At 34.2% G+C, this 72,089-nt stretch overlaps 1 protein-coding gene and 1 non-coding gene across 2 annotated transcripts; one reads left to right on the forward strand and one right to left on the reverse strand.

Moving 5' to 3' along the window:
• Nucleotides 1-22,851: 22,851 nt before the first annotated feature.
• LOC128220686 (G-protein coupled receptor 54-like) lies at nt 22,852-51,966 on the forward strand. Its single transcript, XM_052929177.1, has 7 exons — nt 22,852-23,547; nt 47,121-47,234; nt 47,968-48,091; nt 48,973-49,214; nt 49,773-49,914; nt 50,131-50,259; nt 50,733-51,966. The coding sequence occupies exons 1-7, from the start codon at nt 23,159-23,161 to the stop codon at nt 50,955-50,957; spliced, it is 1,365 nt and encodes a 454-aa protein (XP_052785137.1). The 5' UTR covers nt 22,852-23,158; the 3' UTR covers nt 50,958-51,966.
• Nucleotides 51,967-60,309: 8,343 nt separating this feature from the next.
• On the reverse strand, nt 60,310-60,381 carry Trnak-uuu (transfer RNA lysine (anticodon UUU)). The gene has a single exon. It is a non-coding gene; the product is annotated as a tRNA-Lys (tRNA).
• Nucleotides 60,382-72,089: the final 11,708 nt, after the last annotated feature.

Genomic DNA, 72,089 nt, shown 5'->3' on the forward strand with positions numbered 1-72,089 from the left:
ACAAGCAGGACTTTATGGTCGTATACTTTCTTGGTTTTCCAATTACTTAGGAAATAGGTCTCAGCGCGTTGTTATTCCAGGAGCTACTTCCTCATTATCTGAGATTAAAGCTGGAGTCCCACAGGGATCAATTCTAGGTCTTCTTTTGTTCCTCGTATACATCAATGATATTGTTAAGGAGGTTGATTCAAATATAAACCTTTTTGCGGATGATACGAGTCTCTTTGTTATTGTCGACTCCCCTCAGTCTACAGCCTTAAAACTACAGAATGATATTAACAAAATATCTCTCTGGGCCGACAAATGCCTCGTTAAGTTCAATCCATCAAAATCAGAATCAATGGTCATATCTCGTTAAAGAAATAAACCCATTCACCCACCAGTGAATATGTTCGACACAGCTATTCCTTCTGTTGAATCTCACAAACACCTTGGCATTTTTCTCTCTGATGATTGCTATATGGGATAATTGTACACAATACGAAAAAGACGAACTGGATAAAATACAAAACGAATGTGCACGTATAGTTACTGGTTGTACTAGACTTGTTTCTCTGCATTTACTACAAATTGAATCTGGTTGGGAAACTTTAAGTACTAGACGCGAGAAACACAAACTTCTTCTCTTCTTTAAAATGAAAAATGGTTTTACGCCAGATTACTTGTCGGTTTTGGTTCCCCAGATAGTAGGACAAGCTTCATCAAGAACACTTAGAAATTCATCCAATATATCTAGTTTTCGAGCCCGCACATCTTTGTTTATGAATTCATTTCTTCCTTCTAAAATATCTGCATGAAATTCTCTTCCAGTTGATGCAAAGGCTATAAACAATATCGTTGGTTTTAAATCATACCTCTATTCTGAAAAGCCCAAAACACTTAGAATATTTTATTACGGGAAACGCCGGCTTCAGGTCCTGCACACTCGCTTACGCAACGATTGTAGTTCCCTGGATCACCATCTCTATGTTAAAAATATTGTTCCCTCACCATTTTGCATGTGTTGAAGACAGGAGACTACATACCACTATCTCTTTATTTGTCCTCTCTTTACTGAACAAAGGCAAAATATGTTTAATACTGTTCAATCTTTAACTGAAGTTACCCTCCGTTGCTTACTATATGGTGATGACTCACTGACTGAAGAGCAAAATAATACTCTGTTTGATGCAGTTCATCGTTTTATTTATTTGTCAAAAAGATTTTAAAAACATTGATCGACTCAAACCACCAACTCTCACACATCTTTTACTTTGCCTCTCCTTCTTTTCTTCTTCGTTCTTTCTCATACTATAATTTTTTCTACCTCAATACAGTTGATTAATTTAGAATAAAGTTGGATTTTTTTCTACAATAAATGTTTTTGCATTTAACGTCTATCATTCAATTGCCTAAATTTTAAACATTATTTAATATGAGCTTGTATATTAATATGATTATAACTTCATAACTAGTATCCGCCTCAAATGCTAATTGTAATTTATCATTACAGGGAAAAGGAACTCTATTAGTTTATTTCTACCGTTCCAATCCTGAAATTTGATTATGTATTTGTATTGAAATGTTGATAAATTTTGCTCAATAAAATATGTTTAAACCAAAGGCAATTATGTTTCAAGTCTAAGTATAGAAAATGGGTTATTTTTCCAACTCGAAACCTAAAGATAACAACTGTGCCAGATGTGGCAATATGTCTATAATAAATATTTCACCCATCCAACTTGCTACATTGTGGTTTAGATGTTAACAAGACAGTTTCAATTCTCGGTGCCACACCTGCTGCGATCGTTGGTGACAATGGTGAAATCGACATTGTTGAAATAAATGTCATATGTAGTCGACGCATGTTAAAAAATTGCAGATTTTGACTTAACCAATTATCATTTAAAGAAACACGCTTGTACTTTTCCAAGATTGATGAACAACTGATGGTGATGGATGCACTATCTGAATTCACAATTAAGTACACACCTGTTTCAAGAAGTAAGCCAGACATTTAATTTATATCTAAAATGTTTAACAGACTAGCAGAAATCTATGTTAACCATTCTGTTATTCACTTAAATTCTCAAAATAAAAACCCTTTTAAGTTCAAAATTCATCTTAAGGTACCAACATGAGTTTTAAATCTGTGTGGAAACTCCAAATTCTTCTCCGCCTTCCTTTCAGTTAATATTCTGACTGACATTCAGTACAAAATGTGTCATTTTAAATTTAATAATGCCTGTGCAGTGGATTTTAAAGATTGCATATACGTATAACACTTCTGTATTCTTATAATTATAAGAGATGGTAAAAAGATACCTTTAATCAGTTTTATTGATAGAACTATCAAGTAATCCAGAAATGCTTCTATATATAAAAGGAATTTGATCAATCGGAATGAGTTTGTTATTATAGAATAACAAAACATTACCTGGTTGATTTTTTTTTGTCGAAAGATTAAGACTCTTAGGCTGAACACTAAAGATAATTGGTCACTTTACCAACAACCCCCGAGCAGATCCATGTGGGATCCATAAGTCCAAAAAGGAGTACGTGGACAAATTATTTCACGACTTTTTATATGGCAAATTCTTAGAAGAATCCTGGCCAGCAGAAATTACTGTGAAAGATCCCTAAAAGATCCATATTTAAATATTGTCAGTGTCAATGATGTTGAGCATGACCGGCTTCTTCTGTTACTGTCAGATGTTTATTTTCTAAGGAAATCACACAATATTGCGTAACATAAAACCTTAATGGACATGGCCATGTCTGTGTTAGTGATGTATGTAACATGACGCTGAAAATTGAAATGTGAATTGCTTTGTTTTATAATTTGTACGTATATCATCTTCATTTCACACTGACTGCGATAAGATGTACAAATTTGAGTTGGCACTTTGTTTTGACAATAATGAGGTTGATCCCTCAAACCTGTTAAATGCTAATAGAACACCGCTTTTCACTGACCGTTTCATGGAGGCCAGACAAATATTTCTTAGATAAAGGTATTGATTTTTTCATACCGCATTCTGTGTTTGTCGACGGAAATGCCATGTGTCTCTTGTTATGAGTATGCTAGTCCATATCGGTTATGCCTCGAACCATTATCATGGTTAAATATTCAGCGATATAATCTTTTGTATGGAAGATAAAACATTGTTTATTAAAAACGATTGTAAATGAAGTTTTAAGGTAAATTAACATGTGCTTAGCCACTCTCGAGTGTTGTTGTGTGTTGTGGGGGAAACCGGAAATTCGAGAAAAACCGACTGTAACAGTTCAGGCTTGGTCGCAATAAACAACACTTACATGAGCCCAGGCTCGGAATCTTGCCAGGGTCATCTTGTTGAGACGCAATATCTAGTGTTCAATTTAATGCACTATCCGGGCAAAGTACCATTGCATTGATAGTCGCATTCTGGCAAGTCTCCCTCTGATAATTGAACTCTTCTTTCTATATGCGATTTAATTTATAGGTAACTCAAAATACTCTCTTGTTTTACGACAGCGTTTGCTATTCATGTGGGATTAATTCGCTAGCGCTTTACAGAAGATGACTCCATTTTTCCTCAGGGATTTTATTCTTGTACGATAAATAAATGCGATTTTCGGAAGTATTTTATTCCTGGTTCAATTTCGCGGTATTTTCATTTTACGAAGCAATCTAATATATCTACACAATTATGTAAGCTCACAAACTTGTTGCACTAGACAGGCTATTTACATAAGAAAGTTTTTTGAGATAATTCGGGAGTAATTGTCACTTTCCGTGTCTGTGATAAATCTCATGTATTACATATGTGCTTTTAGATCAAAGCATCATTTATCTGAAGGTCAAGAAATAAAGCAAGTTTAGTTATCAATGTAGTTGGATTTACCTTTTATATCAGATATTATATTGTAAATACCATGAATACTTTATACTAGTTAATAGCATTTATTCAATTACTCGAAAACACTCTAGTTACAAGTCAAAATCTACGTTTAATATGCGATCCAAAAAGCCCTCAGTTTAAAACGAAAATATTATTGACTGCCAAAACAGGGTTTCTGTATCAGGTTAACTAAACATTTGATAACGGCTAAATTTCGGGTTCTGTTCGTATATGTCATCAGCAAAGGATGTAACTATATCTTGAACACTAAAACACAATTAGATTTGCCATTTAGCAGTGTGAACAGGTGCATTATTTTCAATTTACGGTTCACTACAATGTACGCGATAACCACTTTTAAAAACTAATGGAATTATGCATTTAGTTGTAGTTAAGGCATTCCAATAGTGCAAGAAACAACAAAGATAAGGTGACTATCGCTTACTGTTTATCACGCAAACAATATGACAATACTATTTTGGCATAAAGATGAATTACAAGGTATATTTGAACATAATGTTATCTTTTAAAATTTCAAACAGACATAATTTGGTAATTAACCAATCATTATTAATAAATGCATTACTTATTAATGCGGTCTATCCTCTATCAATACAATTGACAATTTTATGTCAATGTAGACAAAAACTCGATAAATATATATACGACTATAACATAAGTGGGCAATATTAAAAAAGTGATCATTGTTCTGAGAAGATCAAAGGCTGCAAACAAGTAATGACAATTTCTCGATTAAATTATTATACACTTTTTATTAGCATCCCACTTCCATAGATTGGTTGTCGTAGTCAAATAAATAAAAAAAAAATATCGAAATGATTAAACTTTTGGTTGGTCAAGATAAATGGTCAATTATTTTTAGATAATTTGATTGCCAATTGTATACATTGATGATGGGCTGCTAAAACATAAAAAACACGGTTTTGCACTGTGTTGTTTGTGGAGTTTTGTGATGTTGTTTCGTGTTTCTTGTTTGTGATTTTTGTGTTTGTGTTCTATGTCTTTGGCGTTTACCCTGTGCCATTAAACGAGGGTTTATGTTTAAAATTTTTGCTACTGAGCTTGTTTCTGTAGCTTTTCATATAAATATTGTATTTGTATTTATGTGTGGGCTTTTGACAATCGTGGATTTTTAAAATTTTGATGCACAAGACACAACTTACCTTTCATTCGTTATTTCAGGAATTCAGTTTATGTACAAGGATATCAGTATCCGCTAGCTTTTAAAAATGTTGATTTGATGTACTAAGAAGTGATTTCATCTTTAAAACGGGAAATGTCTGGCGGCGTTTCTCTTTTGGCGGTTTTGGCCGCCAGATAAGTCATCAACATTTACCTTGTTTATACAAATGATGTATATTATTGTAACGGCATTAAATAAATGCCCATATACAAACTTATCCTGGTCGTTTGTTGATTACTTACTAGCTGGGGATATGAGAGTCATAGCCAAGCCTGGTATAATACATAAATAACATTTATGGTACATAAAAGTATTAATGTAGCTTGCTAGGCCATTTCATTATTGGTTTGGCAATTTTACCGTTTCGTGGTACCGACAATCGTTTTTGTGCGTCGAGGTCTCACTGCCAGACTTCGCCTGGCTTGATGGATACCACGTAACGTTAACGAACCAATAAAATCTCTATCGCCATTATCCTTTGTCTTCAGCGAACAAGCTTTGCGTGAAACGCTAAAAAATCAATAACCACCTCCTCCACATCCTCCTCCACACCAACTATACAATATATTGTGTCTAGTCAAACTTGTATCATTATTTAAACTTTTGTATCAACCATTTGATCTCTGTATATTTTGTTTACATTTAACAAGAATTGTGTTAAAAGCCACTTTTGTATATTAAGGGTGTTATTTCAAATGTTTGTATGTTTGTATTCATGAATGTGTAATTACTGCCAATTTTGCAGATTTCTATACTATTTTTATATTAGTGGCGGTTTTGGCCGCCAGATAAGTCATCAACATTTACCTTGTTTATACAAATGATGTATATTATTGTTACGGCATTACATAAATGCCCATAAACATACTTATCCTGGTCGTTTGTTGATTACTTACTAGCTGGGGATATGAGAGTCATAGCCAAGCCTGGTATAATACATAAATGACATGTATGTAGAATATAATGTTGCAAAAGAGGCACACATTATGTTTTTCATGATGAAAGAAGGAACTCTGCAAAACGGAATAAGTGTAATCAAGTAAAAAGATATGTCAGAATTGGAATTTTAATGTTCTACACCATTTATATTTTTACAATTTTGTAAACTTGAAAAACAATTTTAAGTATGATAAAGGTTTTCATGTGATTTTTCTCAGGATATCAAATGGTGATTAGGACGGTCTCTTAAAGTGAATTTGTTGATTGTTGCATTGCAGGTAATGGAAAAACATGGTAAAAATTTAGTTGATTTTATGTTTTGTTAGTGTACTATAGTTCAGATAAAACGTTATGTAGGTACTACTCAGTATCAAGTGTTTCAGGTTGAGTAAGCATATCATTAAATGATTTGTCACTTAAAGTTATGTTGCCAAATTCACGTCCAAAGGCCAGACCGGACAATTTCTTAAGCAATGTCTACATTTTCTGTCTTTTACTTTCACATACTTTCACTTATTTGTTTCTGTTTTTTATTTGCCCATCCAATATAATTTTCAAAAACATAAACTCATTAAACATATTTGACTATGCGAAAAATAATGGTCATGAGCGTGACTAAGTTATGAATAGATGTGTATCGTTTCCGGAAGAAAACGTGTGCATAACTTGCCATATTCCACTAGCTAGTTATAGCTAGTTATTGCAAATTCGTTGTATTTCAGAAATGAATTAGTATGCTCGCGTTTCAAAAAAAAATAATTAAATACTGTAAAGAAAATTTTCTTTAATACGTATTGCACAGGTTTAACATATGCTTATTTAAGTTATAACAATTGAAAATTATTTTGATAAATAAGTTTATAAATAATTTAGAAGCATAGCGCACACTCAAAGGTATACAAATTAAGAAAAAATAACAATGTTCAAATATAAAACATGCATAATGTAACCTAGATGATACTTAGAAAATAAACAGAAAGCTTTACACTTTAACAATGCCACGTTTCTGTGTGGCCTTCAAGCTGCTTTTGAATATGTTGTGGTTGATACCGACGAAAGGGTTATTTGGTGAAAATGATTCGAATATTGATTTTTAAAAAAATAACGGAAGCGGTATAGAGTGAGAGCAATGGTAGTGCACAGTTAGGGTTAATGAAGTGAATCGAGGCGTAAGAAGTGCTAGTATGTTACATCAGAAAGTCAGTTCGTTTTTAATTGCACACGTTCCAAGTATGTAATTTGCAGAATGTAGGTCTCGACAAGTTTAAACTAACATAGAGGAGTTGCAGAGACACAGGCCTGCCGGAATGTTACTTGTCCGTGATAAGGTAAGAACTGGCTGAAGTGTTATACTACTGGCCTTTTCCCTGTAGTTTGCAATGCATTATCGCATTGCTGCAATGAATGTGCAACATTGCATAGTTGACCACTCGACTTCCGATCTCCGTAGTAGTAAAATGTTGAACAGTGTTATTATTTTTATCTAGATTGTGTTTGACACAATCGGTACCTCGTGTAAGAGAATATTCAGGGAATCATAAGAAGAAGGTTCAATTTATAGATTTGTAAATGACTCAAACATTATTGCTTCACAATCTATTCTTAAGATTGTACAACTTTGTTCAGGTTATCTTCGATCAAGAACATCTTTGAAATGCCGTGTAATAATTAAGCATTGCCAGGTCCCTTGCTTGATGTTCTTGATATCTATTGTTATAAACAGGAACTTGAAAGTGTGACTCGATGTTACCGCTTTGATAATTATTTATTTTATTAAAAAGGATGTACTGGATTGCTGCTTTCTAGAGAACGGAAGCGCCTCTGTTTTCGCAGGTTAAAATAAAACAAGCCATATTTTTATGAGATGTAAATTGTTACTGTGCCAACATTCTAATGACCTGATGCATACATGAGATCATGGTGGATTATGTATAAAACAGCATAATCAGCAAAGAGACGAACTTGTGGCCGTATGACGATTAATGTCAATTGTATAGAAAAAAAAACCGAATAATTGACCGACAGTTTGGAACACAGGAAGGTACTGAAACAGTGTCAGAATGTATATGCTCGATAGAACAACACTGTTCCAAGGAAATAATCAGTTAGCCATTCAAGTAGTGCTTCTAAAATAGCACATTATCGAAGCCTGAAGAGAACAACTTCGTGCCAAACACGACTGTAGGCTTTAGAAATGTGGCAGAAAACGGCATAAAAGTAGTTGCCTTTGTCACGGTCGAGACAGCACGAGTGATAAAGTTACACTTAAGGCAGGAAAAAGAGTTTGGAATGAGGCCAGACTGAAAAGAGGGCAGGAAACAGGCTTTTTAAAGTAAAACATACTGAATCCGCTTTCCGCATTGTTGACAGTATACACGGGTGCTTCAGTTGGAATGCATTATTTCAATATTGAGGTTTGTTAGCGAAATATCTGTTTTGGACCATATTTGTCAAGGACGGCATCCAATAATTAGCGTACGTATAATGGAATTGCGTTGTTATTTATCCGCGTGTTATCATTTGTATGGTTAAGCTCCGTCTACTCGAAACCAATCCGATATTGAAGTTAATGTACGAGGCGAAAGCAATAAAACTATATGCCAATATGGTTCAATGTATATGTTGATAGATTTGGTTAGCATTATCATCTTACATCTTGTTGGATGGCTTTAATCAATCGGTAAGGCAGTCGACACAAAGCCAATTTGTCAAAGACATGTAAACACAAATAATCATGGTAAGTGCTAATAAACGTTTTTTGGCGCAAGCAATTCAACTATGGGAGATGCATCATTTATATCTGGACATGCCGATTAATTTTGATAGAAGTACGGCATTGGGAATTGATTAACCCTATTCAAAAGCTCACTGTTTGACCGAAGACTTGAGATTAAACTTAATTATCATCTGACTTTTGAAGAGCAAAAGATGTGTGTTGGTTAACATTCACTTAAATAAATGTTGGGCCAATTGTTAGGTTGAATACTCATAAACTAGTTAGTTTAAACCCCAAGTGAACTCCTATTATCTTGACTGTTACGAGGCGGTTCCCTCAATGTTGGGGCAAGTGTGAGGTTGTGTTCTCATAAACTAGTTTAAACCCCAGTGGACTCCTATTATCTTGACTGTTACGAGGCGGTTCCCCCAATGTTGGGGCAAGTGTGAGGTTAAGTTCTCATAAACTAGTTTAAACCCCAGTGAACTCCTATTATCTTGACTGTTACGAGGCAGTTCCCCCAATGTTGGGGCAAGAGTGAGGTTGAGTTCTCATAAACTAGTTTAAACCCCAAGTGAACTCCTATTATCTTGACTGTTACGAGGCGGTTCCCTCAATGTTGGGGCAAGTGTGAGGTTGAGTTCTCATAAACTAGTTTAAACCCCAGTGAACTCCTATTATCTTGACTGTTACGAGGCGGTTCCCTCAATGTTGGGGCAAGTGTGAGGTTGAGTTCTCATAAACTAGTTTAAACCCCAAGTGAACTCCTATTATCTTGACTGTTACGAGGCAGTTCCCCCAATGTTGGGGCAAGAGTGAGGTTGAGTTCTCATAAACTAGTTTAAACCCCAGTGAACTCCTATTATCTTGACTGTTACGAGGCGGTTCCCCCAATGTTGGGGCAAGTGTGAGGTTAAGTTCTCATAAACTAGTTTAAGCCCCAGTGAACTCCTATTATCTTGACTGTTACGAGGCAGTTCCCCCAATGTTGGGGCAAGAGTGAGGTTGAGTTCTCATAAACTAGTTTAAACCCCAAGTGAACTCCTATCATCTTGACTGTTACGAGGCGGTTCCCTCAATGTTGGGGCAAGTGTGAGGTTGAGTTCTCATAAACTAGTTTAAACCCTAGTGAACCCCTATTATCTTAATTGTTACGAGGCGGTTCCCTCAATGTTGGGGCAAGTGTGACGTTGAGTTCTCATAAACTAGTTTAAACCCCAAGTGAACTCCTATTATCTTGATTGTTACGAGGCGGTTCCTTCAATGTTGGGGCAAGAGTGAGGTTGAGTTCTCATAAACTAGTTTAAACCCCAGTGAACTCCTATTATCTTGACTGTTATGAGGCGGTTCCCTCAATGTTGGGGCAAGTGTGAGGTTGAGTTCTCATAAACTAGTTTAAACCCTAGTGAACCCCTATTATCTTGACTGTTACGTGGAGTTCCCTCAATGTTGGGGCAAGTGTGAGGTTGAGTTCTCATAAACTAGTTTAAACCCCAATGAACTCCTATTATCTTGACTGTGACGAGGCGGTTCCCCAAATGTTGGGGCAAGTGTGAGGTTGAGTTCTCATAAACTAGCTTACCCCCAAGTTAGCTCCTACTAGCTTGATTGTTATGAAGCGGCTCCCTAAATGTTGGGCCAAGTGTGACTTTGAGAACTCATAAACTAGCTACAACCACAGTGAACTCCTTTAAACTTGACTGTTATGAGGCGATTCCCGCAATGTTGGGGCAAGTGAGAAGTTGATTACTAATGAACTAGTTTTATCCCCAAGTAAACACCTTTTTGCTCATCATTCCAATGCTGTCACCCTAATTTTGGGCCAAGTGAGAGGTTGATTACTCATGAACTAGTTTTATCCCCAAGTAAACACCTTTTTGCTCATCATTCCAATGCTGTCACCCCAATTTTGGGCCAAGTGAGAGGTTGATTACGCATAAACTAGCTTAAACCCCTAAATGAACACCTGTTTTTCTGACCATTCCCTTTTTTGTTCAAATCAAATTGTGATGAGGTACCGCTCTTAATTCAATTTGAATAACATTTTGGAGAATTAAGTCTCTCTTTTTTTAAATGATTGCATCATTTCGTTGTTAAGATTGACGTGTATTCTTAGAGTCTATTCTATTCAGTGATGTTATCAGAATGTACATGTAAGTTTTAAATTGATATAGTGTAATGTGAAGTAACAGAATATTCGGCATGCATGACTATTAACATATCGCCAAGCATTTGTTGAAGACTCGGCAAATACTAAATACCAAAATCAGAGCATGTCCATGATTTAAATTTCCTTTTAAATTAATATTTGCCTTTTCGAATATGAATATGATATAAATATGTACATTGGTAGAAACGTATGCCACGAGTACGTACCCACGGTTACAAGCAAAGCGGCAACATAAGAGGCATTGTTCATTACATGTATTTAATTTTTCTCGACATAGTTTCATTAAAAGACAAAAGTTCAACGAACGACTCTTAACTCATTGTACACACGTTAATGTTTCATTTCTAACTTACTCGTCGTATAAGCCTGAAAATGGAATCAGTATTTTCAAAAGAAATGGTTATCTGCGGACAAAATTATATTTCTATAGTTCAGTCAACAACAAACGACCAGTTTTGTTTTATTTTATGTATGGAAGGGGGCACGAACTCACTAAAATGCTCTTTGAATCTTTTCAAATAGTTGTCAGAATAATTACGCTTTTGTATATATATAATATATCTCATTGTCTGATGTTTTAAGAAGTTCCATACATGGTAAAAATAACAGTGCATGTAATGAGGCTTGTTTGATCCCCAACATATCGCATTAGGCTTAGTTCATATGTTTATAGCATTCGATGCTGCCCTTTTATTCAAATCCGTTGAATATGTTGATGAATTAACAGTGGGTTTATGTTAAAATATTTTGCTACTGAGCTTGTTTCTGGAGCTTTTCGCATAAATATTGGTAAAAGCTTATTTCAGTTTATGACGCGTTAAGCTAAATACAAACACTTCGGCTTGAAGTAGTGTCTATACATTAAATCATCAAAATAAAAGAAAAAAGAACTCTAATAAAAGGAAAACTTTGATAAGACAATTCTACTGACGGCATTAACAGTTTTAGCACGTCGTGTCTAGTTTGGTGCAATGAAAAGACATGAGCTTCATATTGAAGAGTTGCAGTTTCCAACGAAACACCCAGATCATTTAAATAAAATAATTAAACGATGGTGATTCACGTTCATGATATTTTAATTATAAAAGGTGATAGTTATTGTGCAAATAATGAATAATGAATGATGTCTCATTCACATATACCACATAGTATCGTTTCTTGTTATGACTTACTACTACTTACGGAAATTGTATTAAGAATTTGGAAAATGCTATTTAGTCTCACACAAAAATGAGTGTACTTGTAATGTAAATTGAATTGTGGAAAGCCATTTTAAAAAATCTGAATTAGTACATTTTTATATTTCTTTGAATTATTTTATCGTAGCTTTAAAAGGCTAACACTGTTGCTCCGGCTTGAATCCTTCGTTTATAGGTGATGTTTATATCTGTTCAATGAGTACTTTTAAATAATTTGTCTGTTTATTTGATTTTATTTGCTTCAATCGTCATTGAAAAGTCGATGAGTGCTCTGATGACCCTTATAATTTTAATGTTGTAATTATTGACAAATGATGGGACAAATGTGATGTTATAGCCATGCAAACAAGTTGAAGGCCCAAAATGAAATCCTGGGTGCTTTGATTGACAGCTCCTAGGCGGTACTCAAAGACTTGTCAGGCTGCTTGCATCTTGTCACTTAGTTTGCAATATGTTTCCCGTTCTTCGTTTCATTACACTCCGATTATTTTGAATAATTTGTCGATTAATGCTTGGACAAGTGTATGGTAATGGCCATATGAGCTAGTTTAAGCCCAAGTAAACTCGGTTGTTGCATTGGCCATTCCATGGCGGTTAGCCAATCACTTATCGGTAAAGCTATTTTGATGAGTCATTGTGGAGAATGTGTGCGGTGATTTTTGTATATTTGGTGTATTTATGTTTGCGTAAAATATTGAAAATCTGGAGCTCAATTTTAAAGATAAACCCCCTTATATTGACAAACATACACGAACATTGCTAAATGTCAGCGGATTTTCATTTCACCCGGTCATCAATATTAAGATATTACGTAAAAAAAATATGGAAAAGAACTAATTTTCACCTAAATATCACTGCTGACAAAGATACTTTAAAAGCTCCCAGCCCAAATTTGCCAATGAATCATTAGCCAAGAATAATGCTCATAAGCCAGCACAAGGTACCCCTATCGGTAAGAACAACTAAATATGGGAATTATTCCTTCTGCATAAGGGTCAGTCAGATATGGAACATCAACCTAGGGGAAAGAAGGTGCTCCGAAGGAACACCAATTTGAATAACAAAAAGACAGCTTAAACAAAACTATATCATTAAACGAAGAGGAAACTATTGAGACGAATAAAATGTCAAGGTGTGAGGCAGTCAACGAAAAAAATAAATGCGCTGGAACAATACACTCGAATAAACAACACCCGTGTGTACGGTCTACATAATTCGGACAAGCACGAAACTCCATCAAACGCATTCTTAAACGAAATACAGAACTAGCATATTGACATAAATGAAACAGCTATGGACAGCGGGCATCGCCTTGGGAAATATCAAATTAACAAATTCTGACCTATTATCATCAAGCTTCTTGTTTTGAGATTAACCAAAGATAGTGTGATGCGACCGAAAAAAAATGGACAAAGGAAAATCTTTTTCACTGATGGCCTCACTCGCATTAGCCAGCATTGTTTTTTTATATCGATATGACTTGAAATGAAAGACAAAGTTAAGTCAGTCTGGACCAGGAATAGCCGCATATTATTATGATGCCACGACGATTATATTACCTACGTTGAAATTGAAGCGATGAACACTCGTTAGAACTACCTTAGCCTCAGCAAAAACTACCATACTAACTTTTCTGGGGCAGTATAGCTGTAATGATGACAGCCTTATACACATACGGATCATTAGACCGGTAATATCATATTTCTACTTATTACTTAATGATAAGCCTATGGTGGTAAAGCGATCATTATCAAGTTTAAATATGTTGTATTTTATATTATTTAGGCCTAAAATATGTCATTTGACAAAATTATACACCAATTATGCATATATAGTTATATCTTTATCTAAATTATCACAATCGTTGCTCGATTTTCTACTCTATATATGCAAAGTCTTTTTTACATATTCCCTTGTTTTGTTGTTTAGTTTATATAAGGTGTATAGCATGTTTTAAACCATTCGTTGTTATATCTTAAAAGATAACACACCGTATAAAGCATATTGTGACAATGAAACAATTTTTGATAAAAAAGCTTGTTTCATCTTTTGAAGCTCAATTTTACCAGTGTTTATAACATGTTATTTAGGTATTCAATTTAATATCTCAATAGAAAAAATGTTTGTTACTTTTTTCTGTCTATCCTATAACTAAATTGCCTATGTTGTTCAGCACGCTTTTAAGCTTAAAGTGTATATGCACTTATTTGTTACCAAAACAAGGGTTGTTTTTTTTTCATTGAAAAAAGTGTTAAAAAGCATTTGTTCCTCTTTTGACATTAAATATAACATATGTTGTATGGTATGCTAATAAGACATATTCGTCATATCTAAATATTTACACCTCATCTTCCATTTCGGCAATGGCGGTTATCATCCGATGAACGCAACATATTCGGATGTGTTCGGATCGCAATTCATCGCATAACAATAAACATAGAAACTGTTCATCTTGTTATTGTTTGTATTGTCTCAGCAAGTCCCGTAAATATAAATCAACATTTTAAAAAGTGTTAATTTATTAAATGTTTAATGTATTGTTGCCATACGTGATTCAGTTTTACCTTTAAAAGTGATTTCAAGTGGTTGAACTTTTTTCGCGTAATTGTGAACTTATTTTATAAAATGTTTCAGGTTACAGTCGGGTCGTTCCATTTACAAAATGTGTAAGAATGGATTACTGAAAGGTTTTTTAAATGAAATGAATTATTGTTTTAACAATTCTTGAATGAAATATTGAGCTATTGGTGTAAATTTAAGTTATGAATTGCGGGTTTGATGTCATTATCGGGGATATGAACGCAATTGGGCTGGTCAAAGTACAAATGACACCACGCGTTCTTTGAACAGCCCAATTGCGTTCATACCCCGATAATGACATCAATCCCGCAATGAATTCCTCAAATAGGTTATACAGAAAAAAATACACATATATTATTATCCGTATCCAATTCAAACATGTCGAGTTATTCGTTTCTACTTTTTAGTTATCAATGCGACAACCTTATTACAAGTGTTGTTGTTTTATTTTGAAGCTGACGATTACCTTGTGATAATTTGTATCACATATTTTAGATTATTTGTTATGGTAAATAGAAGCCTGAATAATATTTACCATGAAAAAGGGTAAAATCCACACAAACATAATGCACTTATACCTAATGCGGCCTTAATTGCAACGTCTTGATTTTCATTTCGTTTTTATTTTCGGACAACATCAAGTCTAGAGTAGCTGGATTGTTTAAATCGATTTTTTTTTCAATGGTAAATAAAACTTGTTAAACAAGTTGATTATGTTTTCTTAATATGCTTTTAAATATTCAACATCTACTTAGGGAACAGAAGGTCAATGTTGAACAATCAAATTGTTAAACCTTTTAATCGCAAATGTTATGCATGCGTATTTTTTTGTATTTTTTTTTTTCATTTCTAAAATAATCTGCATAATACTAGCCATTCAACTATTTCACTTAGATAATGAAACAAAACACATAAATTGACCACGAACAATAGCATATATAGTATATGGACAATATATCTACATTTGTAGGCAATTTCATGAACATGAAGAAAATTTTTGCCTGAAATATGTATATAAGATCATGATACAAATCTTTGAACAATATTTTTATAGCCTTTGAAATAATATGCAATGATGTTTTATGATCGCTCTATACAAATGCGGAAATGCCGTTTTGACAATTATATGTAGTTTAATATATAATATAATGAATTAAGCATCTTTGGCATTTTTTTATAGATGAACCCGTATTAATATATTTAACTATGAAAACATAAAATGTATCAATACTAAACCATTTCAAATATATATATATATATATATATATATATATATGTCCTAGTGTTACGCAGCATCGTTTAAAACCTGGATCTAAAGCATGAAAAAAACATTAATATTTTTGTTAAAAAAATACCTCTATGTTCGAATCAATATTGAACGTGAAATAGCTATTGTGAATAACAAACTAAATGTTTATTTGCAAACATAAGCTTTTCCACAATATATTTTTAGAAAGCCAGTCAACTCAACTCATCTTTTATTTCCACCATTAACGGTGATATTCATATTATGTATAAATAGTTACTATGAAGGCATGATATCTATATACATGATATATGTACATACACAAAAAAATAGCATATTATATCAACATGCATATTGAGATTATGTTTGTATCCTTTGCATCAAACTTAAGCTATAAGTCTTGTATCGAACACAATTATGCACTATTCACGAGACAGTTATAAATAAATACAAACGATCGCCTCAAGAATTGTTTTCGCACTGCTTGGTAATTCTGTACATTTAGTTCTGCCCCAAGAAGTGCTAAGAAAAACATTACGCTATCCATTGACAACAGTTCTTGCGCAAGGCCCATGTCCATTTCTATGACGTCAGTGATTAGACGCCACCTTTCACGCTCATGTTTGGTGCACCCGTGAATGATGTGTATATCCAAATTGTCAGTAACTGTTTGACATCCGTGACATCGTTGTGGCAATTGTGGTGGCCTTTTGAACCACAGTTTTGCAATAAACATTCGAATATGTTTATAACAGTTTAAATCAAATATATCATACACTGTTGCTCTACTTACATGCGGTTGCAAAATTCTGGATATACTAAAATCCTCGTCTGACAAAGTTCGTGCTGACCATAATGAGGTATCTTTCAATGAAACAATAGTTTTAACTGTATGTTTCCATTGACGTTTAGAGGGAATTCGTTCTGGATTAACTAAAGCATTGTTGATAAAGCTTTGAAGCCCATATGTACATTGGATTTTACATATATCAGGAATAAAACCTAAAGAAACAGTTCTATCTGTTACAAACTGAAAGTATCGTCGTAGAAAAATATTCTTAGTGGTACATTTAGAGTCTAGACAAAGTATCAAATGTAAGAATAGCAATTTCTTAATGATCACCGATGAATACAATTTATGAAGCCCAAGCATTGATTCACACATATCAGATCTCGTGCGAAAATGAGATCCCTGAATTTTCTTAACCATAAAATGCTGTAAGCGATTAACTGAAGCTATATCGCTTTGTACAATATTATTCCACAATTCACTACAAAAGAGAACAATTTGCATTATGATTATAACGTAGAGATTAACCGAAGTTAATGGATTAAGACCATGTGGATGTACACCTTGAGCAGTCATTGCAAAAAAATGATTTTTTTTTTATCTTTTTGGCATCTCTCTTCAATTTGTGCTTTGCACTTCATGTAAGAAACTTGTTTCACACCCAGGTGATTCGCACTATTAGTTTGAGGGATTATCTGGTCACCATACATCACGTTTCCTTGTAAATACGATTACTTCTGACTTGTTTACATTCATGTCTATTCGCCATGACTTACAGTAGCGATATACAATGTCCATCATTTTCCGAAGATTCAAGGGAGATAATGCCAACAGGGCAATATCATCGGCGTATGCAGGATTGCCGGACTTGGTTGAAAGAACACAGCAGCCGTTGTTACTGATCTCAAGATCTCTCAGAAGGTTGTCGACGTAGATTAAATAGTAAAATGTAGATAAAACACCTCCATGGCGAACTGTTTTTTGTATGTTAATGTCATCTGATGTATCGCCATTAAGCTTAACAACGCATTTAAGATTGCTTCAAGATGCTTTAAGTGTACGGAGGGCTTTTCCGACAATACCAAACTGGCCAAGCTTTAAGAATAGTCCATCATGCCACACAGCATCAAACGCAGCCTTCTGATCAAGCATGCCTACGTATACGTTGCTGTTTCGTTCTATGTGTTGATAAATAGTCTCTTGTAGATTAAACTCGGTGATAACACAACTGAGGCCCTTACGGAAACCTTGTTGTTGTTCATTGGGAAAGTTTATGTGCTGCGATTTTATAACGTCATTGATTCTGTTAAGTATAACCTTTTTCAAATAGTTTGCCGATGTCGGTCTTGTCTTTGCCTTTGCCTTTGTAAATAGGGATAAGAAGGCTGGTGCTCCAGTTGTTAGGTGTTCGTTCATTGTACAACACGGAGTTGAAAAGAATAGCTAATGCTTTTGTCAATACTTCACCACCATGTTCTATGTGCTCATGTAAAACGTTATCGATTGCGGGGCTTTAACAAAGTTTCAGGCTTTTCACTGTGCTGGTAATTTCTTCGTTTGTAACTTCTTTCGTAATTTCTAGTGACATTGCTATATCGTTATCTTCCCTTAAACATGTTTGTAAATCTTCGTTATGTTTGTCATCGTTATTCGCGAATTTATCTTCAAACACCCTGGTAAAATATGTTTCAAAACCTATTATAACGTTCTCATTTGCGTATGTTTTGTTATCAACAGACAATTCGTTATACATTAATGGTTTTTACCGCTTCGTTTTCGGAGTAGTTTCGAAAATAATCGGTAGTCTAGCTCTGCAGCCATGTTCAGGTCATCGGTAGCTTTGTTTTCAGATTCGTTTACAGCGCCGAACTCGTCTAAATTCCCTTTTAGCGACTTTGTATCCGTAAAATGAATCGTTGATATAGCTTCTCGGTCTACCTCATTGATCCATAATCGGCGTAGATGGTGCGCCTTTGTGTGGGCGGCTTTTACTTCTTCGCACACGTAGGGTTTCGCCCTTTTATTATATTTGCTTACTGGAAGAATACTAGCTGCACGGTGTATTGCATTAGTTATTAATTCGTTAAGAAAGTCTGGACAGCATTTTGTACTTTCAACTATGAGTATACAGTTCAGTTCATTTTGTAACATATGTTGATAGCTATGATAATTTTCAATTGTACATTTATTCCAAGCAACGTTGACCCGTAGTGGTGGATCCGGTTTTCGAATAGGAGTCATACTCAGACTGCAGACTAGTGGCAAGTGGTCTGATGTCATAATGTTTGCACTGTCTTCAATTATAAAGTTAGTACACATAGTAACACATGATGATTCAAGCAATATGTGGTCGATTACTTTCCACGTTGGCACAAACGTACCATCACATCTATTTCCTCGTACATGTTGTAATGATACCAAGTTATTGTTCATTATTAGTTCTGTTAGCACTCTTGAACTCATGGTTTCCAATTAGCTGTCCATTGAAATCCCCTGCTAGTAAAACGTCCCCAACCTGGGTGTATTAGGCTATAAATGACTGGATTTCACTTAAAACCGACTTATAGTATTCTATGTTGTTACACGATGGCATATACACACAAAACATATATAAGGGCAATCTATCATGACATTTAAACTCAATTCCAAGTAAACGATGGTTTTACTTATATGGTAACTGATTTATGCTAAATGAAAGTGATTTCTTAACCATAATCGCTGTGCCTGCTTTTCCGCACATAACTGGACCAAAATTATCTACATTTTTGTCAGTATTAACAAAACAATCGTAATATGAGTGAATGCTATTCATAAACATTGCAGATCTAGGTAAAAGTTTATGCTCATTTATAAGTGCAATATATACGTTATACTGATCTAACATTTTTGCTAAAGGGTAGGCTGATGACATAACACCCCTACAATTCCAACAAAGAAGATTCAATGACATAACACAGATTAAAATAAGTAGGTGCGCAAGCATCGTGAACCTAAACATAATTCAAATTTGACACTATACATAAATATATAAAATATCAAAGAGCGCAGATCACTCTAGTATGACGCAGGATTCCAATCGTCAGTGTCCTCTTCCGGTTGTTGTCTATCCCAGTACGTGTGTCGCTCCTGTTTGTCACTGTAACTGTTACCATGGTTACGCCAAGTATCGTCACGCATGCGTCCTCTGCGGTCACTATATCTATCGGACTGGTACCAATCGTTAGATGCCGATTTAAAGTGATAAATGTCGTTGTCACCGTTGCCATCATAACTGTCATTACGCTGGTATTGGTAACGGGACCGCGAGCGTATATTTGATGTTCGCTCGCGAATATGGTCTTCTTTGGACTTCCATTTTCTGTAAGAAATGCCGTCAGGCCAGAAATACGCGTTGTCAATAATTGGTTCAAGATCCTCTGGCACGTTAACTTTCGCCGATGAGCCAAATCGGCCATGGGAGACACGAATGTAGAATACATAAACATCGTTGTCCTTGAAATACGTGTATATATCATTCTCCGTGATCCTATGATCAATGTTCCCGACGTAGTACGAGACGTTCTTTCTCCTTCTGGCGGCAGTGTAACCGGTATGTTCACTGGACCCTGTTTTTCCTGACGTTGCGCACGGACGTTCCTGTGTAGCTGGAGCTGCTGGAGGCTCTGCACTTTCCACTGGTTTATATGCATGAGTGTCGTTGTTACTACTGCTTGTCTTGACTGGTTTATCGACCACGTTTGCAATAGTTTCCGGCTTTTGATTATTTGACACAGTCTTGTTAATGATCTTATTGGCCGTTAAGCAATTCTTCTCAGTTAATACCGGACTGTAAGTCACATGATGAGCAGTCACTGATTTGGGGCGCGGGCTTGTTGTAACATCGGCCGTCTGCTGCATGGGTTGGCTTTTGATAGCCTCTGAGTAGGTCTTTGGATGCTTCTCGGGTAGTTCGTGACTAGCCTCTTCAAGTCTCTTATTTACAGTGGCAATCGCAGACCCCAATCCATCAACATCATTTTGAAGCTTATTTAAATGCGAATCTGCAGTTGATTCAGGCAATCCCGCTAGCACACTCTTCATTGTCCCATTCAGAACCCATAGCTACTCACAATGTTCGAAACATCAGATTGGATGGTTTTGAGAAGCGCAGAGTCAGATTATTGCTGCTTAGATATATTCAGAACTTCAGTCATTAGGTTTGTTACTAAGGCGAGGATATCTGGTTTTGTCACTTCTTGCTGCGTAAGGTCATTATCGATAATGATAGTTTCATGAGAGGCAGTGTTAGCAAATACGTCGTAAACATCCTTTGTGTTCTCTCCGGAGATGCATGCGTTCAGTACATAACAGTCTATTGCACACTTCCGTTCTCGTGATGTCTGCGAGGATGTTTTGCGATTTATAAGGCGGGTCTGTGGACATCCGGGTAGTTCGCGCGCTCTGTCGGCGAGTACATTCCTGTAGCTGTCAATGCGACGATAATTGTTGTTACAAACGCTTAATAGCTGTCTAACATAGTCGTCTTTAGCTAAGCCAGCTAGTTTGCTGTCCATGTCTTGGAAAACCCGTTGGGGTAGAAACGTCTGGGAGCAGTCTTCATCTTCGGTGATACAGCTATCATCGTCTCATAACGAATTATCATGGTTCCCACTGTTACACCGTTCTTGCTTATTAAGCTGCTATTTATCAGCGTCTTTGGATCGGTTTCATCCATGTCTGCAGGCCGTTGCGTTTAACTGCGAGTTAAGCTCTTAAGTACTTAATAATGGTAGTAATTGGTAACCGTTAATTGAATGGCAGTGAAATATCCGTTACATTACACGCTCTGCTGTCCATTCAAGCGTGACGATTTTTCAATTATATTAGGTGAACACTTATCACCTTTACAAGTGACACATAATGGCTCTTTCAAAAGTACAGTGGAAACAAAGCGATTTACTAAAATGTTCTGTATCTCTGCTATCAATTAACAAAATGCGATGATATTTCTGCCAAAGTTAGATGACTCACTGATTGTCCTAAATATCCAAACACTTTTGCTTAAATCGGGAGAGCACTTTTTATGCGTTTGCTTACACCGGAACCGGAAACCCAATTAGTTTTATATGCTAAAGATATATTTGATATATATTACAAATGTTTTTCATGTTTCATGAATTGTTTTGTATACGTTTGAATAAAAAACAAAATGCTTCTTACAGTCTTTGCTGTTTAAAATGTATACATATAATTATCCTTAATTTAAACTCTTGGTAGGAAGTTTACGCCCTTTACAGTAATTTGTCAACTAGCGATACCGTGTGAGTTAGGACTTTCCGTACAACCGGGAAAACTAGTTGTCATGTTATACAGTGCTCTTATTCATTTTACTTTTTTTAATCCTTTGCAGAAATAAAATTAGAAACTGCCATTATAGATACTTGTTTCCTATTTCAAACTGTATGTTTATATATAGGTCACCAGTTAATTGTTAAGTTTTGTTATGTTATGTAAGTTATTTGTGCCGCAAAATAGCTCATTGAGCTCATGTTTACTGAAATCATATGCCCGACTTCAAATAAAGATTCTTGTATTTTGTATCTGTTGTCTCTAGTTCATTGTCGGTTTATATTTCTGTCTTGAACCACAACAAACACGAAAAGAAATCCCCACCTAAAATTTGTATGCAGGTCCTACTTTATCACGCAAATATTTAACGTTGTTGTTGTTTCTAAAAACAGCATGCCAAATACTGTACAATAAGGAACATCACCACTTATACTTTAATGAGAGTATTGGTACATAAGATTTTTTACATAAATAAAAACTACTTTGTGTAAAGTTGATCTAAGTATAAGAGAAACAAAACATAAAAAAATACTTTCGCATCGTTGGTTGTTTTTCTAAGCCTTGTTTAATCAACAAGTCATGCGTTATTAGATAACCATGTTTACAGATTGTTATATGATTCTCATGATTTATTAGCCATGTTTACTTCCAGCAAGTCCATTTTCTCTCATTTTACTCCGCAACCATGATGTCTTTAATCCGTTGAGCAGCAACAGCGTTTTCGCGCGTTCTTGCTGAATGAAATAAGAATCACATTTTTCCAATAAAACCGAGACACCATCGCTATTGGCCTCAGACATATTGGAGCTGCAGAATTTTCAGCTAACAGTGGTGTTTATTTGTGAAAGCAAAGAGTGTTGTCTGTGCCTGATTAAAACCACTTATAGATCAAAAAAGCTTAGGATACTAGTGAAGATGCTTAATTGATTTGTAACTCAATTATCGCCCTGAAATATGGCGCGCGTGTTTGCTTTTCAATTTAATGGTATTTTTTTTAAATTAAATACTTCATTCTGGTTATTTTAGAACTGATTTACCCAATGTTACCCGCGTTTCATTCAAAGGATAAAACGTTGGCTCACGTGTATAGAAATACATCCATTGGTAAAATATATAACATTGCATGAAGTTGGCTTTTTTTGAAGCGTTAATAATGACTTCCTATCAGGAATACCATACAGGGAACAGTGTAGTGATATTCAAAAACATTTCTGCCATTAATGAATCCACAAGCACAAATATAAGTTTACCAGAAAGTGATTTTGAAGACGGATTTTACTATTATGAAGATATTGAAAAGCTCCGTACCGCTTGGGTTAATGAACCTCATTTTGTTCCGCAAACGGTAATATACGGAGTTGTATTTTTACTGGGGATAATTGGCAATGGGACTGTAATTTTCTCTGTCCTCGGAAGCCGGACAGCTCGGTTTGCTACATTTACCTTCATGGTCAGTTTGGCAGTTGCGGATATACTTTTCCTGCTGGTTGTTATACCTCACGAACTGCTCAGGTAATACATTTTGTTTTGTTTCTTAAAAGTATGCCTAATATTAATTCCTTTATATTTATAATGCCCTTGCCTTGTGCCCCTTAACGGGGTTTAGTTTTGAACTTTCGACTTCTGGGCTTGTCCCTGTATTTTTCATTTTATTATGCAAGTTGTATACGTATATACGTAATTCATTTAAATATTTAGTTGAGCTAATGCATAATTCAGAGCGGGAAATATTCCAACTCAATTTTATAATTTAAGTGTTCAGATGTATAACAAACAAAATTGGTTAAGTTTTAACAGAGGCTTATAACCCGAAACATAAGAAGAATCCACGACGGGCAATGCACACTACATATCCGCTTTTTGCACCCTCGCAAGATTTGCTATTTCTGCTTACGCAAGATGTCCGGGCAAAGCTGTTATTTCTTTTAAAAAAAATCATTTAAGGGATATGGAAGTTAAAATTATAGTATTTGATTAATAAGAATCAAAGTTGCAGGTTAATCTCGTGGCGGCTACAAATAACTTACTCATTCCAACTAACTATTACGATCTCACGACCTAGTAAGACAAACTTTTTCCTTCCCACAACTCACTTATCTCCAGGCCTCTACTGATTTATACCGTGGTCCCGATATACTTAGTACTCGTTCCAATAAATAAAGCTTAAAATGCACGTAATCATTAGTACAACAATAGAACTTCTAGACCTTTATTGTTTTGTTTTTATTATTGCATTTCTAAAACTTCGTTCATGTCTTTAATTACCTGGGGTGCCTGAGACGTTTGTGGAATTTTCTCCTGAAGTTCAAAATATATAACAAAAAGAACAATTAATCATACTAATAAATTAAAATAAATTTGTTATTACTCTAACGAATCCAGAAAATACAAAAACAAGAAAAAAAATTCATTCATTGAAACAAAGGCACTAACGGCGACCCAGCGCCAGTTACATTCTATCACGTCGCTTTTGACTTTTTTCAATCACGCATTTATTTTTCCTCGATGTAATCACCGCCAAGTTTTACATTTTTTGTGGCGTGAGATCTATAATTGTTTCCACTTTAAACTCGCATACGGTCTGGAACAATTAATCATACTAATAAATTAAAATAAATTTGTTATTACTCTAACGAATCCAGAAAATACAAAAACAAGAAAAAAAATTCATTCATTGAAACAAAGGCACTAACGGCGACCCAGCGCCAGTTACATTCTATCACGTCGCTTTTGACTTTTTTCAATCACGCATTTATTTTTCCTCGATGTAATCACCGCCAAGTTTTACATTTTTTGTGGCGTGAGATCTATAATTGTTTCCACTTTAAACTCGCATACGGTCTGGATTTCTTTACGTCGTAGTTAAGCTTTAACTTCAGGGAAAAGTCTGGACCGTATGGTGAGTGGCTCAGTCTCGAAAATCAGAGAACAGCCATCTTAAGCTCGGATGATGTAGCTATATAAACAGGCGCATTGTCTTGGAAATGATATAATATTTTATAAAGCATGACTTGTATTAATGCACACAGTTAATACACACCGTTTTAATGTTGCTGATTTTAATAATTTCAACTTGAACACTTTGATCAATCATGCGGATTTGTCGGTATGTCCATTGGGCACCTGTTTAATAAGAATCATCCATAAAACACAAAGATGTAGTTTTATATCGATAAGATAACACTCTCTTCTTCGGTAGTGGAGTCCTTGGTGTCTTCAACATCGAAGACTGTTGTTTTGATTCGGGTTCTTGTCTCATATTGCGATCTAGGAATTCTTTCCCATCATTGTATTTTTGTTAAAAAACCTCTCTGGGGTCAAGACAGCCGTTGATAGGTTTTTCAAAATTTTCAAAATGCAACAAAATTCTATTACAAACAAAAACCAATATATTGTGGTGTTTGTCTTTGACGATCAAACAGTGAATTTTGACTTCACATGATGTTAGTACATATATATATGTTGTTTTTATCTACATTCACATATTCTTGTGTTTTTGCGCATATTAAAAGCACTGATATAAGGTTATCCTCATAATGGTTTTAATGGCCGCAAATTTGAGCAATAGTTTAAGTTCGTCTGTCAAAAGAAGAAAGTACACGAGCGAGACAAGGTGAAAGTTTTGTATTAAAGCCTAAAAGAGATTCAAACGTAACTTGGTACCAATATTTTCAAAGATAATGCGCACATATACAGAAAGGCCCATGACTATGTCTTTAACAAAAATTGAGCCTCTCCCCATCATTGGTTAAGATATTCTGTCTTGAAACACAACTAACATGAAAAGAAGATCCCGCTTAAGGTTATATTTTGAGTACGAGTTTATTACACATAAATTTAACATTGATGTTGTTTCTAAAACCTGTATGTCAAATACTGTACAATAAGGTACACCACCACTTGCATTTAACAGAGAGTATCGGTACATAAGGATTCTTATAAAAATAAAAAACTACCTTGCATATAGTTGATCAAAGTATAAAAAGCAAAACATAAAAAGACATTCGCATCGTTGATCGTTCTTCTAAAAATATGCATTCATTAAGGAAGACGGGGGGATTAAGAGATGCCTCGATGTATTGTGCATAACGTTGTCTTTTTCTTTGCAGAACCAATATTTTCCGCACGTATGATGCATAAATACATTCTAATATTGTCCTGATGTATATCAAAAACAAACTCCGTGTTCATATTAACACGCACGAAAGATTGTTGTTCACGATAAATATTGCTTTGACTGCGATCTGTAAATATTCTTTAATTGGGCCTCATGAGTTTTCTTCAGACCTCCAACCCTTTTATTTTAACATTTAACCATCATCCTTATCCAAATTATTCTTAAGGGGGCGTAATAATAATTTGGACATGAGTGATGGTTGAATGATTTGAATAAAGAGATTCTTTAGAAAGGTTTGCTTGTATTTAACAAAGATTATTAGTACATGATGTTTGTTATATCGATGAAAACTACCGTGTATATAGATGATCAGAGTACGAAAGCAAAACATAAAACGGCTATCGCACATAAGGTCGTTCTTAGAAATGGTTGCACTTATTTAGGAACAGGGATGGATCAAAAGATGCCATGATGTACAGTGCATTACGTTGTCATTTTCTTTGAAGAACCAATAATTTACTTCCCAGTAGATGCATAAATACATACTAATATTGTCCTGTTGTTTATCAAAACAAACTCCGTATTCACAATAACACGCAAAGATATTGCTGTTTCAGATAAATATCGGTTTGACTGCGATCTGCAAAATATTCTTCAAAGATTGAAGTAGAGTTGTGGGCGTCATAATTGATGCAATAACACTTATGAATATAGAAGTACAGTGCTTTTATCGAGTCTATATGTTTCTTCTCGCAGTATCTGCTGAGTAGCCAAACGTTAGCTATGTTAAACACTCAAAAAGAGGTATACAAAGTCGCAAGACAACTAACGTACATACTCTCACCCTTTTCGCACAATGTATTAACTATAAAAATTGATTCTACCAACAACAAGAATGACGTTAGTTAGCAGATCTCGTTTAGTGATAATAGTTTGAAAAACCGATTTATGCCTAACAAAAGAGTTGCCGAATCATTACCTATTTAAACTTGAATTTTATCTTTTACACAATGAACGTTAAAACAAAGAATGCAATCATGCATTCATTGGCTGACGATTATTCATATACATTTTGCTTGCTCGGTATCTTAAACAAGTTCAAATATATTAAACAAAACTAAATAAAAGTATGTGTATTGAATAAGTACTTACATTTTAACACAAAAAAATACTCGGATTAAGAATGGATTACCTAGGAAAGAAAGTTGAAATATGGGCGATATAAACGGGTCGAAACAATAAATCATTTACAAATGAAAAATAAATAAAAATAAGTATGATGTTTGAATAACGACTCTTTGAAAGTATAATGTGGAAAATAAGGTAGTAAATGGCTTCTATATCAAACTTAAAAAGTAATTACCACATTTTGATTGTGTATTAACTGTTTATGAGCTGAAATACTGGCTCAGCTATATGTTCTCAGCAGTGTTTATGTTCTATTTACAATAACCTATGTATGTTAATTTCCTAATTTGATAAGTTTTTAATGTAGTCTTAGGATTATAATCTTATGTCGAGTTTATGAAATTGCCGCTCAAGGTTTATTCATAAGTTCCAAAATAAGAAATTGAATACAACTTGCAATAATTTTGCAGATAATGTATGTTCGGTAATTAATTTCACAACTTAGTAAGAAGGAAGCTAACGTCTTAAAATGATACCAAAAGTATGTGGGGCAACCAGGCATGATTATTCAATATGTATTAAGTCGTCTTAGTCGGGATGTACCTGCTTACAATCATAAGGTATCTGTTTTCAGCGTCTTCTTGATTAATGTTATCGGTTTTGTTCATATGGCAATGGTTATTTCTTCATTATCTGACCGATTTAAAAAAGAGGTAATTCAAGTGTGATGTTTTATAAATATGGATTCAAACATAAGATGTTGGCAGAGGTATTGTGATAACGTCTAAATAAATGAAATGCCAATTTGACCTTTAGAATACGACCACAAATGTTTTAAAACAAGGAACGAAATAGATAATGGGAAAATACGTTAAAACAATTAGCCTGTTTGACTAGTTCATGTTGTCATTTATCTTGCTGGAAAGGGGGTATTCAAAAATTATAGTATGATTTAGTTTTGTTTTGCTTCAAAGACTGGTTAAATTGAACAAAATGAAAACAATAATTACAATCTTTCTGTTCTCCACCAAGCTTTGATGTTTACAAAATGTAAGTAGTGGTTTATTTTATAACTACGTCAAATTGTGATTAATATAGGTTGGGATTGGATGCAATTATCTTACCTAATTATGTGCTGTCATATATTGAAATATATATACATTTTACTAAACTATTGATTGGATTTTTGGTAGTTGACAGGTTTATCTAGTTTATCCTCGTTGATATATTCGGAGAATGGAACTACTTTTTTAACATTTCTTTTCCAACAATAACTCTTAGCATCATGTTGCATGGTTTGCTGTTTCTGTTTGTTGTTTTTGTCAATTTTAATTAACGCATATTTCTACTTATACGGTGTGTTTTGAATCATTGGAAATCCAATGCAATGCTAGGAAAGAATACAATCCCAATGTTATTCTTTTATATACCCTGTTTTATTCATAGAAGCACAGGTATATCCGCAAAAAAACGTATTCAAATCCGTTTGAAATAGTGTGTTTCGCCGCTAGTTTGAGAAAAATACGTCGGGCCCCTATTCCACAAAAATACTCAAGTCAAATCTTGACCGAAAGAAGAACGGACAGGCAATTGCATTTGCTCCACGGTGAACATGCTATTTTGTGTTGGCATTATACCTATATTCAACGTTGATGTTTTTGTTAACTTTGATAATGCTTTCCAATTTGTATCATAGCCTCAATCTATCTAGTGTGAAATAAGAGTAGCATGGACACCTTTTAGAATTATTTTTCAAATCTGCAACCTGCGTTATCAAAAACCATAAAAGTATACACCAAAAGACACACTGTTTCTCATGTAATACTTAAGTATTCCGGCGGATATAACTTAATCACATATTTCAAGCAACTCAATTTGATAGAGTAGATCAATCTTCGGAATAGTTTACACTTATTAAGAAAAAATGTGAGCATCGATGGATGCTTGATACAATTTTCATTAAACTGTCATTTCCTTTGAAGAAGCAATATCATGTCATGCAGATGTATTATTGCACGATAACAATATTATGTTTTAAAGCAGAACAAACTGCGCATTCATATAAACAATCAAAAGATTGTGTACCCGATAATAATTGCCAAGGCTGCGATTTGCAAGCATTTATCAAACGGAGAAGAGGTATGGGCGTCATACTGCCTCATTCAATTACATTCAACGGCAACTGAAGTAGTTTCATTTTATCGATGCAGATTCTTCTTAATTCCCGTATAATTTATGAAACAAACACACACTGAGGCCTTTATAAGCCACACGTTCTGTTTCATACAAGTATACAATGAAGTACATACGCATACTCGTTTGACTCAACAATACAGGTAACTTTTAGTATTGTTCTCAGGCTTAAGCGTCAATTAAATCATAATTTATGTCTCTCTCAAAGTAGTAAAATATAATGGTGAAATATATTCATTGCAAACTAAATCCTAATCGACAATAGTTATCATGATGGTCATATCACCTAGACAAGTAACTAAACATTGCTCCGCCTATTACAGGCATGGAACACAGCTTATGATATACACACAAAGATCAGTTGACGGCCTTCGTCAATTAAGTCTATATATTATCCTTAGTCCTTCCGGATGGCATTGTATTAATGGCTTGAGTTGAGTTATATTCTTATTTCAGATTATCAAAATCTGCATTGATACAGCAATCAGGACATTATATATTCAGCTCTAATGGGTTATGGTTGGTGGAATTGTTTGTAATCGGGAGATCTCGGAAGCTTAAACGGTTTACGAGTAACGTTGACCCCACAGGGACACCTTAGTATCTAAAAGTTAGCAAATATCTTTTTAATGTTTGTCAACCAACGTCACAAGGCAACAAAAACATATAGTGCTTAACACTTTTCCCCAACACTTATGAACTATACAAATTGAATAAAACCAACAAGACTGACCTTGACCAGCAGATCTTGTTTATTGATAACATTTGGAATAACCGATTTACCACCATACAAAAGCATGCTTTACTATACATGATGAATTTTCTTTATCTGAATCATGGTACACCAAGTTGGAGACAAAAAAATAGAAGGACTTGCAATTTAGTTTAATAAATCTCATAAAACTTAAATGTAAGTGAATGTGAATTCAAACAGGCAGAGTGCGTGTTTTTTTCAATGTTTTCCTGGCCAATCCTGATGTCGGTTAATCATTTTTGAAACTTAAAACGTATACATAGTACTTTCAGTGTTGCAGAGTTAAATAAAAACATCGATTTAAAAATATAGTTTATCTTCCTTATCTTACTGTTTAGAAAGTGTTTACATAAGCCAAACATAATGTTTTATACATCTTCGTTTTGATAAGTAATTTTTGGAATATTTTGTTTTCTTCAGATTATAACCGACTGCCTGACTTGCGTGCGTTTACGTTCGGTTTTAACAGTGATTTGGAGCTTAAGGAGAGATACATTCATTACATTTCGCTATACTCGCAATTACAGCCGGTGATTTAATCAGGATACAAATACTATTACGATTTTATTCCTAATTACCCTACGACAAGCGTGTAATCATACACAATAAAAATACAATCCAAGATATTTCCAGTTATTTTACTGTTTTGCGCCAGTTTGAAATATTCGACTAATAAACGGTTTAGGAAATAAAACAAGTTTATCTTTATACAATGCCAATTCTGTGAAATACAACTCTTATCTACCACGTATTTATGTTAGGTGATGACCATGACCTACCTTGTCGTGGGAACGAGTTAATAAATCTATGGCACGTGATTTCAAAATCACATAGCTCACCTTTTCACGTCTGTGAAGCTTGAGCTGCACGTTCTCGTTTGTCAAAACAATCAATATCATTAGAGCTTTCTAGAAGTAGATGAAAAGGTGTATTGTTTGGTCTGGCGAGTAAGTGCATTTGATCGCAATAAACAACGCGATAGCTGACTTATGAAGTGAAATACCCCAAAGTTGACTTCTATTTGAAGCTCGTCTTGCTTTGAAGAAAAACGTATAGTTATGTTTGTTGTCGTCCTCGTTCTCGCTGGCGTCGTGGTTGTTGTCGGCATGTTATTATTTGCCATAATTTGAATTATTTTCAAGACATTCGCAGGAGACTTGGTACACATACTACAAGATACAATACGCACATGTAACGCAAGGCCCATAACTACGACTGAAGTTGTTAGTCAGACATGCCCTTTCAGCGACTGAATTAAGAACAGACATGCAATATGCGTTCGCTTTACTGTGAGCTTGTTGTTTCGTGATGTTATACCACGTACACGAATAACAAATTCTCTTAAGATAATAATGAGAAAACGAGATAATTTTACCTGGATTGAGTTAATAAGTTTTGTTTATTTTTATAATGATTTCCAGAAGCTAAGATATATCATAATTTCCATGTATCTTATTTGAAATAAGACCGTTATAGACGTCCTTTGTGACTTCATCTGAAATCTAAGACATTCATATCAAATACTGTAAAGATGGGTACGAAACAAGTTGAATGTTAAAGGTACCACATGATTTTCATGTAAATATAACTACTGCGAACTTAGCTGAACAAAGCACTTTAGGCATAGAGAGATAACTTGTAAATTAGATCTTTATTCTGAAAAATTTGCCCTCATTAAAGGGCCTATGAGTATCAAGGTATGATATGATGTATTGTTTATACAATTGACTTTCCTTTGCGGCACAAGTATATGTCATGCAGATGAATGAATACGCGATAAGAATGTTCTATTTGATATAAAAACAAACTCCGCATTCACATTAATACGCAAAGAGATTGTTGTACCCGATACTTATTGCTATAATTGCGATTTGCAAGCATCATCAAACGGAATATAGATGCTTCCTCATACAATAACAATCATATAAAATAAGGTACAGTCGTGTTTGATCGATGCCGAGTCTACCTTTCCGCATGTTTATATGCATATATATAGCCATTCATAAGCCCGACGATTAATTTGTATTATAATTGAACTCTACAGCAGAGGTGTCTTCTAGTATGCTTCTCTGGCAAATATGTCAATGGAATCATAATCATTTCTTTTATATAGACAAGAACACATTACTTTTATATAGACAAGAACACAGTACATTCTAAGCTGAATAGTAACACACACAGCTGGTAATAATATAGAGAAAACACTCGTTCCCTTACACGACGTCAAATTTCTTACTTAATATATAGAATTTATTTTGCTCATTCGGATACGTTATGTTTATCTTACAATGAAAAATGATTGCAGACATGCAATCTTGTACGACCGACTATCAAGATAACGCTTATTGAACCAGGTATTAATAAAAATATAATGCTGACTTGTTAATGAAAATGTAACTTTAAAATAATGTTCAGCAAATATGTTCGTACTGCAATATATACAACAAGACTAATTTTGATGCAAAGCAACAACGACGTCGCGAATGTTGTTCAAACATGATGAAAAGGAAGCAGATGCAGTTTACTAGCATGCTGAGTTTGAGGTACCTGGATACAAGCATTCTACAGTTATTTAAAGAAATCGGATATTGAGCTCAGCCCAACTGGCGTCAAAATAGTTAGAGCTCTGGTCATGTATGAGGGACCTCTACCAAGTTCGAGGTATCTATGCGTAAGCGTTATTCAATTATTGATAGGAAACTGTGTATTTTCGGTCACAACGACCTTGACCTTTGGCCCACTGACCTCAATGGTAAACGCAAACCGAAAGAAAGGTAGTGCTAAAACCTGGTACCCGGTATCATTTCCATTGATACCGGGATATTATCAGATGACAAATCTCGGTATGAAATCTCCCGCTATTTATTGCCTATTAAGGACTTATTATCGGATAAGATATCTGTTTTGCAGTTTTATTATTACAATAAGAGTATCTAAGTGTCATCTCTAAATAGCCATGAGCCATATATATATTCCAAATTTCAAAAATTATAGGGAAGTAATGGCTAGGTTACGAAATGATTACATTAATTAATCGGCTTTTTAAAGATCAAAACACATTTTCTTTGTATTATTTAAAACATTGAGTGTTACAATATAAAAGAAGTTCCAATCTATTCCCTATTTATTTCCTTAAAACACACACACAAAAAAAATAATAAATTAAAAGCTGCTATACCCAAGATTTTCATGACTACATTAATGTATAGGCTTTTTAAAAATTAAAACACATTTTCATTGAGTTAATTAAACATTGTGTATTATAATATTATTTTCCAAATCTTTTCCCTAATTATCACATTAAGAAACACGAAAAAATCAAACAATGATTATTAAATTAAAAGCTACTATACTCAAGATTTACAGTTTGTTACAAGTGTGTAATTTTACCTATTGATACTTGCTAATTACATGTATGTTGTTTAACATATTCAATGTCATAGTAGACTATTGTGGACTTTGATACCGGGCCTATCGATACCGGGATTTATTAAGATAATATTATATTACCCGGTACCGACTGGAAAAACCCGGTATCAACACTATCTGGTACCATAAATTGTGATATCGACTTTTCCAAATATCGATACAACGTATCGGGTTTTAGCACCACCACCGGAAGTATCTTAACTGAAATTCCTGCGATTTTATTGGATGACGGGTTATCGTGTGAGCCTAAGTAATTGCTTGGTATCGTACAATTCCTACATTTTATCATTTATACTGTTATTTGTCATGAATTGTCCTTGAAATTTTAAGTTTACCAAATCAATTAAAAATCAGATTATTTTAAATAAGCCAAACATCCTCCGAAACTTTTTCTGAGTTTTGATGATTCGGGTCTTAAGGTTTAAAAACCTAGCTGTAACCAAACCGCAACCTACGATTTTGGGGCGAGTCATTAAATACCCATTAAATGTGCCGAAATATTAAAATCCTGATTGACTCTCAGTTAGAACTAAGTTAAATAGTAAATAAACAAACTATTACATCTTAACAGGCATGACGTCATGAAAGGGTTCGTGTCTGGAAAAAAACATGTTTTGATATAACTTTTGCATAGTCACCAAATTACCTTCGCCCGTATGTTAAGGATTAAAGGTAACACCACATACCCATTCCAAAATTGTTTTATATCCTACTAATTGCTATGTTTTTTTCAATTATGATTCATTCTAAGAAATGGAAGATTGATTGTATAATTCGGATATTGAATGTGTTTTCTCTTTTTCTTGCGTTTATATAAATATCTCATTATTTTAATAAAAGGAGTCTTATCTTAATCCCTGTAATTATATAAGTTCAAATAGTGTCCGTTCATAAAGCTTGGTGAATATATAGATTATTTTATCTTATGATTACTGCTTTGACTACTCTTTACGTATGCTGGAATGTATTTGAAACATTGAACTCCTTTGAAATGAATCGTAATACGATAAAACATGGAACGCAAGCTAAATCGTACTGTAACCCATTAAAGATGAACACTCGCAACAACATATCAAAGTTGAACCGAGTTATTGTTCTGATTGGCGCCAAAGATGAACATTAATAAAAAGCGTTCAAAAAGTAATATTTTGATCTGTTACTTTTCAAATCGGTGAGATATTCAAGATGCACTATTACTCCCAAATAAGATTAACCACAATTAATACAATTGTGTAAATATACTAGAAAAGATGTATAAATGTCGAAAACAATGGTTTTTATGAAGGATTCCGAGTTTAATTTGAAAGAATTGTGCAGAATACACGGTATTTCTACCTTATGACACTATAGCATATCACTGTAAATCTTTTAGCATTCACTAATCATTTAATATTGTATGGTTTTCAGCTATTAAACACACTGTTACAATCTTGTTATCAGTAATTAATATTTACCATAAATGCATTATTTAGTAAGCTGTTCAAGATTTGCCACTCAAAATGTATGTTTGTTATACATGTGTATGTATTGATTTTGAATAAGAGTGTCACTTTAAATAACTCTCCACTACCAAATTATATCGAAAAGAGATGCTTAACGACAAATATTCGAAGTACAAAGGCAGAACATGATTTTGGTTTTACCTTTAATTTCTAAAGGGAGATGTTTAACTTGACAATGTTACTTTTCGATTAAAACAGACAATAGCCGTAGGCGATATAAATCTTTGATTGAAAATAAGCACCAGGTGCGCTTGGGGAGGACTTTTTCTCTTCTACCGGGAAATTATTTTTTATTAAAATAATTCTGCATATCACTTTACTTTTGAAATATCACAACTGACATTGTATGAACTCATATATTAGAGTGCTTTAATCGATGTGCTGTTGCGCGTCCTTCGTTTTACATGGGAAGTAAGACTGATTTTTCCAGCACTGATCACTTGACCAGACACATTTGTGCCGTATGCCCTCGGATGTAGGTTATAATTGTACATGGAGCCTGCAATACCTGAGAGAAACCAGTTTAGCAAGCTCCCATTTTGCTTTACCTAGACTCTTTAGCTAAATAATCTCGAATTGAGACAGATTGGCGTGCGTCTTCAGTACAAAAAGCCCTCTTAAGCCATTCTTATTAAATACCATCTCGTGCAAAAATTATGTTTGCACCGCTACAGCTAATGTATATTTAAAAAAGTGTGCCTGCATACGTAATATCTGGCGGTTTTAGGGCGAAAAACGAAGGTAAAAAAAGAGCAATTAACCAGATTGTAGGCTTTCGCGATTTTTGATTACGGGTAAAATTTGTCGCTTTTTCTCCCTCGATTTGGCGCCGTTCTGCGTGTATGCCTGTTCGTCCTGCCAAGCGCAAAATCGAACATGGAATTAAGTGTATTGCATTTACACATTTAGTTATTATATATTAAGATTTTTTCAAAACAGTTCAATGTGTATTTAAACATACAAAATCATTGTTATAGTTTTGACGAAGGGTCTTTTGTTTGGGGTTTCTATTAATGATAAAACGTTCAGTTTTGACATAATGTGTATAGGCGTTTGATTTTAATTCGTTGATTATGCCGAGTAATCGTTCCGAGGAACCTCTTAGGAATTATCACATTATGTCGCCTGTGAATTGACCCTATTAAGGGTTATCGCACTCTTCCGCCTGTGAATAGACACTTTTTGAGTTATCGAATATGTCGCCTATGAATAGACCCTCTTAATGATTAACGCATTCTGTCGGCTATGAATAGACCCTCCTAAGAATTATCGCATTCTGTCGCCGGAGAACAAACCCTTTTAAGGATTACGCATTCTGTCGCCTGTGAATAGACCCTCTTAATATTGATCGCATCCTGTCGCCTGTGAATAGACCATTTTACTGATTATCGCATTTTGTCGCCTGTGAATATACCCTGTTAAAGATGATCGCATTATGTCGCCTGTGAATAGACCCTCTGTAGGATTAACGCATTCTGTCGCCTTCGAATAGAACCTCTTAAGGATTATTGCATCCTGTCGCCTGTGAATATACCCTTTTAAAGATGATCGCATTATGTCGCCTGTGAATAGACCCTTTTACTGATTATCGCATTTTGTCGCCTGTGAATAAACCTTTTAAAGATGATCCCATTATGTCGCCTGTGAATAACCCTTTTAAAGATGATCGCATTATGTCGCCTGTGAATAGACCCTTTTAAAGATGATCGCATTATGTCGCCTGTGAATATACCCTTTTAAAAATGATCGCATTATGTCGCCTGTGAATATACCCTTTTAAAGATGATCGCATTATGTCGCCTGTGAATAGACCCTCATAAGGATAATCGCATTATGTCGCCTGTAATTAGACCCACTTAATGATAATCGCATTCTGTCACCTGTGCACAATGTATGAACGGAGCACGTGAGCCAATTTCATAAAGCGCGCTATCAATCATTATGTTTACATGTTGTGAAAGGTTTATCCTCATTAGTCAATAAAGAGTTTACACTTTGTGTTCTAAATGACTGAGATTAGAACGTGAGTTCATCAGGCGGGGGACGAAATGAGCCTGTCGCACGTCTGTTGAATTTTAAGACTGCTGCATCTCCGCTTATATCTACAAAATAAGTTGGGAAGAAGAGTGAATTTGAGTTGAATGACGCCGTCCTAATCCAATAATAGCGAAGTATTGAAGAAAAAAAACAATAACGCCATTTCCCCTTCGGTTCATACATTATGAACGTCATGTTTTCAAAAGACCGTCCGATGTTAAGTGAATACCATCAAAATGCAAAAATTATCATCTCATTAATTAAATTTGATTAAATTCAACTCAGTATTCGAGTATTACAACTTGAATAAGAGAACATCATGCCAATATATGCCCATGTCATTGACTGCTTTGCGCACTGATTAGGTAATATTGATTTTCTTCACTATCAAAGAAACTCATTAATATGGATCACAGTTCAGTTATTTTCGTGAATATTTTCCTTAATGTAATTGCGGTACCTATATATTGCTTCATTCCTTCTCTTCTGAATGCAACCATTGATAGCGCAAAAAGATGACAGGTGAATGGCAGATGAAGTTTGCCGGTGTCAATGTAAGTCTCTTTCCGATCTCTGATATTAAAAACCAATTACAATATTCCAGGACCTACTTAATGTAAGAAAATAGCCCAAATGTGTAACTATTCAGATTTATGATCTGTTCGGATTGGTGATTCATACGTACGGTTTCAAAAAAACGGTAATAAAATACATAAATTATACATAATAGTTTTGCCTGTGTATTTAAAACGCTGTTCTTGTTTCCTGTTTATTTCAATTACCCGTTATTACTTCATTGCAATTTAAGTGTGTTGTTTAGTCTCTCACTATTAAAATTGTGTTTAACATGGTCAGTTTTATTAAATGTACAGGAAAGACGGATGGAAACTACGCGGATAAGCCAGCAGCCTGAAACTGTATCAACATCCTGTTTGAAAAGACAACAATCAATGCCAAACCTACTCAAACGTTTTAGATACAACGCTACAAGCTAACATTCATTACACAAATATTAAACTATTTGTCGTTGGTGGATGTTAGGTAACCACAATGGCACGTTCAGTAAAAACTAATTTAGGATGCAATGTGGGTAGTGATGTAAAAACGACTATTACATATAAACAGCTATGACAAAACATGACAAGATCGCACATAAAACCATTTGTCAGTGTTTTCCTTCAAAAAATCGTGTTTGTTTAGAATACGGTTTGTAAGTTGTTGACTCAAGCGGTTGGCAGAAAATCACATAACCAAAATCGGCTTCAGTCATGTACCCAGTAAAATGTAAAACTGTCCACAAAGCACTCGAAAAAATATGCAATAGCCTCTACAACCGTATGACCTTAAGGCAAGCAAAGATATATCCTAATTCTCTTCAGCTATAAAGTAGTCAAATGTTTCTAAGAAAATCACAAAATTGACCTATCACAGTTCCTGAAACCAATTTATCTAAATTATGTTCAATTTATATTCATACTGAATAATTATTTCTTACTGCTTTATGGCAAAACGCGCGACAAAATCGTTTCAAATGACAACGTAAATTCATTTTGTCTGCAGTGAACGAGCTTACCTAAAAGGCATCTCAAATATTTGGATAAACTATCAGGGACTCAGACATGTATATGAGCAGTCACTATTTTGCCAGAGTCGGTATTATACTCCTTGAATATACTATGTTGCCATGTTTTGCTACTTTAAGCTGAATCTGTTCAAGTACGTACGCATTTGGAGTATATTATTTTATTATTTGTATAATGACCACATGGGGGAATATGTCTCTCGAGATATATCTGGTCACTGAACAAAACAAACTCAAGACTGATGACAAAAACGAGTGTGTTTTCCATCCTTTCTAAAATAAATATTTCTGTACTGTCCGTGTTACTTGTTACTGCATTTCCTTTTTTGGCAACCATACGCGCGGGTTAACATATTTTAAGGACTAGTAAATACTTTAAATGCATCAATTGGTCATACAGTTGTAATCATATTTAAAAGGTAAATCAGAATTGTACTATAATAATTGTTGGACTCTGTGGAAACTCAATTGCTTTCAAGATATTCTCATTCGTATATTCATTAATATAAACCATTTCATGGTTGTAAAGAAAAAGCTTAGATGAGTTGCCTCAAAGGTTCCATACGTCGTGTAAACCACTTTTTCCTCCAACTATCTTGGGACAAAGCATTCGATGAACATTGTTCTCAGACAAATGTGAAAGTGTATAATTGTTATTCAATGTCGTGTTTTGTACCCCTTAGTTAGTATTGCTCAGTAAGAATGTTCCATTTGTTAATGTAAGTTAACGGAGATATGTGAATGGTTCTAAATAGTAATTGCGGCTATTTCGTCTTTTCAACGCACACCGGGAGTAGTGTCTGTTTAAAAGAAGCCATGATATAGCTAAAACAACAATAACAGAAAGCTAATACAGTAGTCAACAAGTTCCCGATTACCCCGTTTAAGGGTGCATGGTTCAATGCCTAACATGAACTCAATGAGACACAGGACGCCACAATGATTATAATACTTTCTGAATGATACCGTATTAAAATAGACGGTAAAATAGTCGGGGTTAATGGTATTATCGCGAGGCAAGCGTCTAGAGTGAAACAGAAGAACTAAATGTTGAGACATCTATCTAAATGTCGTACTATTATAGCTTTTATCCTAATCATTACTGAACATGAGGTTAGATGTCTAATGATATATAATTTCCAGTTTGTAATTGAATTATAGTCAGTAGTGTTTGTTATTTGCTAAAATGTATGTAATGATATTAATGTATTCAATAAGCAAATACTCAAAAAAAAATATACAGTTTGATAAACATGTAGCATTGAATGGTGGTGAAGTTATTTTCATCAATAAAACAGGCAACAAACCGTAATTATTCAATGACATGTAGGACAATAGTATGAGGAACAAGCGCTTGAAAATTCATACAAATTATTTTAAAAGCCTATATAATGGACCTTAAAATGGCGAATAGCTAGAGCGAACCAGTAAAGCTGATAAAAAAATCTTATAAGAGAACGTGTAAGCCGGGAGAAACAAATAGACAATTGACAAAGTAAAATGAAAAAATCCATTCAAAAATAACCAAAAAAAAAACGACATCGCCATGTCACCTGTGAACATGGTATGAAAGAAACACAACGATAGGTCAGGAAGTAGAAATTTATTCTCCACCTGTTCAATTTAACATTTACAGGAAAGCAATCTGAATTGATTATTGATTTCTGTAACATTGGACATTATTCGAAATTAATTATATTTTTATATGTTTTGTGTATTATAACTAACGTTTAAAACATTAACAAATATTATAACACTGAATCACAAAAACACAAAAGCAGGGCAATTTTAATCAGTGTTAAAAACAAAACGCAATAAGATGGACTGATTTAGTTAATAATTTTGTAAAATTAAGAATAGTTTTGATGAAAAAAAGCTTTAACTGTGATCACCATATACCGGAGATGATATTGTATCTAATAAAGGTACCAAATTGAATAACAATGTAAATTCATGACGTGGCAGAACGTTTATTCATGACGTGGCGGATACCAAATTCAACACAGTTAAAATCACTATTACTTAAATTTATTTTAGATAAATCGATTACGTTTGTGTAATAATAAAGGTTTGTGACAGAACGTAATTACATCGTTATGTCATCTTCTTCTTCTTCTTCTTCTTCTTCTTCTTCTTCTTCTTCTTCTTCTTCTTCTTCTTCTTCTTCTTCATTATTGCAATATTGACCAGTCATATATCCCGTGGATTGGAAATCAGCGTATTTATTCAGAACAATTCTAAATCTATAACTAAATAAAGACTTTTCTTTCTTAAATCTTAAATCTTTCTTAGCACATCAAGTTTCCGAGAAATTAAGACTACACGTTTTATTGAAAAGCAAACAATATGCTATTCAATATATTTTTGCCCATCAAACCTCTTTCATCTGTCATTTCTTGATAGTTTGCTAAATGGAAAAGAAGAAAACTCGAAATTCGGAATTAACAACATTCTGTTTGTAATCAACAATAGTTCAATCCGTTTCCATATGTCAAGACCATATCCGCCTTTCCTTTTATGTGTGTTTGTCCTGGCAAACATGACTGTTTATTTTAATTTTAGTTTAAAGCTATTTAGCAATGGTAATGACATCATTTTTATGATATTCTTTAGTGAAAGTTGTTCCAATGTGTCGACCCGGATTGGAGCCGTGATCGACTTCAGTCAAACGCATTTTAATAAAAATAAGTATTTTGGCTTAATTTGGGATAGTTCACGTTTTGCAACAGAATGACCTTATTGTAACCGGTAAATCGTACTTTCATGGACAAGAGAGTGAATATCTTCCTCAAAAATAATACTATCAACATGACCAACTTTTTTGGGGTATAAAAAGAACATGGATGCGTTTGTGTTTAAAGATCCATTGAAAAAGACACTATTAGTACTAGTTTCTTCCGAGGAAACTGAATCGAGTTTGATTCATGTTAGCGTTAGCGTAAATCTAAACGCAGTTTATTCGTCATTGTATGCATACCTAAGATAACGACAAGCAGAAACACATGTACAATCTAGAGGAAAGGATCAGAACGAAAGATAAACATATCTTAAAAAGATATTCTTTAAACGTTAGCAAAAGTAGATAATAAATGACCGACATTTATATAGCTAACAATGCAGTTGGCAGAAATGCGATTGATATTTAGGCATGTATTAAAGTAGACGTATTTATGTTAACTATAACACATGATTTTTTTCATTTGATATAATCAAGTATTATAAGGGAAACTATATACAGACGACATACACTGACAAGACAGGGGAAAAAGGTAAAAGTTTTTGTGCGTGTTATGGACAATGCTAAAGACGTCTTAGTTTACTTTCAAGAATCGAATAAAAATATTTCATTCTGCTCCAGAACAGAATGAGCAAGAGGAAGAAAGAGGATGTAAGAGGGTAGAGTGGTAGGTTTAAATGAAGTCACTTCAGTGCCGAATGTGCCATTGAGCCCTGAGAATCGATTGGTAGATATAACCAGCTGGATGTGGCTGATCACTGGCTATCAAGTCTTACTAAATAGAGATACAATTAATTGAACAATGTCATATTTCGCTTAACAGAGTTGAGCATAAGTCTCCTTTGATCAGTAAAAAGAGGAAAGATGATAAGATAATGATACGTTGTCTCCGGAATTCCACACGGACAGAAGGATGCGGGTACACTATTCGCGTAAATATATATATATATATATATACGCGTAAGTGTTCTTTTGAATGTTTGAAGCGTTTTCTTTCTTGTTTGGTTAGTCCTTGATCCCTTTGCATTTAATTTGAATTGGTTGAGTTTGGCTACTGTGAATGTCCCTGTTATTTCTTATTTTTCTTCATACCATACCAATTTTGAGTTACTCGTACAACAATCACGTGTCCAACCTGAAATAAAACGCCTTAAATGTCAATGCTGGGATCATCTTTTTTCAACCGAAAAAGTCAATGAATCCCGTGAAAGTTGCTGTAGAAAGCTCTTGCTCAGTTAGTAGTGTGATTTGATATTGTTTTCAGTTATTTGTGCATTTTGATCAGACGTTGTCTTAGCCAGATTGGCAATATTCCCCAAGTCCGCAACACTTTGAAATGTCTCTTGCAACGGTCGTGTTAACCAAATTCTAACTTGTACTCTGTTTATACTGATTCTATGAATACATGTGTTGCTTTCTTCTCGAAACTGCTTGACAAATAACTGAAGTAAAATTACAAAATTCGTTTAAATATTGGTAGTTTCTTCTGTACATTAACTAAACGTTCATCAATGTATGAAAAAAAATTCTTATCTCTTTTCAGCAAATCTAAGTGTTAATCGATATTGATCTGCATATAATTCATAGAAATCTGAAATTGTACGGTCTATGATAGTTCTGAACTACCTTTTTATGTGACCACACCTCCCATTATGTGTTCATGGTTATTTCATGTCCTGTTTTACGCTGACTTGCCAACGCTAAGCTTCGATCTGCAAACATATTAACGCTCTCCCTTATCATGTCCTCACCTTTATACAAGAATAATTATGAATACAGTTTTCAAAAATTTACTGGAGAGGCAAAACATTTAAATTAGATCCTCTTATAGGTCTAGCTTGAATTACCTAAAACTAAATTAAGTGCTCTTTGAATTTTTGTTTTTATATGTTTTAGTAACATTAGGTTTTGCGCAGACTATTCATGTTGCTTCTTTGGCTCATGTAAGTGCACTTATTATACTGTTTGTGCTGACTTCATAACAATGACGCAAAAGTAATGAATACATTCTGGTATTTTCACGTTTCTACAATTTATTTTAAAATGTCCTTCCAACCGGATAATTCAACTGTCTGGCAATTCCGATATCGTGGCCAATTTTTCAACCAACCTACGACAGAACAAACAACAAAAAACAATTATGGTTTAATTATATTTTGGCATTATTGCATTATTGAAAGTTTTACTTGGGAATTAAAACAGTTTTGTTGTTGTTTTTCTACCTTTTTTAATTTTTATTTATGTTTTTTTCTTTTTCTTATGATTAGCATTTGTTTCGAAACATACATATATATGAAATAAGTGATCAAGAGATTCATTCATCGATTTGTAAAATCTCCGACAGAACAAACAACAAAAAACAATCATGGTTTAATTATATTTTGGCATTATTGCATTATATTGAAAGTTTTACTTGGGAATTAAAACAGTTTTGTTGTTGTTTTTCTACCTTTTTTTTTTTTTTTTTTTTTTTTTTTTTTTTTTTTATTATGATTAGCATTTGTTTCGAAACATACATATATATGAAATAAGTGATCAAGAGATTCATTCATCGATTTGTAAAATCTCCGACAGAACAAACAACAAAAAACAATTATGGTTTAATTATATTATGTATTATTGCATTATATTGAAAGTTTTACTTGGGAATTGAAACAGTTTTGTTGTTGTTTTTCTACCTTTTTTAATTTTTATTTATGTTTTTTTTTCTTATGATTAGCATTTGTTTCGAAACATACATATATATGAAATAAGTGATCAAGAGATTCATTCATCGATTTGTAAAATCTCCGACAGAACAAACAACAAAAAACAATTATGGTTTGATTATATTATGGTATTATTGCATTATATTGAAAGTTTTACTTGGGAATTAAAACAGTTTTGTTGTTGTTTTTCTACCTTTTTTAATTTTTATTTATGTTTTTTTTTTCTTATGATTAGCATTTGTTTCGAAACATACATATATATGAAATAAGTGATCAAGAGATTCATTCATCGATTTGTAAAATCTCCGTACGATGATTCAGTGGGATTGCATGCCCAAGCACATGTTTCACAAAGTTTGTCTAATTTGTCGTCGTATTCCATACATTTGAAAATATGTGTTTCAAGGGAAATATTATTTTGTTGTTTATTTGTCCGTCTGTCCGTATGGATTTTATCACAATTACACTATTTGTGTTGCAATAGGCTCATTGTTTTAAGTAGGTTGCCATTCATTCCTTAATGAACAAGACCTATAATTTAGGCATGAGCCTTCAAACTACTAATATGTAAAAATAGATGATCTAAATTATGGGTTTAAGTTTTGATTGCCTGTAGATTTAAATGTTGTATTAGAGGTTTATAAATAAAGTGGCAAATGACTGTGTGTTGCATTAGTTTATGCAAACGTTTTTTTATCCTAAAATGATTTCGGCATAAAAGTTATCTTAATAGAGGGTAGGGTTTTACTATATAATAATTATTGTATAGTATGTTCAAACTAATGAAGGTATGAGCAATGAAAAACACATAATAGAGACTGCGAACAAGAAATACCTAACATAATTCTGAATTAATAAAAGGCATGGGTCAAATTTGTCTGAATTCACTATCTAATTGGCGTGTTATTTCAACTGAATTACGTCTTGTTTGGCTTTTAAAATTTTACCTTAACGCATTTTTTTTTGTTTTGTAAAGAACACATTTTTAAACCATCTTTAAAAGCCATTCGTCTGACGATAATGTTTTGCATGGTTTTTACTAGTGCACCATGTTGTGAACCGTAAAAAGTACTTTGTATTACGCCATGAGCAGCTGATAACGACAACAGAATTAATGAAAAATAAGAAAAAAGCCTGTGCAAGGAGTGTTAATGTTCATTTTATAACAATTAAGTATGGTTCCAGCCATTACCGCGTTTGTCAACGTCACTAGCCGCCTGCAGATGCGCCGAAAATAAATCTGCATTTAGTTAAAATCAGTTGGAAAAAGAGCTTGCTGTTATTCCCAGGGTTTATTACCACAAAAAGTACTTTTAAGCAGTCTCAAATAATGGCTATATGTATAAAATGGTCGTACGAATGCATCATAGAACTAACGCTAAAGAATATTGATGAATACTAGTATTGATAATTAGTTGATAGAACTAGAGTTTTTCCTCTTTCTTTTACAATATATGCAATTTAACAAAATGTTTTAACTCAAAACTTGCCATAAGTATTTTCCTGATATTGGGTAAAAGTGTTTAAAACATATTTAATTTTTGTTACGTACTAAATAGGTAAAATCGAACATCACTCCAAATTACTTCGCAATTTATGTTATTATATATATTGAGACGTGAGATATATATTTACGTCAAAGACTATACGTTTTGGTCATGGTATCATTTATTATATGTATTGAAAAGCTATTGCTGAATGCAAACCCATTTGTTAGTCATGTTATACATTTTTTCCGTTAAGGAATTTGACATGTCGTGTGAACGTTGGATATTACATAGGGAATTACAACAATCTTACCCTAAACTTAAGACACAGCTACCCACCACTGTATTGAAAAAAAGTATAGTTTCTGTTTTACATGCTTTGCCGTTTAAATACGTCGCCTAACAATAACTCCGGTAAACTCATCATATTTAAAAACAATAACAATGCTCACAGTATAGTTATAAAACAGATAATAAAAAATAGATACCTCTAAACGACAATGATACTTTATCAAATTTACATTAGAATTCCATTGTCTTCCTTGATTATACTTTCAGTATTTTAAAAATGTAATATTTGGCCCATTTTTCAATTTGACAAAATTTTGTAGAACGATGCAACGCTAAAAGTTTAACCAAGGATTGCATAATTAAAAAAGAAAAACAAGTCTAATATATTTCACATTTAAAATAGTCATTGACTAGAAATATTTTCATATATTTTCTGTCAAAATTGTTATTAAGAAGTGAACGCCACTTTCTTTAGAGTTTACATCGGTTGTGACCCATATAAATTCACATGATTCCTCACCCTGGTGATTTTGAATCTTATTCTTAATCAACGCTTGCAAGAAGGGTTGCCTAATAGTAATGTGGTGTAATAAGGTCTTTTGAAGGGCTAAAGTTTGTATTTTCATTCGATGTATGTTAATGAAAAACTAACAGTGCCTTTCTATCACCATGCATCTACGATATCATTCACTATGGTATACATATTTAAAGTAAAAAGACTTTGGCAGTGTCGTTGATCTTAACTCCTATTTCGGATATTGTTGAGGTTAGGAAAACCGTAAATGACTTTCAATCATAATCTGTTTCTGATTTTGCAAATTCTCTGCAATTTCCATATTGTTTCTTAAACGGATTTTACTTATATAAAGTTTTAAGGTGTACTACGGCGCAGTCATCGTTAGCATGCATACCTCACACAACATCTATTTAAAACCTTAATGAGTTCAATATACCTCCTGTCTCCATTATTTTTTAACCAAATAGATACATTATATAACAGTATGTTATATTCATGTGCTTGGCGGGCTTGTATCAATATGTCACCAAACTCAGGTGGTATATTGTTTTAACAACAACCGAACGAGATCCAAATGAATTAACATTTGTTCTTGTTTACCAGGATGGTGTTGGGCGAGTGGCCAGGAACGAGAGCCTTCTGCAAGATCTCTGGATTCATTGAGATGCTCACAGCAGTTGCTTCCATCCTCAACCTCACCGCTGTAAGCTTCGAAAGGTACCTCGAACTTATAATAGTTTGACAAGATATGAAAATAATCTGAAACAATATTTACAATACAAACGTGATTGCTTGTTTTGCGTCTATGATAGTTTATTTTTAACGAGGGGTACATCAATGTCATTCATTTATAATTACTTATGAAGTGATTGATACTAAAGGGACATTGTCAGTTGCCACAAGCGTTCGACGATAGAACTCAACTGAACAAAGAATAAAGCCTTTGGTTATTAATAAAACATGTCACAAATCGTTTATATTACTTTTCTTGTCATTATGTTCTTTGATTGATCAATAGAGACCTCCTCAATTTTATCCACGCTTTAGCCACGCGACTGAGATGCTATTCGAAGATGAATCATATTGTAGATAATGTTTGAAGCCTCTGGGAATATAGTTCCCCTTCTTGCAATTTACTTGATCGACAATTACTTAGTGACATAGTAGATAAGGACAAATGGTATGATTATTTAGAACGGACTTTTAGACGCACTGGTATACCTTTTGTAGAGTAGGTTAAAGTTGGCCAACAATTACTTGATAGATCATTATGCTTTCAACAATAAGTTTGAACCCATTAACGGCAGTTTAATACACATATTATTATTTCTTTTTAGAACTCGTTTTTGCACTGAAAAAAGAATCGATCGTAATTTAAACAAGCGTATAAGTATCTTCAAAATCGTTCTGAAAATGATTAGGATTATGCACGTCAGTTTTCCATTTTAAGGTATTTTGTGATCGTGATGCCCATACAAAGTCGACGACGATGCACGGTGCGGAACACTAGGAAGCTTCTCGTCTTTGTCTGGATCCTGTCCATATTACTGTCCATTCCTGCAATGGTTGTTAAAGTAAGTAAATTCTACGAATATTTATTCATATGAAAAGTAGAAATAAAAGAAGATAATACGTAAAGAACGTGAAAATGTTAAGCATATTCGTCTGGCACATCATTCTTGTCCCTTATACGATAGCTCACTCCTGTTGCAGCCCAAACGTATTTTATTTTCCATGCTTGTCTTTAAAAACAAGAAGCAAAAAAAACAACAACACTTAAACCCGTCCAAACGACTTGTTGAAAAGAGTCAAGATAATCAAAATTTTGTTGTATTTTTGTTTGACATTTTCAAGCTTCAGATGGTATGCATTTACGGCCTGAAATTGAAATGTGAAGTAAAATAATACAGATGTCAACTCTGTGTATAAACTGATTAGTCCTTGTTTTTCTATATCTAACATCATATAAACCTTGTATATTAGTTTCAAGTGTCCGTATTGTCATGGGCACTGTTTAATAACTTTGATGTAATTGAAATGATCCTGCACGCGATATGAAGTATTTATCATTTGTTTGATACGCTAATAAAAGGACTGCAATTGATGTATGTCAGTGAACATACGTCATTTTAAGCGTCTCAATCACAGCTGCAAAACAGAATAAGCAAAATACTATTTTTCCGTGAAATAAGATTCTTGTAAATGTTGTGTTCAATATGTCATCTACCATGTAATACTTTTAACATAGTTACAGAACCTTGTTGGACGTGAAAGTCCTGATGATTAAGAATGTAAATTATTAACGAAGCGATATTTGTATTACACTTTTAACAGCTACTCATTTCTTTGACACACATGTTTCATGTACAGGGATTTCAATAACGCCACCACGGCGACAATCGTGGTTCAGGAAGCATATAACAACAACGTCAAACGAGTGAATCTCATTTTTCAGGACACACAGAGCACAACATATTACAACAACGATACTACAGTGACTCTCATGTTTTGTGCTGACCATGGTCTCCAGGACCAACACCGGATGTACTACGCTGTCTACCAACTTGCCATTATGTTCCTTGTGCCAACTGCATTGATGACCTTCTGCTATACAGTGGTCATATACGTCCTTTGGATTAGCGGGCGAACGCTCTATTCACTTACGTCCAACCAGCCGTCTGTGCAAACGACTACGAGGTAAATTGGCTATACACCGGTCATGTGGCTATTTCCCGTCTCCCGTTACCGTTTCATTAGACAAATTATTCTCTTTGTCCGGATTAAACTGATTTAACGTTATGTCCAATCAATAAGTCGTTAATTAATGATGTTCGACTAGTTACGTGATGTCTTATTTCCCTAATGGTCAAATGCAGAAATGTCTGCCTGATCAAAGAAATTATCTGAACCAAAAGTATGCATACACAAAGCACATCTTTTATGTCGATTAAGGGTCTATGATAATGAAAAAAGACACACTGACAATATTTACTCCTTTGAAAGTTCATTTGCAGTAAAATCGATATGTTTTGGGTATAGAAGTGATAATTTTGTATCATGTTACTATATTAACAAGTTCTTACTCTATCATTGATTCATTCCTACATATAATCTGACAGTGATTTAGTTAAAAAAAAAACAGGACAATTAAGCATATGGATCATGTTCATTGCCATTTTGCCTATACAATAAGAAAACAAATAGTAAAGCAGATATCTAAATAAAAATAACATTCGCATTTATACTTCTTCCCAGGTACCGCGGCATTGCGTTACGTGAATCTGATGGGTCGAGCTCCTCGAACTGCGCATCTGCCACTCACTTCCGGTCCAAAAATATCACAGAGACCACGATTAACAAAAATGTTAGAGAGTCCATTATGAAAGGAAGAAAACAGGTATTTTGGCTTTTGAAATAAACATCTTTTTACTTTAGAGAACTCACGGAAAATTGACATTTGGCGTTGAGAAACATTTTGTTAACATATTAATCAACAACTCTATAAATCTTGACGTCTTTCGTTATTGAATTTTATGAAATATTCATTGTGCTTAAAGCTTTAAGTTATAATTACTTGACATATTTGTGTAATTACCAATTACATTTCTTCCAGGTTATAAAGATGCTAATAACCGTCATTCTGGTATTCCTGTTTTGCTGGGGGCCAAAACTAATCTTTCGTATAATGAAATACTCCGAGTACAAGGTCCACATGCACACGACAACTCATTTCAGATTACAGGTAATTTAAGTTGTTTTCAATTTTATATACAATATGAGCAATTTTGGATTTGATGTGGGTTTTTTTACATAATCTAGCATTTGTCAAATACACTGTCAATATAGATGTTGTATGTCAAGACATATCTCTCTTATTGCAAACCAGTGTGCCTCGCTGGTGATTTAATATTTCTAACTGGTTAACATCAGACTGTGTTAATGATATGTAAGAGCATAGTTTTAAATGTAAAGCATTTAAGCACATCTATTATAACAGGTCAACGCAATTTATAACAAATCAAAGCTATATTATATATACAAGAGTATACTTAAATAATAAGAGAACGAATATCATAAACATATATACTAGCTTTATATCTTCCGTTTTTGAACTGTTGTATGTTAAGGTCATGACGGAGGTTTTTGCTTATCTCTGAAAACTTTAATAGAGACATTATCGTTGCCATAAATTAGTTTTTTCTACTTTCATTTCAGATTGTTATTTACTGCTTACCCTACGTTCAATCATGTCTCAATCCAGTTATCTACGGATTCATGTCAAAGAACTTTCGGAAAAGTGTTGTGACGTCATGCAACAATCACGTGCTTATTAGGCAATGTAGGCCACGACCGTCGCCTCTTGCAGAACTGGAAATGGATACCAAATATAGCAACGGTGTGCTCATCACTAGAAATATAAATAGTGCCTCAAGTACATAACGAGTATGATACATTCGAGGATAAAGTTGTCAGTAATGTACTGCGTTTGTGAATGTATTTGAAAATAAACACTTACAATACATTGACTTACCTTTGAAGATGTGACTGATTTGTTGCTCATTTTTGTAGTGAGCCTTTTATGTAATGTGAGAAACATCTGTTCTTTAGCGACGTTGTATTTAATTGTATCAATGAAATGTGTTCCTTAGTATATTATTATTATCGTTACGAAATAATTACTCGTGATAATCATACCTTCTGTATGTCTACTAACAGACTGGTGATAAGATTAAAACGCAATAATTATTTACGATATAAATTCTTAAAACACGAAGTAACGAATCGATGTCATAAATGTTGATTTGCGGCCAAATGAAAGCATTGATTAATCATCCAACTTGTGTTTTCTTTGTTGAATCAAAACACAACCAGATGGAAACAATAAAGAGAAAACACTCGGAATTTAATCTTCAACGCAGAGAGACTTCAAACACTCATTCAAATAATGAAATTCAAACTATTTGTATTAAAATATTTAATTTCTTCACAGACGAAAACGAGGGTTATGAGTTTATTTCCAAGGCCTGTTAGAAAAGTAAGAGCTATTTAATTTGGGTTGAAACGATATATCCTTCCAAATGAACACAATCATTTCAAACAATAATTTAGCCTATAGACTTAATGAAAGTATAATGTAGAAATAATGTAACAAACTTCTCTAAATAATGAGCTTTAGAAGTACCTTCCACGTCTTAGTAGTATGTTAATAACAATAATGACTGAGATATGTTCTTTTAAGAGTTTGTAAAGTTCAAATGTCGATAAACAATGTATGTTAATTCTATTTTAAACTTCACAGATATAAATCATTGAAAATGTATGTAGATTTAAACAGAATAAAATAAGTAGCATGTTTTTATCCCTTTATTTGTTCTTGCTGTTTAGATGTTTTATGTAGGAAACCGATATAAGAATTTGAAATGATTTGCTGCCTTATGATTTTAGCCAAAGTCGAGCCAATGAAATTGCCGATCGAGTTTTAATAATACCGTTCCAAATCATTCCCTGATGTGTACATGTAATCGAATTCAGTCATGATATAGAATTTGTGTTTCTCACTCGGAAACTATATAGTTGTCTTTAATTGAACAATGATTGCAGACAGGCAACATTGTCACAGATCTGAAAAAAGACAACAACAAAGCTTGCAAGGACTGTACAGAAAACGAATGTTCGATCACTCATTTGACACATCAGATATCAGCATATACAACTGTTTAAAATGATACCCAACGTGCATAAGGTCAATAGGCATACATATTAAACATGGTCATTCGATCCTCAGAGAACTAGCTTATTTGTTAAAACGTTTTTTGTTGCAAATGGGTATGCATCTGATTATAGTCATTAAATATCTCTTCTAAGTGCGGATATACATTAAATATTTGTTTTAAGGCATACGAGATCTCTTGAGTAAAGCTGTTAACATGCTTCGATCATATTCAAACATATTTGTTTATATAATATGATATTGTTTTATTTGTTTTCGTTAGTTCGGCTATGGTTATTTGTATCTACATCGACCGATTTACAAAATATAGCTTTTGGTAGGCGAGGTTTGCATGAGATATTACTAGAACATGTTCAGGAAAATAAAACTTTAGAATGGTGTTAAGCACAAAGGTTGGTTATCCAATTTAAATAATTAATCTTTACAGTAATAGTATGTTGTTACATTCTGAGTTAAGACGATTAAGAGCCTCGTCTTGATGTTCTATGCTTGATATTATGTTTGTTTTCTCCCTTTTTATGTTTATATAAGTATCTCGTTATTTTAAACAAAAAGTGTCTATTCTTAATCTCTGTAACTATATCAGTTAAAACGATGTCCGTTTATTAACCAAGGTTAGTTAAATAATGATATGATTACAGCTTTTACTGCTCTTTACGTATGCTAGAATGTATTTGAAATAATGAATTCCTTTGAAAATTAAACGTTAAACGATCAAACATGAAACGCAAGCTTTATCGTATTCTACCCCATTAAGATAAAGAACTTGCAACATCATTTCAAAATTGAATCTAGTTAATTTGCTGATTGGCGCCAAAGAATCATATTAAATAAAAGCGTTCAAGAAAATAACTTGTTTGATCTGTTACTTTATCAATTCGGTAAGATAATATGAACTAAGGCGCTGCCTCTACGGGCTTGAAGTGTTATTGCCGGACACTTTAAGTTTTGATAATGACTAAGTGAAACATACTAGGAGTAAAAGGGAAACGTTTTTTTGTATATGTTAATAAAACTTTTTAAATAACAAGCAGTTCTGTTGCTGTTAGCAATTTATTTAGTGTATACGCAACAATCTTCCATAATAGTGTATACATTACTTTATATTTTATATGAAGTTTAGAGTTATTCTTCTTAATTAACTTAAATAAAGCTACTATGCATTTGAGATCAAGTACACAAACGCATTTGAGGAATATGTTACAAACAGAAAATAAATAAAAACAAGAGCTGTCACAGAGACAGCGCGCTCGACTATTATGCCGCTTGTCGGTGTATGGACAGAAAAGTTTTGGAGAGACATGCATTGATCACTGTTATATTAGATTTCAATGCAATACATGATGTGCTGAGATATTTACATAAATTGAATTGGAAAATATTTGAGGTGGTACGCAAACTTTAAAATAAATTGTAAGTTGAAAAAGGGGCATAATTTTGTCAAAATGCTTGATAGAGTTACCTCCTCCTGTGTACAGGTTGGGGGCATGATGGTGAACAAGCGTGCAAAGTTTCAAAGCCAGATGTTAATGGACTTTGAAAATATTTGAGGTGGTACTCAAACTTTCACGTAAATTCTAAGTAAAAAAGGGGCATAATTCTGTCAAAATGCTCGATACAGTGACCTCCTCCTGTGTACAGGTTGGGAGCATGATGATGAACAAGCGTGCGAAGTTTCAAAACAGTATGTCAATGGACTTTGAAAATATTTGAGGTGGTACGTAAACTTTAACATAAGTGCTAATGCTGACGCTGACACTCGGGTGACTAGCATAGCTCTCCTTATTCATCGAATAGTCAAGCTAAAAATAATCACATATCAATAATGTTGCACTGAAGTATATTACAAGCAGGGGTAATTATAATTTTAACTAGAATTGAATGAGCAAAAATCTATTTAAATATGATGGTAAAACATGGCAAAATATTTAATCAATTACTAATAATTATGATTGTATATGAACAATATGTAGCCAAGCAGCTGTGGAAAATTGTCTGCAAAATATCTCAGTGAGAATACAGAATATATTCTTATTTGTTTGTTACAAAAACATACACCACACCCCGCCAAAAAAGTTGCAAAATGTTAATTATGAACAAATGTGTTGTTTAGATTTTAAGGGCAAATACAATTCTGCTTTAAATTCAGAATAATCTTAAAGATACTTTCAATAAACTTTAAAATAATTTGTGTTTGCAATGACAAATCTGACAAACATCATGTCTAATGATCAAAATTATCTAAATTTCAATTAATGAATATTGTAAACAGCTTTGCTAAAAACAGGTATAAACCAAAAGACATGTGACAGTTAAATATGCAGCAACACATGTATTTTTTACAGATCACCAACAGTGACCTTTGTGTCTTGCTTTTTGATAAAAAGGTTGTTGTTTTTTACATCTGGTGGGAAATAAAATTGTATGAATAAATTAATGTTAAAACTTTTAAAGGCCCAATATGTTATGACCTCTTATGAGGTTTATTCTAAAATAAGCATGAAAATAGTAAAAACCAATTGTTCATATCATGGGACTTTCAAGACACAGTGTATTAAAGATTAAACTTATCAAGGTGTAATTACAAACAAATGACTTCTAACCCTCACATAATGTTTAACCCACAGGGTGATCTAAAAAGAAATGATAAATTGCAATTACAATCAACATTCAACACAGCTGAAAATATATTCTAAATTTAGCACCTATATATAATATACAATAAAAGTAATAAAGTCAGTGATATTGTTGGAACACACCCAAATAAGAACCAATGAAAAACGCTGAGCTCACTAAGCACTATTTCATATATCTTTTATATTTGTTGAGTGTACCAGCCAATAGAGCAAGACCAAATTTCAGTTCCAAAACCATTTATATATATTAAAACAATTGAAACAATTAAAATAATTATATTATATAATTTATACAGAATGACATCATGAGGCTATTAAACTATTCACATATGTTAATATGCACAAATTAAGTCACAGTTATCTACTATTAATTTATATAGATTTGAAAAAAATGCTTGCAATATGTACAGTGTCAAATTATGTTGATAAAATTCAGTGTTCTCAAAAGCACAATCAATGTTTTCTGTACTGACAGCTGGATCTTCAACGTTTAACATATATCAGTTCAACAACATACAGTGATCTTGGATTCACTGACAGTTAAGACACCATAACTACTTTGTATACATCGAACTGGTGTCTTCTTGAAAAAATCATGAATAAAAGAAACCGAACAAACCAGCAAAAACTGAAAGTATCTGGTTTTAAATGCTAAATATGGCACAAAATTAACAGAACAGAGTTTTGCAATTGTCTATACGTTGCTCAATTATTACATATTTGCTGTAAATGTCACATTTTGTATTTTTCACACAAACAAGTTTGACAGGGGTGACTAACATCTGCATTCTCTTGAAATATGGGATTCTGTGCTGCATCCAGTTTCAAATTGTTTGACCACTTCAGGCTGCTGGCACATCAGAATCTGAAAATTACATAAATGCAATGTTTTTAACAGAATAAAAGTACTAACTACTACTGTGAAGGTATACCAGTTAACAATCATTTGAGGCATACACACTTCTTTATGTAGTCATAAATTTGATATAGTCACATATGGTGATAATTAAAGAAGTCCAACTTCAACACAAATTATTTATTTATGAAACAACGTTTCGGCCATTCAGCTTTCATCAGGTTGTATGTATATAATGAACAGGAAATGACGTCAACATCAAATGACATCAACGTTGATAACGTTGATATAGTCACATAATGATAGTCATAGTGTAGTTTGACGGATTCAAAGATCAAGACAAAATAGATGAAATATATTATGTTTGAATATTTTGCAATGAGTATTAAACAACTCCAAGGTATTTGACTACAAAGAAGCATTTTGGAGGAGTCAGAAATGCACTTGCTTAGAATCTCTTCTTACTTAAAGACATTTTCCATTCTCTGGAGGTGGTATGGAATTCCAGACAGAACTATCTTGAGCAGGATTTTTTTGTCCATAAAGGTCCTCTCGAGCTTCAGCAACCAGGTGGCTATAAAAAAACAACCAATACATTTGTGCTTTTACAGAATGTTGAAATGTATTAAGAAGTATTGAGGGATAATTCAAAAACCTGAAATTTATAAAAAAGCAAACAAAATAGTTCGTTAGAAAATTATATAATATCATGGCCGTGACCGGAAATAATTTACAACCAGCATGAAACAATGTTATTTAGGAATGAAACAAACAGAAAAGATAAACTTAAAAGATTCATACCCGCCACAGTTTGGATACATTTTCATAAAGTGATTGTGAAATACTAATAATTTACCGCATGATGTCTAATCCAATTTGAGTTTGGCTGGCTGGTCTGTCATCATCCCCATCTTCAACCTGTTGCAAACAATAACAAATTAATAATAAGTTATTAAGGAATTGGATTACTAAAAATGTCCACTATACCTGGTTGATGTAATTACTAAAATTCATATCTTCATAATGACATTCACTTAAGGCTTCGAGTTGGGTTGGTGAAGCTGGCATTTATGCACCAGTCAATAATCGAGGGGTGAATGCGAAAAGGTTCTAAGTGACATTAAATAAAGAAGCAGATAGAACCTTTTCGCTTTTACCCCTCAAATTGTACCCCCACCAGGTCCAGGGAATAGCAGGGACTTTGACTTCCGGTCAAGCCAACCCCGGCGTAAATCTCCGCCCTGCGGGGACGAACAAATGGTCAAATCCCTGCCAAATGCCCCCGCACCCCAGGGACTCTTGGTAGGCCCATTCCCCGCTATATTTTGCGCAAAGACAAAACCACCGCATTAATCCAGCACTGCGGGACCACCTGAAAGGTAACTAGAGCTATCACTGAAGGTGATTAATACCCCCGAACGCCGCCCTGATATGAAATTGCAGTCAACTATTTGGAAAGCCAACCTTTACATGACAACTTTATTTTATGGACTATTGTCATTGTAATTTGCTAAAATAGTGTAAAGATTCATGTACACTGAACTCCTTCTCATTGTGCTGTACCATTGTATAAAGTTTTATTACATTCCATCCGGTAGATTTCAAGTTATGCTCCGGACAAGAAAAAAGTAACAAAGGGCAATAACTCTGTAATAGGCTAAATAGAATTGCGGTTCCTATAAACTGCACCTCCTCTCATTATGATCTATCACTGTATGAAGTTTTTTTTAAATTCCATCCAATAGTTTTCAAGTTATGCTCCGGACAAGAAAAAATAACAAAGGGCAGTAATTCTGTAATTAGCTGAAATAGAATTAAGGTTCCTATACACTGCACTTTCTCTCATCATGATCTATCACTGTATGAAGCTTTATTAAATTCCATCCAATAGTTTTCAAGTTATGCTCGGGACAAGAAAAAAGTATTAAAGGCCATAACTCTGTAATTAGCTAAAATAGAGTTATGGTTCTTGTGCACTGCACTTCTCTCATTGTACTTTACCATTGTATGAAGTTTCAATAAATTCAATAGAGTAGTTTGCAAGTTAATGTCTGGAAAAAAAATTGACAGCAAAAAACAAACAAATAAAGGGCAATAACTCAGTAATTAGCTAAAGTAGAGTTATGGTTATTAAACACTGCACTTCCTCTCATTGTGCTTTACCATTGTATGAAGTTCCAATGAATTCCATCCAGTACTTTTCAAGTTATACTCCAGACAAAAAAAGTAACAAAGGGCAATAACTCAGTATTAAGCAAGAATTGAGTTATGGTTATTGTACACGGCACTTCCACTCATTATGTTCTACCAATGTATGAACTTTAATTCAATTCCATCCAGTAGTTTTTAAGTTTTGCTCCGGACAAAGTTGCAACGGACCGACCAACAAACCGACCGACCACAGGGAATAATTATTATTAAAAGTTAGAAAAAACAACAACATGATAGTATTTAACGGTTTTTCCATTGATTTTTTAATTGAATTGTCACTGACATGGAGTGCTGACATGAGAAAATAGTAACTAGAATATTTTTTACTTCTTATATTGATACTTATTGTTCTGGGTGGTGAAAGTTATATTCACAGATTTCCTAAACAAAGATGAAGTTTACAGATGCAACCTCACATTTGACAGTTTTTACATTATTTAGTTTTTGTATTAGATGAAAGAATCAGTTTATTTTTGTATCATTACAAAAACAGATCTCAAGTGTATGAAAATGTCCCTTGAATTACATTTTTCCTAAAAGATTATTAAGTAACAGGGCTTTTTCTGCCCAATTTGGGAAAAAGACCCTAGACATTTTGGATAATTTTGCGTCGTGAAAATGCTGAAATTATCTGTTAAAAGAATATAAGTATCTACCATGGCCCAGAGTGTAAGATAGGTTCATTCCGACCCGAGCGTAGAGTGTTTTGCGGAAACGAGGTTTACCGAATTTCCGCGAAACACCCTGCGCGAGGGTCGGATGAACCTATCTTACACGAGCGGCTATGGTAGATGCTTTTTCTCCCACTTCAGTAAAACAAAATTAAGTAAAAATGTACTTTTTGCTGGAACTCTTTTGTGCTTAGTGAAAATAATTGCGTATGGATATGCGATAGCACGTGGTTGTCATGGATATGCGCGCAATGATCCCGTTAATATTAATAGTCAAATCGGTCTTTTTAAATAGGAGAATGAATGAATGGTTGAATGGTGCGTGAAAACTGTTTTATGGTGACATTTGAAGCGAGAAATAATTAATTAGCGTTCTAAATATTACCATAAGACAAGATTTCCTTGATGCTACTGACGACAATCTTCAACAAGGGAGGTAATTACAATGTGGTGACCATTAAAAAGGAGTTCCATACAGGCATTTTATCTTCGCCCGTGGGCAAGATAAGAATATCTAGCATGGTTAAATTATGGGATCTACTTATCTGAGGTGGGAGAAAAACTAGTCTCCTGCAAATTAGGAAATGATTTTATATTTGTTTAATTCCCTTTAATAGAACCAAAATGGCTGAAATATCAATCCTTGGGTGTAAATATATATTGCAATTAATCAATCATGATAATATTTCAAACAGATATATCTGAATGTGATGAAAATCAATGATTTCCGAGTACAATTACCAAAAAAACTTTACATCACATAATTTATTAGGATGTTGAAAATGAACCAGTACATTTTAAAAGACTTTCTAAAAAAAACATTTCTGAAGATTGGGAAAAACATCTTATATTTTGCTTTGGGAATGGCAGGGGCGGATCCAGGAATTGACGTTAGAGGGGGCGTAACTTAGGGGCGCAACTTTTGACATGTGCCCCTCCCTCAGAATCGAAAGTATATGGCATGAACTGTTTGTATGGGGATTTGGGGTTACTCCCTGATGAAAATTTTAACATTTAAAAAAAAAAATTCTGACTTAAAAGGTAACTGCTTAGGCCTCATCGACTGTTGTTTGTTCTACTTTTGTTTTAAAGGTCGTATTTGCTGCCTTTACCCGTTTCAAAGTGACTTTATATTGAGATATTGCCAAAAAAGTTATTTAAATATACAGAAAACTCAGTTATATTTTTTGGCGACCTTACTGTTTTCTGAGGTTTCCATCTTGTTAAAATCTTGCAGTTTGAACAGATTCAAACTATGTATAGGCATTTGTTTGATGCCTTTGAGTATGACTTTAAGTTGTTAAGCAAACATAATGTTTAACCTTGTATTATTATTATTATTATAATTATTATTATTATTATTATCATTATTATTATTATTATTATTATTATTATTATTATTATTATTATTATTATTATTATTATTAATTGTTAAGTTTACCTTTTAATAGTCAGATTAAATCATTTAAAGGATTGTGGAATTCAATCGTCTGTAAATGTATGAACTTAGCGTGGCACGCCAGTAATTTTTATTTAACGCTCTACTACTCAATTATAATATTGTGAATTGGTGTACGGACTCAGTAACGTTTAAGTAACAAACTATAAGAAAGAAAATATTGCCACAAAAAAGTTAAGATATTACCAGAACAAAGTAAAAGAACCTAATAAATTAAGAAAAAAAATGTTCCGGTGCCGGGAATCGAACCCGGGCCGTCTGGGTAAAAACCAGAAATCCTAACTACTAGACCACGTCGGAGATATTGAAATGGGTATAGAACCACTATCATTAGCCTCTAGCACTTTTTATGTAATTCGCTACTGTGTCCTCCTGCGTTAATATAGCATGAATAAACGAAAAATGATATCAATAATACATGTAGTGGTAAGAGTTTAAAGAACTTACACAATGTTTTCTAAATGACTTAGATAAGAGTGTGTTTAAATAGGCTGGAAACCAAATGATTTTGTCATGAACAAGCTTGGTTCATATTGGAGGGTGATAGGCGACTTCATTGGCTGTAAACGATGACTATAATCTATGTATTTATGTATTCATCCCGATTAAAAACAGTAACATTCTCTGCAGCTGAGTATTCATTGTTAATGAATGTTATCGACAATCTAAGTTTGTATCAAAGATAAGCCGATAACTGTAAATTGTCGGGTTGAATGACGTCTTGTTAAACCAATAATAGAGCAATATTGAACAAACCCTCTCGCTTCGTACAATATGAACATCATGTGTTTGCTGTACAAAAGACTCGTAGATGCTAAGTGAATGCCATCAAAAAGGATTAAATTCATATGATGTAATTAATTAAATTTGATTCATTTCAGCACAGACATTCGAATATGTAAGCAAATTTAATAAGAGAAAATCGTGCCAAATTAGTCCCATTTTATTGTCTGCTTGGCGGTCTTAAGTAATATTAGTTTTCTTCAACGTCAAATAACTCATTTATATGGATAACATTTCAGTTATGTTTTATGAATATGTTCGTGTCTGTAAGTGCAGTAACTATTTTCTGCTTTATTCCAGCCTTTCTGATTACACGCCTATGCAAAAAAAGATGACAGTTGAATGTTAAATGATGTTTGCCGGTGTCAATGTCAATCTCTTGCAGAGCTCTCAATAATTAAAACCAATTAAAATGTTCAAGGTCTTCCTGAACGAAAAGAATTAGCCAAGATATGTAACAGTACTGACATATATACTGCTAGGTATTGGTGATACATTTTTACGGGTTATATATGATATATTTTCTTATATATTATACCGTTTAATCATAACTACATATGTAAAAATAGCAGCAATGTCATGTAAACACAAAACTATTAGACACAAGGCTACAAGACAAATATCCATTACCCAACTTTAACAATTTTTGTCATTAGTGAATGTTCAGTAGCCACGTTGACTCAGTGAAAACTATTTAAGAATGCACTGTGGCTTTAAACTTGATGAATAAACGACTATTCCATATTAACAGCTTTGGAAAATCAAGACGAGACATCACACAAATTCATTTGTCAATGTATGTCTCAAAACGTACGCTAAGATATCACGGTTGGTTTGTTTGATACAAATGGAAAAAAAAAACACAAGAAAAAAACACAAACTCGTGATTGTTTTTGAACTCGGTTTGTGAACTGTTGACACAAGCAGTTGGCAGTAAATCCAATATACACTTTGCTCCAAAAACGACTTAAAGTAATATACCCTGAAATATTAAACTGTCACCAAAACACTCAAGTAAGGGAGCAATATCCTTTAAGACCACATGGCCTTAAGGTAAACACAGATAAGCATCCTAATCCTCTTGAGATATGAAGTAGTCAAATGTTTATAACAAAATCTGTTCATTTGATCGATTAGTTTCTGAACCTATTTGTCTAAATTAAGTTCAATTTATATTCATACTGAATAATCATTGTTCACTTCTTTAGGACAAATCGCGCGACGAAGTCGTTTCAAATGACAACGTTAATTCATGTATTATTGCAGTGAACGACCTCTAAACCTTAAAGGCAACTCAAATACTCGGATAAGAATAATAGGGAGCCAGACACGTAAATGAGCCGTCACCCTTTGGCCAGGATCGGTAAAATCCTGAAAAAGCATTAATCATAGTATATTACCCTTTGAAAATATACTCTCTTGCCATGTCAAACGGAATCTAATTCAAGTTCGTAAGTATAGCGTTTGAAATACATAAAGTAGACTCCGAAAACGTTATATTTTTAATTATCGACAGACATCATGCACGTTCAGATAATTGACGGACATCTTGTATAAACTGTTCAAAGTCCAGTTGATATGGTTTAACCAACGGCTTCAAATTATGTTTCTAGACGCTAAACTATGAACACTAGGAATCAAGGCTGTTCACGTTACATCACAGTATGTATTTATTATACAAACTTACATATCACACTATCTTTACTGTTAATTTATAAAAGGCTAAACATGTTAATTGATAATGTCTATTTATGGCAGAAGAATGCACGGCTTTTTAAGGACAGCCGGAGACGGGGTCGTAACTTGATCATGTATGTCATCCCTTTCACGAATATTCACAAAGCCACAAATGTTCACAAAGTCACGAATGTTCACAAAGTCACAAATGTTCACAAAGTCACGAACGTTCACAAAGTCACACATGTTCACAAAGTCACAAATGTTCACAAAGTCACGAATGTTCGTAAAGTCACAAATGTTCACAAAGCCACAAATGTTCACAAAGTAACAAATGTTCGCAAAGTCACTAATGTTCACAAAGTCACAAATGTTCACAAAGTTACGAATGTTCACAAAGTCACACATGTTCACAAAGTCACGAATGTTCACGAATGTTCACAAAGTACACAACCGATTACAAAGTCACAAACGTATTGAAACTTAGAATCACCGTCCGCAGCGGACCCTGGTTATCAGCGGTACCGGACTGCGTAAGGTGGTTTCCTAATTATGTAAAATGTTTTGGCACATCGAAGCCGCCATATGGAGCCCGTAGGGATCCACCGCCAAAAGGGTTAATCTAGGACCGTTAAGGATCCCGGAACACCTCCCAAAATACCTTTTGGGCGGTCGATATGCCAAAACGCCGTGCATTGGGAAAAAAGCTTAGTGTAGCCATAGATGCATTTTGCAGGTTTTAAGTACTTCACACATTCAAAAACAAACAGGCGAGCCAAGATGTATGACTTCGTACAAAGCTGCTGAAATGTCATTTCAAGCAAGTCTGAGACTGGAATGGTCAGATTAAAAATGTTAAATACTGGCCACCAGATTCCAATAAGATTTTGCAGCATAGCTATTCACCCTTTTGCGGACGGATTATATGGCTTTCACGTCGGACGAAAATCGCCAAACTTTATGTGGTAGCATTTGAGACCAAATGAACTTAGTTCTGGGCAACTGCTGTTTTTTGAATTCCAACAGATTATCAAACTCGGACATAATATCAAAAGTGTGCACCCGACCTATATCATTAGCCCCGCAATGTACTAGAAGAAGGAACCCATTCGTTTAGCAAAAAGACAATACATATTTTATTTGATTAAGGGACATTCCCCCGTATGCCTGCCAGACGATTGTTTTGGGGGCCGAGATTAGAGCCGCCTGCCCGCAAACTTGCCCATGGTATAAGTGTTTATATGATCGATAAACCGATACACCAGACTGAAATTAGGGAAGCCAATTAACATAATGCTATAGCTGATTATTTGACGATTTGCAATACACAAGAACTTAAATATTGATCGTTTATGCTGACTATGTCAAAATGGGTCTAACTTTAGTCAGCCATGGCCAAATCCTGGAAGTTCATTGTAATGAATTGATAACAGATCGGGGACCTTAACCAAATTGGGGCGAATGTATCTGCGGACGGCCTGTGTGCGCCATCGACCGGCCCTCCGTATCTGCTCAGCAGACATGCCCTAAATAGCGGCTGTGGTAGCCGCACCAATCCTAAACATATGAGAACTGAACCGCGTAGTCAGACCTGCCACTTCCGTTGCTTTTTTGAGCACCGATGTGAACTGATACCTAGTGACAGGGGAGCCATCGAAATGGCAGAATAGGGGTCCCGCAACTTTAGGCGCACTCGTAGATACTGCACGAGAGAGCTTACGGGACAAACCATGTCGTTAGAACTTTTTATGCTTAGTGTTTCCGAAGCACCAAGCTGGTTTGTATTTGAATGACGTAATGTAATGTTAAGTGTAACTTCCGAAACGCGATGTCATTTTTAAAACTAATATTATGTTGACGATCCCATATCTAGAAGAATCCAACAAATATAATGATAAAGGCTGCAGAAAAAGGGAAGATTCGTATCTATTGGTGCAACCAATGACTAACTTCGAACGTGCAATTCTTAAAATAGGTGGTGTGACGGGCAGGCGTGTGTCTTTTCCCGCTCGTTGACGGTGGTAGCCTTTAAGGAGTTTAATCATTATAATCTGAGTTGACGGATCTGGTGCCCCCATCCTTTTGCACTTATATTTATAACCGATTGCTGTAAATATAATCGTGCAGTGGCCGGAGCGCTTGACTGAGTGACATAAATGAGATGAAGAGTACTATGTTCGAAACTCGGAAAACTTGACCAGATCCTGTGCATACGATGGCATGGTGTTTTGGGCTATAGCCGAGTTTAAGAGTCTTTCACCTTCGGCGAGTAAATGAGGGTGAGGAATTCCGCAAGTAAAAAACAATGTCATGGGACATGATTCACAGATGTAAGAGGCGGAGTAGGTGCACCACGCGCTTTGATTTGGTGACTGTTAAGTATTTTCACTAGACCCATATTGTCAGACCACTTTTTAGCGGAGAGACGAGGGGCCCAAATGTATAAGGCTATCCAAACTGGAACTAGCTCTAAAAATGGTATAGCCTTTAAAAACAAAAGTTGACCCTGCAGTGCGCTGACCATTGAAAGAAAGCCAACGCCCCTGCATGTAGCATGCCGCGCCTAGACCGTTGGCCCCGGCGCTGTCATTCCACCATTCTAAGATATCATTTGAAATCCACACAGACTTTAGGCATGTGAACAATGCCGTTAAATGAGTTTAAAAAAATAACCACATCATAAAATATTTTAAAGATTGTGTTTTATGGACGTAGAAATAAGGTTTGTCAATACCTATCATTACAGCGTACAGTCGTCTGCTAAATGCGCATAACCCCTAGACAAGCAAATCTAAATTTACCGGCTAGTGATTATAATTCCCGCAATCTGATTTTGCTGCGATTTATGATGTAACTTATTAACCTTTGTAAGTCTTAGATTTTTACAGCAGGTACTCGAATTGACATAGTTACCGTGTCGATTTCGAGACCAAGAAATGTTTAACAATGTGTCGGACCGGCGGATTTTTCCTCCGAGAAAGGAACGAAGACGATTCCAAGAATACGTGAACCCATCGACCAAAATAATACAAATATCTGAATCCCGGGGTCCGCGAATCTGAAATCGTCTAAATAATGATTCAGAGATTGTAAGTTGCATGCCTTCGATACGGACCAATGAAGGAATGTTGCAAACTTTTCAAAATGAGCGGGGGCGTAGCTGCAACCATAACTCATTTATTTGTCGAAATAGTATATTGCCACCAAATTCCATGCATAGAAGATGAAAATCCGACGGGTGAATAGGTAGTAACCTGAATGCGGATTTATATCCCTTTTCACCATTAAGGCCTTGAACCCTTAATCAAATATCATATTTGCGACTTCATCAGAAGTAGAATATTTCACCATATGATACATAACGACGTTCAATCCCGGCGTTATCGTTTAGCCCAGGTGGGTGAGAGCGATGTGTGATTAAACGAAAACCACCGGTTGATTTTGGAACCACTCCGATAGGGGAAGTTCTAAAATTTGACATTAGGGGTATCTTAAAAGGGCATCCATGCGTAACATAGAAATTTCTTTTTCAATTACTAGTATGACCGCGAGTACTTTGGGGTGTAACCCGGCAGACTTTAAGTTTCTAGGCACGCACATGACAAATAGCAACTGTATAACCCGGCAGACCTTTAAGTTTCTAGGCACGCACGTGACAAATAGCAATCACAGTTCATAATAAATTTCTGACCAGGATTCCAATGAATCCAAGGCTATTCAGCATCTGAACTGCTTGTCATAGTTTAACAATCCAGTTCTGCAGCGCTTAGCAGCTGTTCTTATGGTATTCATATAATTTAATAAATTTTGTGGGTCTTTTTAGGATGTGCTGATAAAATAAATAGATAAAAAGTGCTTGAGAATTCGGCAAAATAGAATAAATTTTGCCTGGATACAGGGTTTTAGGATAAGGACGCCCTGGAAGAAAGTGTTACCAGACAGGGGCATAGCTAGACCTTAAAATCTTGTATGACCGATGGATCTATGTGAGTTTGGAGATAAGTCCCTCTCTCCAGCCCAAAGTTTCTTTATAAATAAGAAGCAAAATGGTAAAATTTAGAAGCATTTCAGGTTAGTGCATCCATTTTATATGCAAATTACCCACACTTTATTAAATATGCAATGATTAAAATAAAATCACCTTGCACATAGTTTAAATAAGCACCGAACTTGCATTGGTCATAATTAAACAAACTTTTGAGTTATTCTTTTTTGAGTAGCTATTAGTTTTTTTTGCTTTATCGGGTTGTTTAATTTTGTCATTCTCCAATCAAGTTGTAGGCCCAGGCCGACAAGGCCTATATGTAGCTACGCCACTGCCAGAAATTGCTGGAAGTGGCTGAAAATCTAGGAACTCGTTACCTGTTATTGTGGCGACCTAAGCCACTTCATCGGGAAATCCTTGTCCCGGCGTAGGACCCTCGATTAGGGCCTTATAACCGGCAAACCTATGTGAAGACCCTTGACGTTGAACCTCCGTGCTGACCGTAGCTGATGACGCTGTGACCAATGACGGGGGAGTTGTCGGCGTTGCCCTCGCGATTAGTGTCTCGGGAGCCCTCTGCGAAGCCTTCCCGCGTGATTTGACCGCCAAACAACTCGGCCTCGTGGTCTTGGGTGCGGCAGCATTAGACGGGTCTCTGGGTCTTTCTTCATACTCATAGCGTGGCATGGCCGGCATCTTAGTTATTGTATGTTTTCTCAATAAGAATAAAGAATAATCAGCAGGAATTTGACAAATGATTTAGTGTAAATTTTAATTGTATTCTATTTATTTATGACCCTCACTTCATTAACCTTTTACATTAAGACTATAACTGTTCATGAAGTTTGATATCCCAACGAGGCGTAGTGTGCATATATTCAAAGGATTACCGAAAAAATGATAACTAACGATTATTGCTTGAAATATACAGATAATGTTTCGTTTAACGTTTTCATTTACCTAAACAGAAGTACTTGAGAGAAGATTGGTTGTAGAAATGTCTAAACAGAATCGATTTCTGAAGGAGGAATAAAATGCGTTACCGTTTGAGAGAATTTCAGAAAGGAAAAAGAAGTTACGTCATAATTTATTTCGGTACATTATGCGTAGGCCACCCACAACTGATAGTTAACGTGTGGTTAGTAAATGATGCCGCGATAAAACAGGTTACTGAGAGCAGTAACCCTAATAATGTCCACAGGGAGGAATATTCCTTTCGAGATATATCTGGTCACAGAATAAATAATATAGACTAATTGCTTTTTAAAATGAATCATCTCAGTACTGTCCGTGTGACTTGTAACTGTATTTCCCTTTAACCTGTTTCCCTTTTCGCATCCATACGTGCGGGGTAAACCAGGCCAGTTGGCGCGTACAGACCTTCATACAATCGCGGACCGATAACTGCTAAAATTCATATTTTATAGACTAGTTAATACTTTAAACGCTAGAAATAGCAATTCGGTTGGACACCATTTATTAAAAGTCAATCATAAATGTACTGTTGTTGGCCTCTGTTGGAAATCATTTGCTAAACAACATCTTCGCAGTTCGTAGATCCATTACAATAAGACACTTATCATTTTAATGGGTTGTAAAGAACAAACTTAGACGTGTTGATATCAAGGTTCTATAAGCCGAATACACTACTTTTTTTCAAACTGTATTGGGACACAGCATTCGATTAACATTTATTCTCAGATAAATGTGACAGTGTACATATGTTATTCAATGTCGTTTTTTTGTAATACTTAGTCAGTTCGGTAAGAATTTTCCATTTCTTTAGATAAGTGAACGGAGATAAATGAGTGGTTCTAAATAGCAATTTCGGCTTGTTCGTCCTTTCCGCGCACAGTGCAAGATGTGTTCGTTTAAAGCAAGCCATTGTATAACCGAAACTACAGAAAAGAAATGTAATAAAGTTGACAACAAGATCCCAATTACCCCGTTTAGTGGCGCAAGGTTCTGTTGTTTTATTGAACGTTCAAAAGCGGTAACCCCACTATGTATTTCAATAAAACAAGCTGTTTGTCGATTTTGTCGGTTTGTTTAGGGCTTTTAATAACGGCATCAGATTGTTTATGCATGGTCACTATTGTGTGTATGAGTCTTGCGAGATGAATTATTCATTGGTGTTTTATAACTATGTGTACATCGATGGCTTTTTATCCAATCAGTGACCAGATATACGTGACCACTATCTACGGTATGTAAACACTTATGCATGCTCACTTTTATGTGTATGTTGTCTTGTTTGCTGTTTCTTTCATTGTGTGTTTATTCAGATCCTTGTGCTGGCTATTGGGTTATTCCGTAAGCTTCCAATTTATTACTATGTGCGTATCGATGGATCTTTGGTACCCTAATAAACGTGACCACCTTTTGCTTTTATTCTGTAGATCTGTTGGACTGGGATTTAGTTCTATACTTGCTCTCAAATCGCCATTGAAACAAAATGTTCTTGCGAGCGTGCTTTCCTTGAAGACAGTTAGATCAGCTTTAATATTTGCTGCGTTAAAATGTACATTTCGTTAATCATTATGTGCAATAACATGTAAAGTTAAACTATACGAAGGTTTAGAGCAAAACAGAAAAAAAACTTTGAGACACATCCAAATGTCTTGGTATTATATCTTATGTCCTGATCATTATAAGACATGAGCTTTGGTGACTAATGATATAATTTCCATTATTTAATGAACTGAATCACAAATTTTGTTTTTTGCTTAAGTCAAAGTCAAAAGTCAAGTCAAGTCAAGTTAAGTCAATGTGTACGCCATGATATAAATGTATTGATTAATCAAATCTTCAAATATAAAGATTATACAGTTTCATATATTTAGCGATGAATGGTGGTAAAGTTATTTTACTTTTTATACAAGCGACAAATCGTCATTTATTTCAATTGTATGACAATTGTATGAGCTACAAGCGCTTGAAAAATCATACGTCAAATTATTAATTGCCGGGATGATGGACCTTAAAATGGTAAACAGCTATACCGAACCAGAAAGCCGGGATAAACAAATGACAATTGATAACGTCAAAAAAAGAAATTCGATACAGAAATAACCGGTAAATGGACATTGTGACGTCACTTGTGAACGTTGAATGAATTTATTACAAAGGAAGGTCAGAAAGAAAAAATGTTCGCCACCTGTCTACAATATGAAGCTCAAATGTTCCATTTCTATGAGCAGTTATCCGCTCAAAGACCTTTGTCTCTCGAAATATTATTGATTGGATCAAGAGAATGTACTCTTTTGACAAACATAATGATATTCAGTTAATTAAATCACATTTATACGATAGTTAAACATTTATCGGAAAGAAATCTGAAAAACACCATGTTCATCAGTGTTCAAAACAAAACGTCAGAGAAAAGTCTGAGTAAAATAATGTTTCTGTTTGGATTAAGGATAGTTTTTGATGAACACAACATTAACTCTGATCACCATATAACGGATTTAGTACTGAATCTATTATATCTGTTAAAGGAAGCAAAATGAGTGACAATGTAAGATGACTTAGTAGATTGTTTATTTATGATGTGGCGGATACCAAAATCGACACATTTAAAATCTCAGTCACTGAATTGTATTATGCATTTCAAATTTGCATTATGTAATTAAAGATGCACTCTTATTCCCAAATAAGAGTTATCACAATTAATACAATTGTTTTAATAAACAAAAAAATGATTAATTAATGTCGAAAACAATGATTCTTATAAATTAATGATACCGAGTTTTATTTGAAAGAAAGGTGCATAAAACACGGTATTTCTAATATATGAGACGATAGTAGATCACAATAATTTTTTTAGCACTTACTAATCATTTAATATTTTTAGGTACACGGCTACAATCTTGTTATCAGTATTTAACATTTCCATAAATGCATTATTTAGTAAGTAGTTAAAGGTGTATCACTCAAAAATTGTGTTTGTTTTACATGTGAATGTTAAGATATTGAAAAAAAAAGTGTTTTTACTTTATCATAAATTTATTCCTTCTTCTTCTTCTTCTTCTTTTTCTTCTTCTTCTTCTTCTTCTTCTTCTTCTTCCTTCTTCTTCTTCTTCTTCTTCTTCTTCTTCTTCTTCTTCTTCTTCTTCTTCTTCTTCTTCTTCTTCTTCTTCTTCTTCTTCTTCTTCTTCTTCTTCTTCTTCTTCTTCTTCTTCTTCTTCTTCAGTAAAACGCGTTTTAATACAAAATTGTGATTTGAGCTGAATTCGGGATGGTTGATGTTTTGCAACAAATTGCTCAATTGTAACCAGTCTATCGAACAGTCATAAATAAAAGATTGACTTAAAAAAATCAATAATAATATCAAAATGACAATTATTGATTTGAGTATAAAAAAAAGATACGTTATATTTGTTAAAAGATCCATGGGAAAATACACGTGTACTGGTTTATTCCGAGGAAACTGAAACAAGTGTGATTCATGTCAGCGTAAGCGTTATTTTAAATGTTTGCTTTCTTGAAGGGTTCTGTTTCTTGCTTGTTTCTTGTTTTATTTGTCCTTGAACCTTGTGCATTTACACAGGAAAGTGATTATATTTGGCCACTGAATTGTTCCCTGTCATTTCCATTACTTTATTTATACCATACCGTTGAGGAGTTATTTGTTACAACAATCACGTGTCCAACCGGAAATAAAACGTCTTAAATGTCAGTGCCATGATGATTTATTTTCCACCAAAAACGTCTTAGAAAATGTATGAAGTCAGTTAAAGTCCCTTTTAGAAAGCTCTTGCTCATTTAACATTGTTTTGTTACGTTGGTCTTACACAGACAGGATAGATTGTTCGAGCCAGCAGCACCTTGAAAGATCTTTGAAATAAATATATCTCTCTCAACGGACGTGTTGACCAAATTTTAAAGTAATCCTTTGTATATACTGATTCTATTAAACCATGTGTTGTTTTCTCCCCAGAACCACTCATCAAATAATTGAAGAATAAATACAAAATTCATTTTAATGTTGGTGATAAACGAGTTTCTTCTGTACATTATCTAAACATATAGCAATATAGGATGTAAAAAATTAGATTAGTACTTCCCACCTACCTTTGCTCATATCGAAATTATCATGGTATTTCCTAAGTCAATTGCTTAATATCAGGCATATGCAGTGTCTGCAGTCTTGGTTTACAGCAAAACTTAGTGTTTATGTATATTGCTCTACATATATTCAAAATAAATCTTAAGTGGAACCGTCTATGATAGTTCTTAACTACCTTTCTATGTTATCAAACACCTCCCCGTATGTTTTAATGGTTATTTTATTTCCTGTTTTATTTCCTGTTCTATGCTCAATTCTCTACGTTTGGCTTTGTTCTGCAACAATATTTACGCCTACCAATATCGTACCGTTTACTCGGCTCAAGAACATTGAACCTGTTTTACAAATTAACAGGATAGGCAAAATATAAAAGTTCGATTCTCTTATTGATCAATTTTGAATTTCTTGAAGTATTTATACACAATTGCACTTGACATTTTTTAATCTAAAAATAATTTGATATTTTTATATTTTTTTGGTAACTTCAGGTTTCAA

The sequence above is a fragment of the Mya arenaria genome, chromosome 15 (genome assembly GCF_026914265.1).
Source record: "Mya arenaria isolate MELC-2E11 chromosome 15, ASM2691426v1".
NCBI classification, from domain to species: domain Eukaryota; kingdom Metazoa; phylum Mollusca; class Bivalvia; order Myida; family Myidae; genus Mya; species Mya arenaria.

What these genes read in the sequence shown, in the direction of transcription:
- LOC128220686 (XM_052929177.1), top strand. Translation starts at nt 23,159, where the DNA reads ATGAAGTTGGCTTTTTTTGAAGCGTTAATAATGACTTCCTATCAGGAA. An exon ending in TTCCTGCAATGGTTGTTAAA is followed by an intron (nt 48,092 to 48,972) that starts GTAAGTAAATTC and finishes CTCATTTTTCAG; the next exon opens with GACACACAGAGCACAACATA. An exon ending in CAACTCATTTCAGATTACAG is followed by an intron (nt 50,260 to 50,732) that starts GTAATTTAAGTT and finishes CTTTCATTTCAG; the next exon opens with ATTGTTATTTACTGCTTACC.